The sequence below is a fragment of the Drosophila takahashii genome, chromosome 3L, assembly GCF_030179915.1.
Source record: "Drosophila takahashii strain IR98-3 E-12201 chromosome 3L, DtakHiC1v2, whole genome shotgun sequence".
Taxonomy (NCBI): Eukaryota; Metazoa; Arthropoda; class Insecta; order Diptera; family Drosophilidae; genus Drosophila; species Drosophila takahashii.
The window spans coordinates 19,966,366-20,038,454 of record NC_091680.1 but is presented as its reverse complement, the minus strand read 5'-3'; the positions used below and the strand labels follow the sequence as shown (position 1 = coordinate 20,038,454).

The 72,089-nt window shown below is 37.1% G+C and overlaps 2 protein-coding genes and 1 pseudogene across 2 annotated transcripts; 2 read left to right on the top strand and 1 right to left on the bottom strand.

The window, feature by feature from the left end:
• The first annotated feature begins 45,925 nt into the window (after positions 1-45,925).
• On the top strand, positions 45,926-47,230 carry LOC108056005 (accessory gland protein Acp62F). Its single transcript, XM_017139609.3, has one exon. The coding sequence runs from the start codon at positions 45,959-45,961 to the stop codon at positions 46,304-46,306; it is 348 nt and encodes a 115-aa protein (XP_016995098.2). The 5' UTR covers positions 45,926-45,958; the 3' UTR covers positions 46,307-47,230.
• On the top strand, positions 46,812-47,977 carry LOC108056007 (accessory gland protein Acp62F-like). Its single transcript, XM_070214973.1, has 2 exons — positions 46,812-47,001; positions 47,583-47,977. Exons 1-2 carry the CDS (start codon positions 46,812-46,814, stop codon positions 47,930-47,932), a joined length of 540 nt encoding a protein of 179 aa, XP_070071074.1. The 3' UTR covers positions 47,933-47,977.
• Positions 47,978-49,367: 1,390 nt separating this feature from the next.
• LOC108055998 (toll-like receptor Tollo) lies at positions 49,368-71,498 on the bottom strand (annotated as a pseudogene).
• Positions 71,499-72,089: the final 591 nt, after the last annotated feature.

Genomic DNA, 72,089 nt, shown 5'->3' with positions numbered 1-72,089 from the left:
TGGCTCACATCAATTTGCGGTGCAGACATTAGCCTTTGCATTTTTTATTAAACGACACCGCGCGACATACCCGGCGTATGCGTAATGCGGTTACTCGCTGTGTTGACGCTACTGATGACTCTGATGATTCCGATGTCGGGGGCAAAATGGCACAATATTAATTGTCGCAGATGCCTCTCATTCTCCGATGCTCTTTATACCCATTTACGGCCGCTATATATGCATGCTACAGTGGTAATTATCGCAAATTATAGATGGGAATATTTGTATAAATAAATGTTTATATAACTTTTATCTTAATAATAAATAAATACCTAGTAACACAATAAAAATCATTTAAAATATTTTACTTAAAATATACAAACTTTTATTTTAAAATTAAATAATACAATTACGTAATAATATATAACTAAGAAATCTAGTAAATTTCCAAAACCCAACTCTTTATCTAAGACTCGGTTTGATCTCTTCTCCCTTTAATCGATTCTTGGTAATCAACTATTTGCAATTTTAGCATGCTGCTCAGATGGTCTCGAATTTCCATTTAAGATTAATTACCGTATCTGAAACCTGCAGTCTGTGACAGACCACTGTGTCATCAGCATCTTTCTCGTCCGCATCTGTGATGCGTCTTTTTGTCTTTGATTAGCCGCAGACATCGGTGGGACTGAGAGTGGGGCCTCGACATGAAGTCAGCTCATTGGAGAAATTACATTTACATATTAAAATATGCCAAATGCAAAAGCCAGACACGACCAGAGGTCGACTTTGGGGCAGGAGGCTTAAGGGGAATCACCGGCCAGGGACTTCGGATGGCCCTTGGTCAATTGACCAGCCATGTGGTGGAGCCTTTGTTGCTGCACTTGCTGTTGTTTATGCATAGGCTATGTGCCACTATCTGCCCCTCTTATGTGAACCGATCGTCCTTTACGAGGCGCCGGCAAAATGTCTAGTCATGCATCTGGGCAAAAGGAAAGGTAAACAGGCAGTGCAGTGAAGTGCAGTTTCCACGTGGTGGGGTAGGAAAGTTTCCAAATAATATAATATATTATCCGATTATCCGAAAATATATTACCAAAAGGGTTTAAGGATTATTCAATATTTTTAAATAATCAAAATATTTTAAAAATATTAAGTATTTCTTCTAGAAATGTAATAGTTTATATTAACGGAACAATGTATTAGTATTAAACCATTTAAATACATGTAGTAAATTGTAAAATAAATTAAAACAGGTGTTGAATTGAAGAATAATAAAACACTTTAAAATGCAGTAATATAATAATCCTATCGAACTCACCGATTCACCCTCGCTTATTCTGCATTTACCCCGATGTTCATTTTGCCTATTTTGTTATTGCTCCCGACTATTGCGCATATTATGCAAAATTGTTTATGCAAATATTGCAAAAAAGAATTAATTTATTTGACTTCCATGCTAATTTACGAGCCAATAAATGCAGGCGATGCAGGGAGGTCTACGGGGCTATTGTTAATTTATTGGTATTTCCCCCTGATTGCTGGGGCCATTTTCAGCCCCCGTTTTTTGGACTACCCCCGATATGTGTGTAGACACATTTTAAATTTAAGCCAGGCCAACCATACAGAGGCACAACAAAAATATACTGTAGAAAATTATAACGCATTGGCCCCGAAAAATCAACAGCTGCCATCCCACAAAAACCAAACAAACCGCATGTCCATGGCCCCCGAAAATCCACCCCTCTTTGGAATTCTAACTGAGTTGGCTGACCGAAAGTCTAAACGGCATTGACCGCATAAGAGTTAGGAGGAATACCAGGGGCCGAAGGGGTTACCAATTTAAAAATTTCCACAGCCGCCAAAAAATCAAAGTTGAGAAGCAGCCAAGCGTTTGCACTGCGTTCCGTAGGCGGTCAACCGATGGGCGGGCTTTTTTGAGGCTATGGCAAAAATCAACATCCAACCAGGACCTTCCTCGCTGGCCATGAAATGCGGTTTTCGAACCGAACCACCATTTGAAATTAAAACGAGGTTTCCAACCGTAGTTTAGCACTATAGGGGACATTGTTGAAAACTCCACTTGAAACGGGTTAACAAATCGGTTTTGGAAGCTGTTGGGTTGGATTAATTTGAAATAAAAGCTTGAGACGTGCAGGTAGTTTTCAGTTTGAGACAATAGAATTTTAAATTGAACGATTTTGGAAACTTTTATTTCCACTAGTTTAGTTGTTTATTAGCTTCTATGAAGAGCCTCGGACTTTTAAAAATTATTAACATAGTTGTTTTTAGTTTAATTTAACAATTTATTGTGACTAATATTTCGATACGAAAGCCTTAAAAATTTTTTACTTTCTTACTTCTCAAAAAATTACAGCTTTCGACACTGCCTACAGCCAAAAATAATATTTGTAACATGGACTATTGGCCAATTTCCGGCATATCCGACGCGGAGCTGCGTTAGAAATGAACCAAAACTTAATTACTGAAAATTTATATATCCTAAACCCCTTCTGCGGTTTTTGGTGAACTGCTTCTTTTGCTGGCTGAAAATGTGCATGTGCCACGCCCCCCAGACACCCGCCCACTCTCGCGGTTCTCTATTCAGCAAATTGTTTACAATTGTCAAACAGGCTGGCCACGGTTTTTGCGGTCAGCGCCGCTTTTAATAAGGTGAAAAATGGCGAGCACAAATGTCGTCGGGGTTCACAGCCTGCCCTCTCTTTCACTCAACATCCTTCGCGGGGTTTTTGTTTAATGCTGCATAATTTTAGGCGTTAAAAAAACAGCTGCAAAAGCAACAGCAGAAGCGGTAGCAACAAAAACAAAATAAAATTGCCGGTGTTTGTGCTTTCGTAACGCCCTCATCAAATATTCAAACGGTAGCCGGGTTGTCCCTTACAAACACGCACACACAAATACCCACAACACTGAGAAAAAATACAGGCATAATTTATTTTAACTAATTATTATTTATTTTATTTCTTTTGTATTCTTAGGTGGTACTTAAGAGATTTTAAATTACTTTAAAAGACTGTAAAGATACACCCAAAAAAAAAACCGAAAGTTTACAGTTAATACGCGTTGTATTAAAAGTATACTACAGCTAGTATCAAACTGTCAGTATTAATTTAAAACTAAATAATGTAAGGAGCAGACTCAATAGTGTTAAGTTAAGACTAAATAGTGTTAAGTTTATGTCCTGAGTTTAATTTCTATACCGAAGTTTTCGGTTTTCGTTCCTGGTGTGAGGCCAGGATGCTCTGGTTTGGAACCTGGACATTTCGAACAGAAAAAGTGTTACCGCTTTTTAATGCTATTCGGACGCGTTAGAATTTTAAGGGTTTTACATTAGTGTATTTTGTAAACGACGCTGCGGTCTGTTTAAGGTTTGTTTGTGAAAATTACTTGTGAAAATTTTAATATTTGCTTATTTTGGGCTTATTTGAAATGTAAGTACATTTAAATTGTGTCTTAGTCCATAACTAATGAGTAAATTCTTTTATTTTTACTGACACCACCTTGAATTGCGCTCCAGATGCCGGGAAACTAAGGATCTTGCTATTGGCTTGCATTTTTTCTGACCGCGGCCAGCGCAATGTTTACTTCAATATCCGGTGTTCATCTGGACGGCGACCACTCTGGAGATGATCAGCGACATAAGCGGTAAAACTGCATTTGCCCAAATATGCATACACACGTACATATTTTGTACATGTATTGTATTTATGTTTATTTGTTAAATTAAAAATTACCTTCAGTAATTTATAAAAATGTAAAAAATATTTTTAATAATATATGAAAAGTACAGAACAACATTTTTTGAATTTTGTCTCTTTTATACGGGGTATAATATTTATACTGGCATTATACTAAATAGTATACAAAATAAACTAGCACCCTAAATTTCAGTACACTGAGTGAGTATAAACTGTACACTCGTTAGTTTAAACTTGACAACTTCGAAAGTTTCATTTTTATACTTTCGAAGTCCATTAGTTTAATACTCAGAGTATCGAGAAATTTTTGACACTCAATAGTTTACTTTTAATGTAGAAATAGTTTAGTTTCTATGATCATTTTTTTTTGGGTGTACTGTAATAGTTCTTAAAAACTCAAAAATTGATTTATTTTTGACATGTTTTGGATTTGAATTGTCTCATTATCTCTTAGGCACCAGCTTATATTCTTATCGATTTCTGTGGCAGTATATTTTAAATTTTTTTCTCTGTGTAACTAACACACACAACGAACGAATGGGCGGGTAAAAAAACGGCGTCAACAAAAGCCATCATAACAATTAATTTTGAAAACACGTGTAGATTGCTTTTTGCGGTTAGCAGCAGGACGTTCTCGGGCAAAAGGGGGAGTGGCCGAAAAGGGGAGAACAAGCGGTCTAAAAATGCCAACGCGCGACATCTCGACCTCTCGCATGGGTGGGCAATCATAAAACACTTTAAGCATGTTTTCCTGCTAGTTTATTAGTGTAAAACCCCTTTTTCTGTCCAGCCAGACCGCCTCTCAATCCTCTTAATTCAATGTCAACGGAAGTGTCCACTTTCTGATGCTCTCCTTGCAGGAAAATGATTTTCAGATTGTGGGTAAAGTCCTCAATGGAAATGAAATTCAGGGAAATGTTTTAAAACCTGGAAATCCCAAGGAATCCTTTCGGCAATCTATCCTTAAGCGATTAATGGTACGGTTGGCTGCTCTAACATTGGTTAATTAACAAAGAAGTCCTCAAGCTAAATTCTTAACATATGTTTTCTTGATTGGATAACTTGTCTACTAATGGTTTTGTGAGAACAATTTAGAAATTGTATTATAATGTCATGTTTGGCACGATAATATTTAATGTGTGGTTTTAAAATGTGTATTAAATATTGCAAAATTATTACTTACTTATTACATTTAGCAATAATTTCAATAATTGTTTAGAATAATTGATTTTCATAAAGCATTAGGTCCATTTTTTAGAAACATATTTATTTAAAATATAAGTAATATGTATTAAACAACTAACATGATTTAAATATATTTCATAATTTTGTTGCAAGCAACTTCAAAAAAATCTTTACCCATTTTGTAGAGTATTTAATATGGCTCGCCAGAAATCCACTGCTATATATAATATTTTTCCAACTTGTATCATTAAAATGCCCAGCTCAGACCGCCCGTGGCTGGTCGTCTGCAATTTCTGTCGGCTAGGAAAATGCCCCAATGGGTTTCCCTCTCTGCCTTTGACGTCTGGTCATGGCATCGATGACTCCTACTTTCAGATTTATTATAATTTCCTCTTTGCCCCCGCTGCTTTTTCTATGTTTGCTAAATAATTAATTCGTGTTGTTCTTTCTGCACATTCGCTCGACTTGGGCTAAATAATTTTTCGGCACATATTATGGCCTATTGAAATAATTTGCATAACATGGCCAAAGGCTATGGAATGGACAAACAGCATATGCTGGCAGACGGACGGGCCAGACGTCCCGAAAGGGGCCAGAAATGCCAGACAGACGCTGCGGTCCTCCGGTTCTCCGGTTCTCCAGCCAGCTGCTTGAGGCATTCCGGCGGAGGCCACAAAGTCAACGGCTACGTATAATTTATATGCAAATACACACGGTCCAAGTCCGAACACACAAGCCAGAGTACACACATAAACAAAACAAGGAGGAAGTGTACATATGGTCCTCGAACAAACTATATCCTGTAAACAAGCCTAAGCCCATTTTTTCCATTACATTTTTTTAACAGTTTAACTGATTATCGAATACGAAATGCCCGATGGAGAGCTTTTAAAATTTATTTATAGTTATAATAAATTTAATAATAATATAACTTAGTAAACAGTTTATCTAATTTCAATTTGACCACCCGATCTCAATTTTCTTTTTAATTTTAAGCCCCATGTAAAGATTTAAATTTAACAAATCGTCGTATAATTAATGTATATTAATATACTCCACTTTATACTATTTAATATGTTTTAACCATACTACCTTTCACATTGTTCAATTACAGGATATAAAAAGGCGCTGGGAAGGAGTTGAGGAATAAGAAGGAGTCGCCCAACTATGACTCCGAATGTCTATTAAAATTTATTCGAGCGTAAGTACTGGCAAGCGAGAACTGAAAGCTGAAATCATGTTTAGCTCACTCTCACAGAAATGGAAAATATATGCAAAACCAGGTGGGAAAGGGTTGAAAAAAGGGGGTTGGGGAATCAACTAAATGCTAAATAATCAAATGTACGCAGGTAAGGTACACGCAGTAAAAGAAGGTCGACAACAAGCCAAAGGAATATGAATGCTATCAAGCGGGAGGTGGTTGATAACTTATGGTTGTGATTCAAGAAAAGATGAAATTAATAACTGTTTAAGAAAGTAATGAGGAAATAATGTTTTGAAAACCAAGACGAGTTTCTATGTTTTCTAATTTTTTTGCGTAAACCTAAATCGAAATATTAAATAGTGATATTTGAAAGGAAATTGACTATAAAAGCTGAATCACTTCAATAGAATCTAGGAATATTATTAAAAAGTGTGAGATATTTAATTCTTAACCCCTTGAAACTGTTTGATTAACCCTTACAGCAAAAGGCAACCACAACAAAGTGTTGTTGCTCTCCGGCCAAGGAGAGTTAGGTGCTAAACAGGGCATGGCGAGGCTCAGTTGAGAGCAGTTCAGCTCAGCTTCTTCATGGCTTAGAAGCTACTGCCACAGCATGCTAACTAGTACACTGGGAAAAAATGTAATTAATATGGCACTTGGAACATATCTTTATTATATTTCAGAAATTATAAAAATAAAAAATAAAACAATATATTCTTAATTTATTTTGATGATTATAGCAATAAAGGAAACCAATTAATAGTACATTTTAATTTTCCTAGGAACGTTTTTTCACTGTGCTGGTAACTGTTGTACCAACTGCATATATATGCATGAACATCTCCACGTTTTTGTTCGCTTGTCAGGGGAGGAACAAAAGCTGGACAGCCGTGGATGGCTGGGGATACAACTTTGTAAGTAGTTTAATTAAATTAATAAAACTTAAAGCTCGGGGAGAGAGGGCATCGCGCTGTGCTGGCAAACCTCTGACAGGCCGAAGTCGGGCGTGGATAAGGCGAGTCCTTCAAAAGTCGCGCAGGACACTCGCATAAAAGTTGACTTTGGCTTTGCCTTCGGTTGGGGGAATGGGAATGTGGGGGAATCAGAGGCAGGGGACAGCTGAAGACGGCAAACAAATGCAAGCAATGACGGGTAAAGTGCTCGTTGCGTATTTTAATTTGGTTTAAAAACATTGTTTCGCACAAATCCCTCAAGTGTACGTCATTCCACCTCTGACGTCACGTCACATCGTCGAGTAACTTTTCATTCTGTCTCCCTTGCTCTTACTCAGAGTGTCTGATTTTATACCCTTGCAAAGGGAACTAATATATTTACTACAATTTGTGTTTTACTTAAAGAGGTATATTTTTTAAGGGCATGTACTTAAGACCTTGAATAATATTAAGCAACTTTCATTTCTGTGTTTAAAAAAAGGCAAGATAATAAAAAGCTGTAAAGATTTTATAAGCTCTTTAAAAGGTATCTAAAATCATTAATTTTTTTACCCTTTTTTTTAGAGTAGTAATTTCTGCAAGAAGAACAATTTATAACTCGCATTTAATTTCTCAATGCTACAAAATTTTTTTATTATTTTACTAACCTAGCAAAATTAAAAGGACCAAATGAAATTATTGTTTGCATTTGGAAATAACAGAACAAAATACAGATCAACATGTTGAATTTTATTAGATCGTAAAATGGGTTGTGGAATTTTAAATAACTTAAGCCTTATGAAACTGTTAATTAAATAATTTTTTTTTATAAGGCATTATAAACTTCGCCATAGGATTTTATTCCTTGCTCCTTGTTTCTTCTCTGTTTGTCTTTTTGTGTGTGTATTGTGACAGCAGCGTAAAAACCGCGTTGACAGCCCGGCAAGGGAAATGGGAATTGGGCGTGGGGAAAATCTAAGGGGGAGGGGGTCGGGAAATTCAGACAGGGGCTGAGTGCAGCACCAACTGCAAATGTAAGAAATGTAAATTGTGCAGCTTTTGGCGTGCACTTTATTCGTTCTTGTTGCATTCACGTGCAAAAATGTTCATGAGCTCGAGCAAACCCCCAACAAAAGATGACAGCCAGGGGGTTAAAACGGGGAGGCAGGATTTTAGCTGCTGCTTCATAATGAACTCAAAAACCAACTCATAATTAAACGGGGAGTTATGCGACATGGACCAGCGGTCGATGCTTGGGGTCATGGGTCATGGCGAGAGAGCATTTTTCTAGCTTTCGCCCAGTTGGACTGCAACCAAAAAGTCTCGTAAATACTAGAGATACGACAAAACAGGAAAATGGGGAAAGATGTGTTTGGTTTATTCAACCACAGAGAAGATTGACTGGAACAGTCCCCAAAGCAATATGTTTTGGGCTGGGAGTATCTGAAATGATGGCCCAGAGAGCTGCAACTAATTGTTGGTCGTAAAGACTTAATTTCAAGTGGTTCTCGGTGATCTCTGGTGAAAATTGTATTTATTAAAGACCAAACACTTAAGTTCTTCAACATTAAATTTTTCTTCCTTTTCATTAAGTTAAATATATATGATTCAAAGAAATCCTATCAAATTAATGATGTTTGCAGACTGCCAATTTCCATAATCTTAACTTTTAGTAAATATCTGGCGCTTGCGGAATTTATGCCAATTTAGTCCATTATATTCGGGCATCTTGCAAATCCTTAACCATCCCAGTTGGTTACTGGCACTTCACCAAAAAATCCAGCAAGCCGGCAAGCGCCTAACAAGCGAATCCACTTAAGTTACCAAGGCCAATCCCCCAGAATTCGAATTCGCGATGAGCGCTCTCTTCAAATAAGCATTTTGCACAGCACAACAGTACGGGTAAAGTAGAAAAAAAAGTGGCAATGGAAAACTCTGAGGGAGCACAAAAGCTTTTCTCACACTTTTTTCTTTATTTTTTATTATTTGTCCGACCTCATTTCACGGCAAAAGGCGCCAAGAAGAACTTTCACCATGCCACAAAACGCAACTCATTAAAAAGATCACCGCACCGGGCGGGCAACCAACGCAACCGACGGAAACGGCAAAGGACCTGCAGAGAAAGGACGATGACGCCGTCCCGAACAATCGAACAATATCAACGCCCCACTGCAATCCTTAGCTTGAAAACAGAGGGAATAACAGATGACTGCTGGGAAAACCGTAATACTCTCAGTAAATGGTAGGATTAAAAAGAATGCATTTTAAAATTAAGTAATGACTGACAGAAGGAATCTGTATAGTGGATATAGCTGATCTGAAAAAGATCCCTTGCGTTTAACGACCTACTTTTAGCTGTATAAACCAAGTTATAAGTACTGAATTATTTCTTTTTGTCGAATCTAACATTTTTTGTTTAACTTTCACTTCCATTAATTTAATCTTTTGGCTTAAGACATTTTTAATATGGAAATTATTTATCTGAAATTAACCCTATTAGCCAACTCTAAACTGTAAAGAGGTTTTAGGTTAACCTGTTGAATTTAAAAATTAATTAAAAATAAATAATTTTTTTCCATTAATTAATTTAAAATTCATCGAAATCCCGGAACACCAACTTTGCCACCTAATATCTAGGGTATTCCAAACTGGCACAAAGTTGCAGACAAAAGACCGCAAGCCAGAGGGGGCAGCTGCCAAACAGGACACACTGCCACCCACACAAAAAAAATTAGGGCACTTACGCGTGTTGGCGTAAAAAAGCAGCAAACTTTCCTTGAATCCCGAGTCCCCAGCCCCGCCCACCACTTTCGGCTCTTGAACATGGCAAGTCTTAAGCAAATGTCAGCCAGCCCGATGATGACCCTACTTTTTTGAAAATGTGTCAGAGCTACAAGTGAAGAGCAACTGTTGCAAAAGGCCCCACGCCGAAGTGGGCGGTGGGTGGTGGGTGGACTTTGGGGGGCGCCGGGATCGAGTGGGTGGCGCCATTCGTCTGGTTGCTGCTGTTGCATAAATATTCAAAGCTTTTACATGACTGCAGGCTGGCTAAAAATGTGCAACAGCGAAAAACGAGGTGGTGGGTGGTGGGGTGGGGGTGGTTTGGGCGGCTTGGAGGTCGGCGGTGATGAGTGGGTTTAGTGGCGAGGTTGGATGATGACGATGATGACTGCATAGCCAACTCTGGCCCCGCAAAAGGCTACTTGTTGAGTGGGTGGCTTTGAAAATATAGTATTTAAACTAATTGGAGATTATATTGATTTTCTTTTTAAAAGCAAGCAAGTAAAATATTCATTCTGTCCTTAAATCATTTTAAACACTTTAAATACTTTTGGAAAATCTTCTGATTTTTGTCTAAAAGTCTGGCTCATTTGCTGCTCACAATTATTTTGGGATTAGTAAAAACAATTTAAATAACACATCATTGGTTTAGACCATTTTTGTTAGCATAAATACTAAGTCCTAACCAATAAGTGAAATCATAATTATTACAATATTTGATGGAATGGTTTTAATTAGTCTGTTTTTTTCAGTTTAAATTTTTAAGTTTAAACATTATGTACTTTGTTTCAAATAATTAAGAAAAATATAGGAAAATATACCGCTATTAATGGCAGGGTCTATGTACATATTTTTCTGATTCCACCCTCGCTAAGCCCTGGCGTAAAATTGTGTTCCTGTGTACGCGTTCTAGCAATATAAAAACGCAACAGCAACAGCGTCAGCCACTACAACTACAACTACAGCTGCAAGTGCAACAACGGTGGCCAACTGACAGAGAGAGCACTAAAAACAGGCTGCGGCGGCAAAGGACGAACGACAGGGGGACAGGAGGACAGACAGGACTCGCAGGACTGACAGCCTTTGCCGTCTGTCCGCTCTGTCAGGAGCAACTGTCAACGAGCTGGCAACCACTTAAAGCCTTCAAAATGGCGCAAGTTTAAATTAAAATTTTTTGAAGTACACATCGCCGACACCCAGCAGCAACCAAGTGGCAGCAGCAACAGCAACAGCACAGCAGCGACATCATAGCGGCAGCAGCAACACATCACAGCAGAACCAACAAGGCTTCGGCAGCGGCTTTTTTGGATACAAGGCAAAACTTTCATGTAATTTCGCGTTGGTGAATGCACTTAGCATAAAATCGGCATTGAATTCTGGATAATTCTAAAGCAATAAAAAAATCCAAAACCCTTAAAACTTGTTGCAACCAAAAAGTTCTAAACAAATCTTAGCGAAATTTTACGTTTTTAACTATATAAATCCTTCAAAATGTATTTGCTTTAACTTGAGACATTTAGATGAAAAAAATATAAACATTGAACTTTTAAAATAACTGTAAAATAAATTTTAAATTATTTTGTTATTTACTTTTAATTATATTTTAAATTTACTTTAGGAAATATTTTTCTAGGCCGGTTTTTTGCTGAGTGGGGCTGACAAAATGTGGTAGTTGGGGGATTTGGCGCAGATCTGCCGCAAGTGCATTTGTGAAAAACTTTAACGATTTAGGCTCAACATGTTGGCAAAACAGCAGCAACAACCAGCGCAATTGTTTCAGCTTGCAGCACATTTTATGATGTTTTTTGTTGGTGTCCTTGGACGGCACTTTTAGTGCCACATTGCTGCGAACCGCATTGACAAAAAGTTTACATCTTTCGCCAGAATCGCGACCCGCACAAGAAGCGAATGTGATCTATGCTTTTTTGCCCCCTCGCTTCACGCCGCCCCCTTCAACATTTTTCCCAAGGACGGGGAGCTAAAAACAAACTGGAAAATTTCAAATTCAAGCCGCAGCCGCAGAAAACAGGCTGCACATGCGTTCCCCAAGCTCCGCATCTTGGATGGCAACTTTCCCATTGCAGCACGCAAAAGTTTGTCTTTTGTGCCAGGGATGATGGGAACACTCGAAAAAAATATTATTTTGGGTTCTAGGAATACGGATTTATTTTTAAAAGCATGCAAGAAATAAAAAAATGTTTGATAAAAGATCTTTACAAATTTATTTACTGGAAAACAGGTATCTAATACCCTGTTAAATATTAAGCATAATTTCTAAAGATGTTTATAATAACATATAAAATAAAATCTTACCCATTGTCAGTAATCATCAAATGACTAAAATATTCTTGATAATGAAAACAGAGAAAGAAGAGAAAACACAATAAGCACTTATTTTTCTTAGTGATTTATTGAGCCATAAGGGTATGGGCTGCATGTGCGAGGTGGAGGTCTCAGGTCTTTATGCCACCGCAAGTTTTTACTGCACTTTCTGAACTAACCCGAAAGACCCCGAAATGATGAAGGGAGCGAGCGGGCGAGGCGGGGCGGGGAAATTGGTTGCAGCAGCGGCTAAGGATAAGTAACAACAACAAGGCGGTCAATTCAAATTTTCCCTCGCTCTTTTCCCCATTCAGCCATCTTTCTCCGCCGCAGCTCGACCCCTTTTCCCACTTTCTTCGCCTTTCACCCGCTTTCCAGCTGACACACTCGGGGGCTTTTGTGGCAAAGATTTTCGTGCCGGCAAACTCGCAACTGTCGGAGGAATCACAGTTTATGAATTTACTGGCCACATGGCTAAGCACAAAGCACACAGCACAGCAAGCCGAAATGCAGCAGCTCCAGAGCCTAAATTGCAAAATGAGTTTTGAGGCCCCAAAACAGGCAGAGCAAATATGTTCGGAGGGCAAAAAAGCCAAAATTGTGTTAAGTAAAAGCGCAAAACCAGAGTAGGTTTTGCTTGGAGTATATGTCATAAAGTAAAGCCTAATTTTGTGGCATACTAAAAAAGTTTATCGTTGTAGTTTAATATTAATGCAAATGAGAGATTCAAGTAAAAATCCACTTTAATATTGTGATTTAAAATTTCGAAACTTTTGAGATCTGTTATAAAAAAAGGTACTTCAAAAAGGAAACTATTCATCATTTACCAATTTATTGAACAAACTTTTTTAGAACTATATCATATCATATTAAGGTGAGCCATACTTAGCTTGTTACAAAACTTTGATCTGATCAAAAGCTTATTGAGCAAAAATCGAGACCAAACAATAGCGCAAATTTACTTTACAAGGTTAAATATTTAGTATATGGACTAGGGCCCGAACAATCGGCCGGCTAGCCGCATGTATGGTCAACAACCTCGATGGACAATATCGAGATGTGTGTGTGGATGGCAAACTTCAATCGTCGAGTTCAAGGCAAACAATCGAAAGACACATATCAAACTAACATAATGCGTGGAGCGCCGAGTCTGCCATTGTTCCACCGCCACTGGGAGGACACTCCTCGTCATCATCATCATCAACGTCATCATCCTGATTATTCCCAGAATCTCGGAATCTCTGGAAATTCTCCCCGGCAGGCGGGTAAACAGAAGCCGGGCTGCTGGCACTGATAGGCACACATGCTGGCATACAAGGTACACAGAAAATTTGTTTTAGAGACACAACTCTCCAAAGCAGAAAGCCAAGGCATTAGCGTCCATCTCCACAGACCGCCACTCACCCCAATTTAAAGTCCTTCATCGCAAAACTTTACCAACTTTTCCAGTGGGCGGAAAGATAGAGAGTCCTAAAAAAGGTAACAAGCACAGCAGAAAACAGACCAGAGCCCCCAAGAGATCTCGTCTTTTTCTCCGTTTCTCCGGAAGCCGGGACGAAACTCTCGCCCGAAGAGCAGTTGAGAAATTTGCAACACCTGGCAAAAGTTTTTAATTATATTATGGTACAAACTATACATAGGAAGGGACATTTTTGGCATCACAGCTGTCAGCTTACACAGGCAAAAAATATTGATTGGGGGCTAAGGAAATCCCCAGAGTGAATCGAAAGCTAAATGTTGAGTCTAAATTTGTTTCATACGAATAATTAAGTCTGTAGCCCTGCTTTTATTTAAATGTAAACTTAAAAATAGTTTAATAAAGTGTATTAAAACTTTTGAATAAAAAATCATAAAGGGTTACTTTCTGGTATAGTTAAACCTAAAATTTAAGTTTCTTAGATGCCGTATATTCTATAAATAAGAATTTTCAATTACAAGTTTATAGCCTAATTTTATATATTCAACTACGGTAATTATTTTGTTTTAAAATTTTTTTTTATATTTAGGATGTTTAATGTTAAGTAATTAAGTAAGCTAAAACTGTAGTTTTAAGATATATAAAAACTTTAATAATATTTTAACTTTCACTGACAAATTACCATAAATATTTTAATTAGATATTTTTCTCTATGTAAGTTTGCCTCCAAAAAAAAAGGGATGCTGAGACGGGGCGTGGCTCTGTTGTCTCAGGCAAATTAATTGACACGAATTGATGGGTTTCAATGTCAGAAAGTCCAAAACAGCAGGGCGAGCGAGCGGAAGAGCAAACTTTTTTGATAACTTTTACCTACAATTTGACAAGACGAGCAGACAACGCTGCGTATACGCTATGTACAGGCTAGACCAATTTGAACACGACGCCTTTAATTGGCGTAATTTTGTCATCGATTTAATTAAATGCCCGTACAATGATCCACCGTCCATCGAACCACCCAGCCACCCACCGAAACCACCCATACCGGAAGCATCAACAAACGGAAGTCGAAAAGAAGAGGAAGCGAAAGGGAAGTGGATGTGCGACGGCTCGAGGCGAGAAGTTTGTTTGCAAAGAACTCTTGTGGTTTCCATTGCCTGTTGTTAAACAATTGATTTCTCAATAAATCGTGCATTGCACTGCAGTCTCCTGCGAGAAGTAGACCGAAAGGGCTCGATTGATTGAGAGGGCGATTGCTGGGCTGGGAAGTTGGGCGGCCCCATCAAGCAAAAACAATTAATTACAAATAGCATGTTGACTCGCAAACAAAAAAGGAGTAGATTATTTGCCAGAGAGCGGAAATGGGGACAAGAGTGGGTAATATCTGACGCAAGAACAGTGGGGCGAAGGAAATCTATTAAATGCTTCTCGGAGAATAAGGGCTTTTTTAATATTTAAATCTCTTTTTATTGGAGAAAACTTAGATAATACAAAGGTTATTCAACTTGCTAATTAGTTTATTTATTATAATTTAAAAATGATTTACTATGCTTGACAGGTATTTACAAAGTTGAAACAAAAAAATTCTAATACATTTTTTTTATTTCTTTGTTACAGATTTTTTATGTTATAAGCTTTTTGTCTTTGTCCCAAAAATAGTATTACCGCAAATGAAAACAAATGTTTTCTTTTCTGCCTTAAGCAGTTCTGTAAGCACACACTCACCTTGAAAGTTCATTCATTTCAATTGAGTTCGCTGAAGTTCACGTCCCACATCGATCAATTAATCGGACACATTATCCATGACCTTTGGGCCACTGTCCCCCGTTGGGAAGGTAACAAAAGTCTGTTTCTGAAACTGGCGACAATGTCGAAGGCAGTTGGAACAAAAGTCTAAACAAACGGCACTCGGAGGCACGTAGCCAGGACAGTCAGTCTTCGATGGGATGACTGACTAAGTGACTAAAATGACTGGCAGACAGGACAAAGTCAAGCTGGCCGAAGGAAGAGAAGGGGCTGCCGACTCCTGGCTAGACAATAAACAATTTCGAATCCTTTTAATGCCAATAATGATAAACAAATTCAGCAGAGGCTGAAGTGGAAGCGCTTATTCGTTCCTTCGACGTGAAAGGCAAACAAAAACAGAAGCTGAATCAGGCGCTGGGACACACAGGAAAAAATATCAATTAGGAAACTCATATGCATTCTTATAAAAACTGATTAGGAGTCAAATGTGTTCTTCAAAATTTTGTTGATACTAAAAATATATATTGTTTTAAAGCATGTTTTTAGTTTTTGGGTAATACAAACCTTTGAGTTCTAACCGATTTTGTATCCTACATTTTGGTTTTTTCTTGTTAAATATTTAAAATATTTCTATGGTTGAAAATTTCATTTAAGTCAGTTGGATATGTGATTTTTGTTCCGTGCAGCACCAAAAGCAGCCGAAATGCAAACGGACTAAATGAACGAATCGAGTGAAGTAGTCGAGTGTTTGAGTAACTGCTGCGGGGAGAGCGAAAGGAACACAATGCATCAATATAACACAAAAGTCCTTCAAACAGATTGCTTGGCGCTGGGTGGAGTCCGTCTCATCAACTTAATTTAATCAGACACTCGGTATACGAAAAATGCAGCAAAGAGGAGCAACTCCCTCCACATCCAGGAGTATCCAGGAGTACCACCACCAATCCACCCCTGCAGCCTTCCTATATGCCTACGCATGGACCCACAAAGCTCAGCAGACTGAAGCGGAGGGGATGACGAGTGCACAGAAAAAGCCTACACTGGGAGAAATATTAAGACAATTTTAGCAGGCAATTTAAATAAATTCCTTAAACCCTCGCTTGTTAAATATTTATATTACAACGTTAAATAACTTTTCGCTTCAATTTCTAAAATTAAAAGATTTAGCCATGTTGATCCGTACTCGTATTCTCAGTGTACAGCTGCAGAATGGATGATATAGGGGTAAACTAGTGGCACGAGAGCTGGACCATTCTTGTCTCCTTCGCTATTTCCTTTATGGTACCCTGTAGAAGGGGGTATATTAGGTTATAATGATAACTTTTAACGACAATTTATAAATGCTATCACAATTACACTTCAGAGTCAACTGTACCTATTAATAATTTATAGTATTTATTAATTGGTTCTTAAACTCTAAGCAAACTATGCATATTCTTAAATTAAATATTATTTGACAGTTTTCATTATAGGGCATTCTCTAATCGTTACTCACAAATGGTTAATCTGGCTTTCTTGGTACCGACTCGTTCCTCTCGTCAAGTATTCCAGCAATTTTCCAATTGAAATCATTAAACAATTTGCATTCCACTTGAAAGTTGCGTTAAAATAACAACAGTTTACAGCAGGACACGCCGGATAGAGGAGTGCCACCAACTCAGTGTCCTGTTTTGCCATCGCCATCGCAGTCCGAACAGCCAGACAGTCGGCCAGAAAATGGCCAGGACAATACAATGCGTAGCACATTTCAATTGCTGGCAAAAAAATGTTTGGACTGCGCCTTTGTTGGCCGCAAATTGAGCGACCAGTCCAGACTTTGAAGCAACAAAGTTTAATTACGTGGGGCCAGCAGAACGGCTGGAACAATAAGGGAAAAATTTGTTTACTTTTGAATGCAGCAAATGCGAAATGTTGTGCAAATAATGTGTAGACTAGTGGCATGGGGAATTCGCTTATTAAAAATGTAAAAATCTCATGATTGTTGTTTCAATTACAAAAGATCACAGCTGAGGGAGGAAGACTTCAAAAGAGGCAGCACAAGAACTGGTCCTTTGTTGTGGAATGGCAAAATATTAATAAGCATTGATGGCATTGAAAATGAACAAGGGAAATCCATTTCAAAGTTGTACAAAGTTGTACTTTACAAATTTAACTTAATTTTATGTTTCATTATTAAAAGTTAGTTTTGTTAATAAAGACATTATAGGCGAACAAAATTAAATTGGTTCGACGAATCTGTTAAGCAGGGCATCCCCTGATGGGCATCCTGTGATTAATTTTTACTTTGTTCCACTAATTGATTATCCCCCATTCCGTTTTGCACTCAATTAGAATACCCTTTATAATGCATAAGCCGGCCAGAAGATCCTCCTGTGAAAAAGCTCAGAGCTAAGTCTATCATCGAAATTAATCAACATCGACGGAGCCCCAAATCCTTGTCCCCGAACACAATTGCATTTGGGCAAGACCACTTACTGGATAAGATATTATTAGTGTACCTGAAGCAACAGAGGCATCTGTGGCATCAGCAGCTCAAACTCTTTGACTGCCATACTATGCATAACTAAGCTGAACTTTAGGGTGGTGCACGGCGAATCGGGGTCACCCACTCGGCCAACCACCCAGCAAACAAGGCCAGCCAGCCACCCACACAATCAGGCGGCACTTCGGTTCTCTGTGCATTTCCAATCGAACTGCTCTGCAATTCATCAACTGTCAAATCCCATTTAATTTTAGATTATTGCAAATAATTATAGGGACTGTATTACACGGCAAATATTTAAATATTTCGACATTTTTTAGAATTACACCTACTATTTTATTTATAGTATCAACGATTTCCAGCCATATTTGATTGGTTAATAAATGCTATTAGAATTTCACAATTAAATGTACTCATAATTTTGGTTGTTAAAAAAAAAGTACCCACTTAGGGATTGCAAGACTGTCCATTAGGGTCATTTTTTATTCAAATTTTTTTGTTTTATTCAGTCTCTAAAACTTAAATTTGTTGTAAACTAAAAAACATTTAATTCCTAATAGTGCACTATAAAACTACATTATTAGTGGAAGACAAAGATACAAAATTATGGTTTTCCATTTTCAGTTAAGTCTTATTGAACTTAAAATTAAATTAATTACCTAAATAAAAAAAAATAAAAAATATATGTTAATATATTTGTATATATGGACTTTATCTTTGTCAGTGCAGCCACACACAGGCTCTCGAAGTGGACACGGCCAGGTGAGGTGGTCCATGCCCTATCGGGCACTTATCTCCCATGGCAATAATAACAACAACGGGCGAAACCAGCAGCCGAAGCACTCAAAAGCCACTTGGCTTGACCAATAGAGAAGGGGAGGTCGTAATAGTACCCCGATTCACCAGCCCCACCCACACCCCAACCATCCATCCATCATCCATTATCCATCCCCGAATGGCAGTCAAGGTTGCAATTGTTGTCTGCCTGGACGTCTTTCAAAGAAAGCCCACTGAACCACCTGAACAATGGGATATTAAACAATTGAATGCATCAGATTTTGTGGATGAACTGAAACCTTTGAGACTTAGCAATCGTAGGTGCTATTGCAACTTTGTTATAATACTTATTTAATAAAGTCAAAAACATCGAATTTTATTTGTCAATTAAAGTTATTTTGACCAAAAGCCATAATGTTACATTTAATTTAATACATTTTTAAAAAGTAAGATTATTTTTATTTTAAAATACCGCGTTTAACTCTACCATAAATACAAATATTTTCTTTTTGAAAAATGGCCTTAAATAGCGCATTTAAAGTAAAGTCTGGATGGGACTAATGCCACATCCTTGTCAGGACTTTTCACCTGCTGCTCCACTGTTCCAGAGCCTCGGGAGACAACAATGTACCAATTTGTTGGGTGCACTGAGGCTCGAAAGGAGTGCGTTGGCATGGGCAAAGTGAATACACCTCCAGCTTTCGGTGCTGAATTGTGCTGAGTGCAGCGAATATGCCAAAAGCAGAAAGCTGCATCATCGGACCGGCTCGACCGACCAACCAGCAAACAAACAAACAAACAAACTTTTGTCCAGGCGATTGAAAATTGCTGTGGCATGCTAACAAAACACTTGGCCAGGCCCCTGTTTTGCCAGCTTTTGGCCAGCATTTCGCATTTCGCCCCACCTGCCCCGCTCATTCCTGGCCCAAAAGCCCAGTGTCCGTCTAGATTTATTTACATTTGAATTTTTGAACAAGTTGATGAAACTCCCCGCACATAGCCAGAAAAACTATGGGCCGTCTGCATCTGGTTCAGATCCTGGGTGGCCCGAAAAATCAACAACCAACCATCAATAAAGGTGGCGAATTGCTTTTGTGGCGGCCTTTTGTGTGCATATAATTAAAAATGCTGCAAAAACTACCTCGAAAGGTAAACACAATGAGAGAGAGATGGCAAAAGATAGAGATGGCATCTGTGGAAAGGGTAGGGCAGATGTGGATCTACATGGCAGTTGGGGAGGTTGTACAAACAGACAAAGCGAGCAAATGCAGACGGGTTTGCAGTTTTTGCCAAGTGCTTGCTCAAAAAATTTGTTTGGCCATTAGAAATATTCATGGCTGAAAATTATTCAATTAAAGTTCTCGCAGACACAGACGATGCAAGTTAAACACAGACAGTCAAATACATAATGAGCAGTCAGGCGGTTAGCACACACACACACATTAACACACACGGAAATCGCACACAGAGATATTACACCTAAAAAAAATACATACAAATATATAAATTTTTATATGTGCCATAATAACATTGCTTTGCTAGAAATGATTTAAATAAATTTACATGGGATTTGTAAAAAATATAATAATACTAATTTCTGTGGTTTATCTCTCATTTGTAAGAAAAACCAAAGCAATCAATGGCCATTTTATATACTTTTTTTCAGTGCACACATGCGTGGGAAACCGGATATCCGGGCATGTGCGCGTCGAAAGCCTTGCGAACGCAAACGGCCTGGCAAAATTAACAGCAAATGCGCTTTAAATAGCAACAGCCAAACAATGGCAGCTGCCTCCATCGCCCGTCTCTTTCTCATCCGCCGCCTCGCTCTATTGACCCAGTCAGCCTTTCTGTAGTTAGATAGCGAACGGTCCACAGTGGGTTAGAACCCCTTCAATTTAGTGTATTCTGAAAAAATTAAGTGAATAACTCAAAAAAAGAAACTATTAGATAAGATATAAAGTTGAATTTATAAATATAATAAACTGAATATAATTTCTATAGAGGGGGTAATTGGTTTTTTTAAATATAAAAGAAAACCTAAAAAGTTTTTGAATATTTCCTCTAGATGATAACAAGTTCGAAAATAATGATTTTTAAAATATTATAATCGTAAACTTATTACTGTTATTTCAATAATGGAATGTTTTTCTTTTTGTTTTTGTTTTCTTCTTGTTCTTAGTGAACTTGTATATTACATAGACCATTTATATCATACGTATGATATTAGGTATACCCTTAGAGGCCTACTGTGCGGCCTGCGGGGCGTCAAACGGAACTTCGGTTAGAACGGACATGGAAATGCGAACGAAGGGCTGGAACGAGGAATGTGGGGGCTTGGGCTACAGGACGAGGCTCAAACCAGCAAAAGGAAACTGTAACAGATTAAACTTGGCACTTGGAAAACTGGCATCCACTGATGATGGGTGGGCTTTGGTATATAGTGGGATATACAAGGGGGAGGGAACAATAGATAAGGCTGGGGTTCCAAGGCTAGGGTCAGTGGCAGTATAAAGACGGGCAGATTCGAAATACACGCCAAGCTGATGCCTGCCAACAAATTTGTTGCCACTTCAACAAGGCATACTTAATGTTTCCTGTACTAAAAAAAGGATTAAATAAACTGTCTATATATTAAAATAAAATATAAAAGTTATTATGCAAAGTCAAAAAATTAAAAGAACTTATCAATATGATTTGTATAGTAATTAAAACGTTTAAATGTAGTATAAATGTGTTGTGTCCAGCTCTTGACGTTGTATAAATATTAAAAGCGAACGAATATTTTTTATGAACTAGTGCATTTTTAGAATGTATCTATTTCATAACTTTTGCAGGTTTATCACAAAAGCTGCACAGGTGAGAAAAAAAGGAATGTGGTTGTCAAAATATTTCTATTGACATATTTGCCAGAATTAAATTGCAAAATGAATTTTAGCTGGCCATTAATTAAGTGTAAATGTAAAATGCATGCAATGCAATACCTGCAATTAATTAAGTCTAAATTATGTAATGTCAAATATTGGTAGGTTTTTGTTTTGCGATCTCTTTGGTTAAGTGTGATGCTTTAAAGTTCTCGGCTCAAACAAAATGGAAATTTAATATACACATAGTAAGTAATTAATTAACTGGTAGAACTCTTCACTCACTTTAGATTTTCAGTGGGCTCTTTATTGAGTATTTATAAGCTCGGGTCATGACTTTTCCGTTTTATTAAGTCATTCAACTTATTTGGCCCTCGGCAACACAGTGACTGCTCTTGAATATTACTTATAAGCCGTATGACAATAGAGGCAAACAAAAAATAGTTAATATAAACGTGAACAATGAGCTGTTCCCGGCCGGGTTTCGTAATCTTTTCCTTGTTCAGAGTATCTGTCAGATACCGAGAGATATGAAATGGCTTGGCAGTGGCATTGGTAATGTTATTTGTGCCGCGCGATTGCAAATACTATAATACATATATGTGCCAGCTCGGATATGAGCAGTTTTTAGATTTACACGTATATAAAAGACACATAAAATATATGTACGCAAACAATGAGATGCGGAGGTCGGGCATGATTTTCTGCAAGTCTGCTACTGTATATGCATATATTAGTTATTAATGCGTACGTGTAACGCATATTGAAAATGCCGCAAATGCTGGATCGCTCTCTCCCCCCATATATGTACGTAAATATTATCCCGCAAATTTCTAGGGGTTGTTCGTGGCAGATTTATGTGGTTTTTGCAGCGAAGAATGCATAAATGCTTGCCCCCTTCGCTCAGTTTATATACGAGATTTGTGGCGCGACGACGTTCGGTCCTTGGACCCTATTAAAGATTCATTCATTTTCTGCCAACCCTTTCCAAGTCGGAATTTCCAGCTCCTTCGTGGCGCTTGCGGTTGCACTTACTGCTCTGGAAATCGGAGGAGATGCGATTAGATGAGAAAAGTTCTTTATACAGGATGCGGTTACATAAGTTGGAGATTCTCAGTTCGGTTGGGGATTGCAGTCAATGGTCGCCTTTGATGGACTCCAGTGGCCATGTACTTTGGATTCAAAACTTTTACTTTAAGAACTGCTTAGTGCTTAAAGGACGGAACACCGTGGAACTTTGATTGATTATTTCAATTTGAGAGAAACTTTTGTTCACTTTCTTCGGGAGCCTCACTATGATAGATGGGCTTCAAGTGGGATTACTTTCACTCTTCTAGGAAGCGCAAGTTGTAAATTTAAAGAGATTGGAAGAAAGATATATTTACGGACTGCAGACCAAATTAAATTCAATCTCACTAAAATTTTTTCTTAAAGTTTCTTGTTTGGTTTAATGTAACCGTTACCAAATTTTTTAGTTATTTTTCCAACTTTCTACTTGTTTAGCATTTTCTTTCTTGTCTTAACAACTCCCTTCTCATTACAGCATCCTAGCCTTTGGCAATTCGCTCTTCATTTATTGAATTTTCCAACTTTTTGTGAATTGAAAACGCCAAAAACGAATCCTCATCACTTATTAGTTTTCATATAATTTACAGAAAGCTAGCCAAGACCGAAAAAACTTTTGCCAATTATGAAAACTACAATAAAAATGCAAATTTCGAGCAACTCAAGCAAAATTTCATGACCGCCAGACAAAAAAAAGCTCAAGCGAAACTTTCAAGAGCAGGGAAACGCAAAGTTGTCGGACGAGGGGACGAGGTGGTCCAGAACCAGAACCAGATAAGCCTAACAAATTTTTTAAAATAAATTACAGAGTAGAGCAAACAAATTTGCATATACAAGCGAGGGGCAAAAACCGAAAGAAAGAAGGCGAAAAAAGGTTTCACGCCACAAAGCAAATCAAGGCATTTTTGAAAGGCTCCCCCAACTGAGCCGCACAAAAATGAGTTATTGCACATGTTGGAAAGAGTCGAAAAAGAAGACGAAGTTGAAGTACAAGCCTACACAGAGGAAAATATTGTTGCACCTTTTAATTGTGGGACTTATTAACCATTTGTAAACATTAGATATTAGAGTCAAGGATTTATAAATTTCATATAATAGTTGAATTCTAATAACAAAAGATTAATACTTTCCTTATCCTTATTTTTAAGCTCGTAACACAAAAATAAATATACCTATATTTTAACCTTGCCTTAAAGTTTTGCAAGTTGAATTAAAAAACGTTATTACACACAATTATTTAAAAAATGTTATAGTCTTATTATTTTTATGTTTAAAAAACATCTTAACAGCTTAAATGAAATGTCACTTACTATACTAGTCTTAAAACCAAAAAAAATAATTTGGTATACAAAATTCCGATCCTTTGACCTTCCATATGTTTTGTAGAAAGGCCTTTTGATAAAAAAATCAGAAGATAAGATATTAGGGGGAAATAAACCTAAGTAATAAAATATTTTTAAAATAATATACGTTTGTCGTTATTACATAATTTCTCACAGTGCTCTAGAGGCCGCAACATTTTTGATTATATCAGGGGCAAAAAGGATTTCGGCTATATCCGAAAATGGGAAGCACCGACCCCCGAAAAGAGCGCAAAAATTTCCAGCTATGCGCTTAATAAAGTGACCAAGTGGGTGTCGGTCAAGGGTCAGGGGAAGTGCTCGGGGTCTCGGATTTCGGATTGCGGATCTCGGGGACCTGCGGCTGGAGGGGGAGGGAACCGGGAATAAAGAGGGTCAGGGAAATGTGCTCGAGCACAAACTTTATTAAAACTCTTGAATTAAATGAATTAGTCAACCATATAGCTAAGCTGGGAGCCCAAAAGGAAAAGTCGCTTAACCCGCTCCCCAGTTTCCTTCATCTTTCCATCCCTATACCCCCCTCCTTATCTTTCTCTATCTTTTCGTGGTGCGGCTTGAAAAACAATTTTCGTAAGCAAAAGTGTAATGAGCGTAGAAATGAACTTTAGAGTCGGGTCTCTGGCCCCAAAAGTGGGCGGAAGTCTTAGGCAAGGGTGGGCGTGGCTGGTGGGGGGCAGCAAATTAAATGAAATCCTTGTGGAAGCAACGTCTTTTGGCGGCCAAAAACAGAAAACGAGCAGCGCAAAAAAGGGAAACATTAAAAAATATCAGTGCAGGAAGTAGGAAAAGGTCCTAAATGGTTCACACGAAAAAAAACCAAAATCTAAGACGGGCTGAAAGTTTTTCGTCTTTTTTTCTGTGCAACTGATTTGTACAGTTTTTTCCTTATGATTTCTCTTTTATTTTTTTTAATTTAATCCAAAAGACGTTTGCTAAATTGCTGGTAAAAATGTGGGGAAAACTTGGAATGGGCTTTGTGAAAGCAGATAGAGCAAGGCAACATAAAGGAGAAGAAGGAGATGCATCTTAAAAGGATGACACTAAGCTACTTGCACATTTAAGTGTTTCACAACATGATATACAACAAACTTCAAACCATTTAACTTTCGTCTCATGGGTATTTAAGAAATTTTAATTTGTTTCTATTGAATGAAATATTCTATTTTAATAAAATATTTCTTTTAATTTATTTCTTTAAAAAAAATAGTCTACGATATTTCATTTTTTATTGAATTAAACTAAAGTAATAGCTTACATTTTCCAAGAACTCAACATTTTAATTGCGTTTTGTGTTGTTTGTTATTTTTTAAAAATATTTTGTCTTACCATTTAAATAGTTTGATTCTAAGGTTAAATGCATATTTTGTTAACTAGTGTAATTACGCCTCAGTCTTTTGCCGCCCAAGAATAAAGTCCAGCCAGCCGCCACCGTTGACAACTGTTGGTCAGCCTTCAGCCCACAGCCCCAACTCTTCTTTTGGTCCTTTGCATAGTTTCTGTAAAAATTTCCAAGCAACAACTGGAAATTGAAACTTGATTATGTGCAGAAAGGCAGAAAAAAGTTGAACGAGGGTAGGGAAGTCGCCATTTCCCCTTTTTCTTGGGGCAGGAACGCGTATTTCAGGAGCGATTCATTGCGTGTTGTCCAAGCGTAGAAATTTATGCTCTTTGCCGAAAACTTTGGCCAACGTCTTTTCGTCTACTTCGTCTGTCTGGGCTACTTGGTAAACTATTTACTGGAATTAAGAGCAAGTTCCTTGCATATTTCGGGCCTGAGTGTGTGTTGCACGCTCATAAAAGTTGATAGTTTATGCTTTTGGTGAAATAAACTACACAACACTGCAAAATAATAACTGCGGCAGAGTGGAGCTCTGTGTGCATATTATTTATTCATGGCCAATGCATGCGCAATTAAAATGTTCTGAATTAGTCACAAAATCGATTGGGCCAAATTGGCAGCAGCAGCCAAGCTAAATTCGCAAAACTTCGATGCGGACAAAAAGTTTGCAATAGTAGTTTCATATGCGACAATATACTTATATTTTTCAGCAGATAAATTCTTCCATGTTTATTTATTTCATGTTTATTTTTGGGTATGGAGCTGCGCCAAATTTAATCCGGAGATGGTTTTTATTGCCATTGTGATTTTAGTCGATTGGGTTGAAAAACACAAAAGATATCCGACAATTGATTTTCGTTAGCTGCATTTGATCAAATGAAGCATATTCTAATGGTAAATGTGTGGATGCGATTAAAGGATAAAGAACTTGTCTGACCGTTTTCTTCATTCTTGAAAGAACAATGTCTGGCTAAAAGGATTTATTTTAAATCCCAATTTTATTTTTATATTCATAGATGTGACAGAAACCGTTTGAGAATTAATATATATATGTTCGATGGTAAAATGACGGCTTCATTTGAGGTTAAAAAGCTCAAAAATATTTTTAAAACTTTAAAGCCAAATTTTAATAAGTTCTAGATAAAACTTAAATCCTTTTTGAATACAGTATTCAACTTTTGATAGTTTTTGCAAAATTAAGTAATTTAAAAGATGTGGTCCTAGCATCAATTATCTTATGATGCCAACTATCATTAAATTAAAGTAACATTTAATATTCTTTCGGACAGTAATAAAAAAACTAAATAGCATTATCATGTTTATGGGTTTTATAATATTTAAGTATTTTAGTTTCTAGTAACTAAAATTTGTTTATGCATTTTATTCAATTGCTTGGGCTCTAAAAATCCTTTCTTGCAGACTCATTCTCAATTTCACCTACAGTTTTATTGTTATAGGGGCAAAGTTAAACTTCCCAGAATACCCGTAACCAAAGTTTCGCCTTTTTGAATGCCCAGGCACAGAGCACAGAAATATAATTAAAATTGATCCTGTGCAACCATTAAAAAGCTCTCACGCACTTTTGGCCGAAACTTTGGCTTCCCTTTATGGGCAGCTAACCCATCATCGTTCCCATTCCCAACATCTCGCCCCGACTTTCTCATTCCAGTCGATTTATTGCTCTGACAGCTTCAAAAAATAAAAAATAAAAACGTGGACCGAAAGGAGAAAATTATAAAGGGAACTTTTGTTGGGGAAAACTTTTGCATAATAGACACGCTCTCACTCTCGCCGGCTTACAGATGTGGATACCCCAGGAATGGGGAGTTTAAAGTTCAAAGCTTTTGTAGGTTATGCAAATTAGAAATTAATAATACGCCTGACACCCGCACACACAGGCACACTCACACTTACACGCACACCCAACTAATGCCAATATACACATAAATTAGGCCCGGTTCAACGTTTTTATCAACGATTTAGATGCCCGATACCAGAAAAGGGGGGCCAAGGGGTCCTGGGGCTTCGGGCCACACTCTATGCCACAAAATTATGATAAATGATTTGGAAATGCGCACAAGCAGGCAGCAGAACAGACCACCAGCTACATAACCACAACGCAGAACCGAACACATCCTCTTCCTGTTTTGTCCTTGTTGGCTGATGCCGTTACTCTCAAGCCGAAAAACTTTTCGAGTTGAAGGAAATGTAATTTTTTGCAGCTCCCGCTCCTCGCGCGGAAAAGGATCGAAAGAGGACCAAGGAAGTCGCTGCCTAAAATCACTGAACTAAAACCTCAAGAGGTCGGGGGCAAACACCGAGCCCAGCCAAGAAATATATATGTACATGGCGAAACTATTGCTACAAGTGCATGCTGTGCAAAATAAAATGGCTACAGTTTTTCGGAAATCTGTAGAGATGGCTGATATCCTGTATTATAATTGTCCCTCAAATAGTTCTTTCAAATGTTTGGTTAATCTTATCAAATCTTATCTTATCAGAAGTAGTTTTGAAAAAACAATTAAACATTTTTTTAAACTTCCCACTGAAAACTATTATAATTTAATTATTTTTAGTTTTAAATTAAATGTCTAAACGAATTTTTTTAAATTTGAAATGTACAAATAGGTAATACATGAATTCTAGCAAAACTAAAACCAAATAACATTTTTATAAACATTTCACAATTTTCTTAATAGGTGATATTCCATCATACCTTTGATCTTAATCTTTTTCCAGGGTATCGAGGAGCACCGCATGACTGGGAAATCCTGGTCGTCTAGCAACAGGAAGCGTAGATCATAAAATATTGATATTTTGCTGCTTTGATTTTTCAGCGCACTGTTTAAGTAATGGCAGCATTGCGACACAGAAAGAGACGGCAACCACGGCAGACAGGCAGACAGAAAGAGACCGATGCTGGGGCCGAGAAAGAGACAGCAATGTCGGGGGACCGGGACGACAATTCTCATTCATGCCATCCGCTCTACGGTTTTTGTTCAGCGCGATAAGGGGACTCCCCTCGGAAAAAAACCTCTGAAACCGAGGATGTCAGTAGAAGGCTAACCCCGGACAAAACGCCGAAGAGCGCAACAATCCACGAATTTAGTTTCCTTTTGGGGCCCACACAAAAACTAGACGTGGCATCCAACATGAGGCGATGTTGGAGGCGCAATCTGTGTTCTCCCCGCACGGGGGCACAAATTCCGATTTTTCCGGGCACTAACCTTAGATCAACGCATCCAAAAATTCCGCAATAAATTGTACTTAATTTAAAAAGTTTTTATAGAGCTATTACAAGTATTATTGAAAACGCTAATATTATTTTTACTTCCCCTCATGCGGAGTTACTTGCTATAAAACCAAAAAAAATCTCAAGATAAGACTATTTTCTTTTTTCTTTCTTAAAGCATGTTATATTTATAAAAGTAGTTTTCGTACGATTTTGTTAGATTCATAAGAATTAAATAAGATATGGCGGTAATATTAGTTTGATCTGTTTCTGATCTGCCTAAAAGTAACAAAAGCCCACTGTGCAGTTGCAGGCATTTAGGAGGGTTTCAAAAGGGGGTCCACCAACCACAACTGCAGAGCATTCAAGTTGTATTGGTTTTGGTTGCTCGCTGGGGATCAAAAATTCAATGAAGAAAATCTGAATTTATCTTCTTTGAGTAATAAAAGAGAATTTTACAGATTCGGATTGGTTCGATTTAATTATTTCTTACTCCTTTCATTCTAAAATAGTAAAAAACCACTAAGATTTATAAATCCGAATAAATATATGTTTATTATTATATTTTTGCTTATTTTTTTGTCAATAACTTCACATATTTTTAATTTTAATCGGTAGTTGTTAACATTCGTTCATCTACCAACAAACGTAACAATTAACAATAACAACTTTCAGTATTTCCTTATCGAAGAATGATTGAGAACTGGACATTTCGAAATCGTAAAATCCAGGTATGGAATTATACAGAGATCTTCCCATTTCAAATTTATACCGAACATTGCCGGGAGTGCACATTTCGAACACACTGGTATATCCTATGCAGATTGCCTTCACCAAACGAACTCCCACAGCAGATGAATCGTAATCTCATTATAGTATTGCAGTCGAGCTAATTGAACAATTAAATATGTTTATCGTTACAGTTGAGTATAACTCATCAGTGTGCACTTTACCTGTCCATACATATTGAATTACGTAACCCAAAACTTTCATCCTCATTAAATGTATAATTGTATTTATTTGCCAGAAGAGATTCGCTCGGATCCAGTGAGAGAAGCGGAGAAAGTTTATCAGGGCAATTCAAAATCGATTGACAGACAAATAAGATACAAATTGGTGTATCGAAAAAAAAAACTCACCTGTTACCTAATTTATTTTTATTGGGAAAATACGTTAAAAGTCTACAAGCTTTTGATTCGAAGAAATAAAATAATATGTTAAGTTTATTATGAACCGAATATTTAAAACATTCTTAATAGTGCTCTGTTTTATTTGGAAAATATGTTAAAAATCTAGAAGCTTTTGATTTGAACAAATACAAGTTTTTTTATTAAGTTTATTATAATCTAAATTTTAAAAACAAACTATAGTTTAAGAACTTAAAAGAACGTCAACTTTTCTAGTGTATTTAATCTATCAATAACATTTAATCAAACCCCAAATGAAAGCAACTACCACAAGCTTATATGTGATATGTGTGCCCGGGGTAAATCAGCTCATTTCGGCAACATTTCCGGCAACGGAGCCATGCTAAGAATGAAAAATGAACTCGTGTGTGGACGAATGGAGGCGGATGGGCAGGATCCTGGGAGATGGGTGCTCGAAAAATCTATAATATGACATAAAAATGAAAACCGAAATGACAAGGGTACGGCCTTAAGATTCTGTGGCCCCGGGCAATGCGGTTTGGAGATATGCCAACTATTACAAATTGATTCGCTCGCTTCGGATTCCGTTTTTCGCTCGAGGTTCCTTTCGCTGGGCGAAACCTATTTAAAATGCGTGACTGCAGTGGCTTTAAAAAGTCCCTCGAAAAGCAGCCCGTTGAACGCCCCGTCCACGATCTCGTTTTAATGTTCCGTATTTTTTATTGACGTCAAAGGTTTCTGCTCTTCAGTTTTATTGTTCAGCAGGGGGGTGGCCATAAACCCAACAATAGCAACAGCAACCGGTCTCAATTAAAGACGTCTCGGGGGCCTAGTAACCAAAAATTGACTGAATGGCAATGACAGCAGCGGCTTTTTCAAGGGGGAACGGGGGAAAATCCAACAATACAACAGGCAGCCAGGACTCGACAACAGGTGACAAGCTGTAAAAATTACAACGCCTGCAATAACCGAAACCATGTAGCCGAGTGTGGCAGTCAAAGTAGTGATGGTAGATGGTAGAGGGTAGTGTAGGTGTTGGATTTTTGGCTGCCGTAGGGCCAACGACGATTTGCAGTCTTGAACGTGACTCACTTTGCTAAATGGTGCGCAACCAGCGGGGGATGCTAGCCGAAGGGGCGGAGAACGCTTTGGAGGCGTGGCAGATCGGAGACAGTAACGGGAAAAACAATGAAAACTTTTATTTGCCAACTACCATGTTGCTTCTTGCCCTATATGACTGGGTCCTAAAAGCACGGAAATAGAGTTTGCTTACTCAGGAAAAAAAAGTTACCTCAACTCTTAATTATTTGAGAATTTTATTACTTTACAAACAATAATAATGTGAAGTAGTAATACTTAAAATTTTATTTGGAATGCAGGTATTTAAAGAAATAAATGATTAAATATATTGACTCTCTAAAAAATACTTGTAGGATTGTATACAATATTATAAAATTCAGATAGGCAGTTTCACTTATGTGGTACTATTGCAATATTCTTTAAGGAAAATTTGTGCTATATTTAAAAGCTTTATAGGAATCCCTCTCGTTGTGCTTCCCTTATTTCATTCTGGGAATTTCGCCGCTGAAAATAAAATCCAATTTGGAAAGTATTCAAGATTCGACTACGTCAATCCAGTGACCTCCTTCGGCCTTATTGTCAAATCTCCCTGAAGCATAAAATATTCAGTTAAAGCCAGCTCCATTCGCCCGCTGTTCAGACAGCAATTGTACAATTTGTTCCTCATCTCCATGGGATGTGCTCCCACTTTGTTGTGCTCCAAGTCTAATTAACCACATCAAAAAAAATCTATGGCAAATTTGCGTGGGTTGCCATTGGTGTCCCCTCGAATCCCCACGGCTCGCCCTTTCATTGTCAATATAAATGTTGCAAGTACGTGTTTTATATATAAGACAGTTGGCAAAGGAGCAGGGAAAAGCAGAAAAGTGTCTGCTAAACACGTGTCGAGCACAGCCGCGAGCCCAAAATGCCCAAATTTTGCAGAGGGAGGAGATAAGATTCCGGCGAAAATCGTTGACTGGAAAACGAAATCAATATGTATGCCGGGGCGATTGAAATTGAACTTCTTGAACTTTGAAGTGCTCAGCAAAATCGAAATGATACTAATTACTCGCCGAGTGGAGCCCGAGCCCCAGAGGTCTACAATAAAATATTGAAATACTCATAAATTGCTGCTCCGTAAAATGTTATTTTTCGAGAGATCCCTTTCAGCAAACGGGCTTGAGGGCACATTGACCTTTGGTTCGAATTTAGAACTGGAGTTTTTCACTGCCAGCTTTTCGGGTCATGCACACTTTAATTATGCATGGAAACGTGTGCCATAATTCGGGTATTTCCCCTATGGGAGCTCACATTTTAAGTGAATTTTAGTTAAAATATTTTTGGGCTTTTGGGTCAACGACAAAAAATGTTGGCATACGCTTTCTATCAGCATTTGGTAACGACTTCTTTTTCCAGCCCAACAAAATGGTGAAGGGAAATCGATGCCGGCAAATAATCATATTAAAAATTTCCAAATCATGCTGCACAAATTTAAATATACTTAGAAAATCTATTTATTATTAGGAAACTAAAAAAAAAATGTTGCATGCTCAAAAAACAAAAAAAAAATATTAATATATTTAAGTCGGGAAACAAAATACACCATAGTAGGTACATTTGTATTTTGTGTGGGACACTTCCAGTATTATACTCTTAATTTAGTATCTTGTTTTTTCTCTGTAAACAGGCAATATCATCAATGAAAATGAAGCTGTATCGTCCCTCAATTGGTGGGCGTTCGTGTGGCAAAGGAGTGGCGGCAAAAAAGGGACATTTGTTCTAAGCAATTTTCATTCTTTGTATATTTTTTGCAACATTTATTTACGCCCCCGAACATTGCGCCACGTTGTTCAATTACCGCCAAGAATAATGGTTGCAGTCAACAGAGGAAACAAACCCAATCGAAGAAAACCAATGCGAAGGCCAGGAGAATGAAATAAATGAAATGATCTTCGATGGTTTCAATTGCTGCTCGTTGTGCTCGAAACAAAAACCAAAGAAACGGGGATACTTCACCGGGGGAAGGAGTCTGGCTCAGTTGTTCTAAAGGTAGAGAAAAGAGCAACCTTTTTGTTTTTTGGCTGACCTTTACCGCCGATTTTCCCCCATGCTTTGCATAATTCTTGGCATGCAAATTTTTCAATTGAGCCCAAAAGAAATCAAGCAAAAACAAAAATGTCCAAAGAAAAATAAAAGAGACGGTCCTCGTTGCCCAGGAAATCGTTGAAAAAGTGTCGAAGCTGTTGCCATGGCCCCAATTCAGCACTATCCATTCGCAGTGGCACTCAACATCGCATTGTAAACTTTTGTTCAATATATTTTAGCAAGTCTTTACCGGCTGTCGGAATTTTCCTAGTTATTTGATACCCTTTGAAAAATTATCAATTGAAGTTGTTGGCAAAAAAGGTTGCATTAGTAAAAATCATTTTAAAAGATAAGTTAAGTTATTTAAGCAACGCGTAAATTATATTTTTAAATTTAAAGAAATTTAGAAAACTGTTGTGTTAATTATGACCTTTTAACATAAAATAATAAACAGAATTATGTTTCGTTCCGTATTTTTTTAAGCTGATTAGACATTTTTAAAAGGATTTGATGATTATTTTTTTTAGTAATTTCAAATTTGATATATTTGATCACATGACCAAATATGATAGCTCAGCCTTGTAACTAAAAACTAAACTTAAAAAGCGAACTCATCCTTTTTCCAATATTTTTGTAATATTTATCCCATCGGTAAAAGAAGTTCTGCAAAAAGGGTATTCAAACTTCCATTCTAATTTCGCACATCCGCTTCAATTTCTTCAATAATACTTTTTTACATTCCGCACTCCACCTCCAAGTGCAAAATGGCAAAGAATGCAAAGGAATAAAAACAAAAAAAATATTTTTTCGGCGGTATCGAGAGCGAAAGGAGGGTGGGCTAAAGGTGGGAAGCTGGGGAAAATGGGGACTGGCGGTCTCCTCGACGACGTTTGGGTTCGTGCGGCGTAATATTATTATTTGATAAAGATGCTAAAAGTAACGAAAACACATTTTCTCAGTTAAAAGGGGTCGTTAGGGAATGAAATATGCGCACGTACGCACCGAACGGGGCTGAAAGGGGCGTCGGGGGAAAATCGGGAAGTAGGACTGCATATATGGACGGGTGCCCGAGTGGGTGGGGATTTTTCCTGCACAGCATGCGAGTTTATAGTCGATTTTTATCACAGTATTTGAATTATTATTTCAGGAAGCTCGCTATTTGCGCAACGCGCTTTTTGCGGATACGCTTTATTCTTTTTTCTTTACTTATTTTCTCTCCAGCCTGCGCCTTTTATGTATTTGCATATGAATGCGGCCCAACGACGATGGCAATTTTTTTTGTTATTTGGAGTTGCCTACTATGCGGCTACGTGTTGAAAAATCAGTTGTAATGCTAAAATATTATACGTGGACTCGCCGGAACCGAAGCTTTTGGCAAAGACCTCTCACATTTTTTCAGGGATGACGACAGATTGATTTTGAGTGTCTCTAAATCAGAAAGGGGACCTTTTTTGGGGACACAACTGTCTTTTGTGGAAGTAAAGGAATTTCTATAAATTCCTGTGAAAAAAAAACTCACTAGAGTTTTTTAAATCAATAATGGGAAGTCATATAAAATCGGGAAATTTGTAAAACGCTGTTAAATGATATGTATCTTGTATTCTTCAAAATTTTTAGTTTAAATACAAAAATAAATTTAATTGTAAAATAATATTGGCTCAATTTTGTTTTCCTTTTTTAAATAAAATAAATAATTGCAAATAACTATGGGATTTACTTTCGAATGTTGAACGTGAGTAATTGGGCTCAAAAGTAATATTTATGGATTGCGACCGAAACATTTGTTTGCCATTCACTTAAATTGAATTAGATTATTAAGCATACTGCGCCTGAAGTGATCAATTTCGCATCCCTGATTGTTTTCCGTTTGTTCGATTCGCCTTTTCTTTTTTTTGACAAATTAATAAAATGGAATGGGGGTTGGGGAATGCAAAGTAAACCAAACTCGGCAATAACAATTGAGTGGATGTGGATGCCCTTTGTGAGGGTCCAGGACTGGAGTTGGTTCCTAAGTAGAGTACGGGGTTCTGTGCGAGGCATAACTGTTATTGTAAGAGATTTCGTGTAAATATTGCATGTAAACGTCGTAAATAAGGCGCTTTTAGTGCCCGATTTCTGGCGAGGGGATCGGGGAAGATACTGTAGTCGTAACTGGAGAATCGGGTGGTTTATTGTTTGCCCCGCCAAACAGCCCGCCGCCCCGGCGAAAAGGTAAATAAAAATATTTTGTGCGTGAGTGCGGTTTTTAAGCTGCGTGAAATTTTTCGCCCCCTTTTTTGTGTTTTTTTTTTTTGGATATGGAAATTCGATGATGCCCGTGTGTTTGTGGAAATTTCGGCACCTTTTTTATATGCATTGTCTGTTGGCCGTCGCGCTTCATGTTTTGTTAGCAATGCCTGCGGCAAATTGACTTTTAAGGCATACCCCGTCCCCCTATTTTATCTGTGATTTTCCCCTCTTTGTTTTCCCATTTTTGCTTGCCTCTGCTTCGTTTTATTTCCACCATCTTTTTTGCGAGTCTATCATTTGCATTGCTTTGGGCCACGTCGGGTGGCTATGTCTGAGAACATTGATTGAAGTTTATTTAAAATATGTTTATAAATGTCAAAACTGCAATTATTCAGCCAACGTTTGGGGTCAAAACGCAAAAAAAACACACATGCAAAAACATTTGAGGGTTAGCTGGGGTTAAGTGCCCTACTATTAAGTTAAATTCGTCTAGACTTTTATATCGTGTTTTTTTCGGTTCTTTTGCGGTAAATGGTTTGAACCTGGCTTCAAGTTGTTCCCGTTTGTCAAATATTTTATGCACGGATATAAGTTTTAAAATTTAAAATGCCCAAATCAATCACTTAACCCGATTTATTTATTCATACATTTTTAAGTCGATTAGGTGGAATGTAAGCAAGGATAAAAATGCTTAACAAATTGATAAATAACAGTCATGTTGCGGCTTCTGTAATAGCAAAAGCCACAAACAAATCTTACAAATATTTAACAAATTGCTAGAAAATATTCACTTGTGGTTTGAGAACATTGTGAAAAGTCAAACGTTAGTGCTCAGCTTTCAAATGATTTATTGATTTCATTACGAATTCAGCGGTAAAGACAAAGTAGATTTATAAATTTAACAGGATTTTCTATTGAATGAAAATTACTCTTAGATTTCTTTTAAATATATTTATATTTGTAATATATTTTGAATATACATAAACTGGTGCAACTAAAACGTTAAAACCCAAATACCTCTATGAAATAATATGTGTGTATTGACTGGAATTATTTAATAAATTGATAAATAACATTCATTGGCGGCTATCGAAATTATGGGAAAAAGCCGCACGCAAGTTATAAGGCTGGAAACCGTTAACTACTATTGCTTGCTAACCTCGTGGAAATCCAATCATGCCGCTTGACCGCACTCTCAATTTTATTGGCTTCATGGCAATATTTCCACATTAAACTTTGCTAATTGCATTCGGCTGGGCCCGGAAAACAGCAAACGAAACCAGAGATGTACAAAGAAAACCCAACCAAGCGCAGCAGGATATCGGGGCCAATAAAGAAATTTTAATTTAATCATGGCATAGAAAATCATAAACAAATGGTAGCATGCCCAAATGGACAATAATTGGGGGGCACCCCAGTTTGACTCCTCTCCTTGGAGCTCATAAAAGCGTGAATGCATATTTAAAATTTCTCCGCCATCTAGCCCTCTTTGAAATACAAATTCATGAGTTGCGAATGAAATATTAAAAGTAGCTCGAATGCTTTTTAGCACTCAGTCAGTCATTCAGTCAATTTTCGTAAAGCAAACACATTTCCCCGTCTGATACTTCATTTGTTTCCGTTTCCGATGTTTCGATGTCAGGGACCAACTACAACAACAAGTCAAACAAACAAACGGCCCAAATAATTATGAATGACAAAAGTTATACAAATAAATAAAAGCAAAAGCAACAAGGGAAATGATTGCAAATTAACAGAAGTAAACAAGCAAATACTCTTGAATATAGTTGGTTTAATACTCATTTAATGTATAAAAGATTAGTCAATAAAAGACAAGAAGTAGTTTCAACTTAAAAGTAAGAGTTAGGTGAATTTAAGGAATTGAAAACATACCTATATATTATCAAAAAATATTTATCAGAAATATTTTAGTTTAATCAGAACATCATAAATGAGGACAATCTGAACGAAATTATGCTATAATTATATTTAATTAACAAAAATAAAATAAATCAAGTTTTAAGTTTATTCTTTGAAAATTATTTAAATTTAAACCCTTTTAAATTTTTGTTCGCTATTTACATTCTTTAATATTATTAAGCAATGGCAATCCGAAAAGTTTTGAGGAAATTTGTCAATATATTCGTCCTAAACAAACAGCAGGACACCGCCTTGATACCCTTCACTCATCTCAAATTTCTGTCAAAATGAATGAAAAAAAATGATGAGTGCTTTTCAAGGCAATCTCCCCCCCGGCCCTTTCCCTATTTTCCACTGGTTTTTCCGACCGAGTTTCAGTGTCGTCGCGGCTCGTTTCGCATTTTACAGTCGCTGGCTCATTTATAAATTTATGAGCTCAACTGCCAGGGGAGTTATCGCGTTAAAATGCTTCGCCGTTCCCACTGTATTTTTCCCGGTTTTCCCCCGCTACCTTTTCCCATCTTCTCTGTAACACTGAGACAAATTCTAAGTATAGATCCTTAAAAGTGCATTTAATGCGTTGATCGGATCACAAACGATCGTACATTATTTTTAACCACCATTTTAGAATTTATTTTATTAACAATAATTCAGAAATAAATTATTAGGTATATTAATAATATTAATTTAGACAGGTTTACAATTTTTAAAATCGATGAAGAATTTCTGTAATATTTAACTTATCTTGAAAACTTATAAATCATTCTTTTTATGAGACTTGATCTTGAAGTAATTCCAAGAAATTTTTTTATTTAAATTTATTGATTTATTTAATTTATTTATTAGTTAAATACCTAAGTATTTATTCTTAATTTTAATAAAAAATAGAGAATTTGTTAACAATATTGTTTTACAAAGTTTTTATTCCGGTATACATTTTCCCCCACTGCCATTTTCCCCCTCTTACATTGCAGCGCAAAGATACAAAAAAAGGGAATAAAATAAAAATTAGCAATAAAAAGTAGAAAAGCGTGTTTGTTTGTTAACAAGTGCAGGACCAGAGCGAAAGAGATGGCCGATAGCCGAAAGGAAAGAGAGGGGCAGAGGAAGCTGGGAAGAAAGATGACGGCGACATCAAATGGATTTCATGTCACGTTACACAAATGTGCCAAGGAATTAAAAATGTGAGGATGGCAAGTTGAAATAGCAACAGTTGCTGTCTTGTAGTTGTTGGCGGGAATGCTTCTTGTTATTTATTTTGCGTTGTTGTTGCTGTCCCATTAGCGTTCTACTGCAGCAAGCTTAAATGCGAAAAGTGTGTTCATTACTCCCAGCCTTTTCCTCGCTCCAAGTCGCAATGAAAATTATTTTCATTTTCGCTTTGGTGCGCTCACTTGCCCAAAAGCTAAAAACACACACAACTCTCTCTCTCAATGTCTCAGTCGCTTTCTCCATTTCTCCCTGCACTCTCCACAACCCCCGTCCCTTTCCCACCGGGTTAACCTTTGGCTCTGGGCGGAAATTTCAATTATTTATTACGCATACGCAGCGTTGTTAGCTTAATGACTAGCTCCGACTGCAAAACCCGAAAACTCCAGGCCAAACCAAGCAAATGTGATTTAGCCAAGACCAGAATACACCAAACATTTGCCACAAAATTGCATATAAATCATAGAGGTTGATCTTCCGAGGGCCTGCAGTGGAAACATTAAGTAGTACGAACATTAAGAGTTAGTTATCCGAGTAATTGAGCTTTGCTGTTTAGCTCCTGGGGACGCATTTTATGAATGTAAATTAGTATAACCGAAATTAAAAGGTCGCACTGCGAACACAATTTAATACAACTTATATTAGAATTTTACAAATTTTATATATTTATTTTGTAACTGGGCTTACGCGTCTGAAGAATATTTAAAAGTCAGTATAAATATATTTCGTACGTCTATTTATTTCATACATATATTTCCTAGACGCCAGGGGCTACCACCTCTTTGAAGTAAACGAATAATAAATATAGTTATATGTACAGCTTGGCATTTTCCGGCTTGCTTTTCCCTTTTTTCATCTCACTGGTTAGGAGTTCAAACTCTGTGGCATAAAAATCGGTCTCATTTTGATTGGCATCATTGATTGAAACAACACGAATCGTTTTGCTCGCCAAATGACTCGAAAAAAAAGGTGGAAGTGAGCTTGCTGCCACCTTTCGTCCTTGCCTTTTTTGAATCCTTGCTAAATTATTGAGTGAGTGAGCGAGTGAGTGATTGTGTCACGGACTAAGCCAACTAATTGGATTTGTGCCAGCAGAAGGAGGATCCAGGAAGTGTTTTGACAATTGTCACAATTAAGTTCCGGGGACGAGAAAAGGGACAGGGACAGGGAGCGAGGACATGCCAATGTCCTGGACAAGGCCACTTTGCGAGTTCATTGCACCCCGAAGGCTAAACAACGGCGGCATTGATGGGCTGTGTAGGGTTAACGAGGGGCCAGGGGTCGCCAACTGACGAGGACAATGTTATGCGGCATAATTCACATAAATTATGCAATTTATACGCCACGTATGCTAAGCCTCAAAATGGACACGACAATGCAAATGATATGGCAAATGTGGCGGGGAGGCGTATGAATTATCCTAACACTGCGAAAATGCAAGCAAGGTTTAACCTTAGTTAATCTCTAATTTTGTGCTTTGATTTAAGTTGACTAAATTTTTTCATTTATAAAAAATATGAAATAAATTTTTTTATAATATTTATTCGTGATTTCTATTTTACTAAAATGTTATAACAAATGTATTATATATTTATTTTTTATCAATAACTTTTTTCAAAAAATCTTAGAAAAATGTCTCACTTTCTTGTACATTTTTTGAGCACTGTAGGAGGGGCTACTCGAGTATATCTACTACAGAAAGAAATATGTAACAAGTTGCAGATTTTTATGCACAAAAGTGGAGGAGGGGGGTTGAAGGACTTCACTTCTGCACTTCCACAATTGCATGATGACAATTGAGAAAGGGGCTAAGGGGAGTACGGGCCAAGAGCTTAGAGCTTAGACATATGCACCATACAAACACATATATTGTTGCAGTCTAAAAACGTCAACGTGGCCCATTAGAAAGTGAATAGACAAGGTTCAAGGGTTGCGGCCAAAGGGACTTTGAGGGGTGTAAAGTCCTTGCTCCCCTCAAAAGCCCTTTTCATCCCCAACCCCTCGTAATCTGACAGCTGTAAAGTAGTTGGTGGACAGACAATGACTGCAGCGGAAAATCCCTGGGAATGATAAAGATAAATATATGTATGGTAATGGGACATAATGACATGATGCAAGTGAATAGAATATGTTTATTCCATGACTTATGGATTTATTGATACAGTAAAGAAGTCAAGTAATATCATATTCACAAATAAGCTTACATGGAGATATGTAGAGCTTGTGTTTTGGTAATAATTTATAGGTTCATAACGTGTGGTTCTGTGTGAAGAGTACTTGATTGTCAGCTTGGTTTATTAAGTTATACATAAAGATCAAACTTTTTACAAGAAATGCTAGTTGTACATTTTTTTAAATAAAATCAATGAAGACAAGCATATTTAAATCTTAAACTTTTAAAATCTAATAAAATTTACTGATTAAAAATTTAAATTAAGTTAATTTGGCACATGATTAATGTAGAAAGTAAAATAGTCCTGTGTTCTAGTCAACATATTTTATTTGCTTCACCCAACTTAATTAGATATTTGTATTTCATTTCCTTCAACCAGTTTTTTTATCCTCATCCCGGTTTTCCGCTTCTAAACTGGCTGACTGATTGAATCTCTTTGTTCGCTTTAAGTGTTTAACAGTTCCCTGGGGTGTCCTCACTTTGAACCAGTTCCATTTTAACAAAACGTATTCTCATTTCCTTCTAATTCAGCCCCATGCACACACATCCTGGCACTCCCCCGCCGCTGTGGAGTTTTATAGATTTATAAATTCAAATATCATGGCCACTGCATCCGAGCCAGACAGTCAGACAGTGGAATAGTTGGACATTGAGGCGGAGGGACAATGAAGTCAAAGGAGGCGAGTTGTTCCTGCTGTTTCCACTGCTGCACTGCAGCCTGTTGACAAAAACAACGAGAACAATGCGAGCAGCCACACATGGAGCCAAGGATATAGTTCGCATGGGTCGGGGGCACCAGAGGGTTAAGGGGCAACGTATCTCCACCGTTGTGACAGCGAAACACTGCAATAAAAGTGGTGGCACGTTGGCACCGAGGGGTGGAATTTACATTTAGTTTATGAGTAGACAAGCGACGACAATAGTGGGGAAGAAGCATCCCTTTCAGACTTCTGCTCCACATTCAGCTCCTTCTGCATCTTCTTTAGCTGCTCCAGCTGAGTTACTGCTGGCACACTAAAAAAAATCGAAATGATTAAAAAATTTGAGGCAGATGTCAAATAATTTATTATTGGTTTTTCATTACTTATTGAGTTCCTTAACTAAATATGAAAATGTAAGAAAGTTCTATAAAATTGGATCAATAATTTCAAATTTAAATTCAAACTTTTTTTTGAGAACTAGTGTATTGTTTACTGCAGTATTTTTCCTAAAGCAATATAAATAAAAACAAATAATACATACAAACTAATTTAACGCTTATGTAAATAAGTGATGTGTCTAGACAGATTCCAAAAAAAAACAATATAAAAAAATGTATAAAATAAATTGAAATTTTTCTGTAGTTATGTACTTTTTTATAAATTTGATCATATATCATATACAGGGGTGGTCAAAAGTATTTTCACTAATGTTAATGTTAACTGTACTTATATTTTGAACTTATAATATAAACTTTTGGCACCTATAGAAAGAGCACTTCAATTCCGTTTAAATGACACAAAAATTTTCCTAACCCATTAAGACCCCTTTGAAAAGTGAGCAAATTTTGCGAAATTCAAATTTTCAACTTTTTTTCTGGGGCTTAAAATAAAAATGTTTTGATGCAAAGTTGTTCCCCAATCAAAATTAATAATAACTGCAAAAAAAAAAATTTCAAAATATTTTTCCTTGTATTTTTTATGATTTTTTTAATGGAGACCTCTCAGTAAAATTTTGTATGAAAAGGAAGAAAAAGCGGCAAAAATAGCTATTTTCAAAAAATCATAAAAAATACAAGGAAAAATATTTTGAAATTTTTTTGACTAGGGTTGTATTTTATTTGAGACATTTTAGTTAAATACTTTCTTTTTTCAACAATTGGTAATGACTAAAGATCTAGAAAAGGAATTTTCTTTGTGTACCGTTTCCGCAGCGGTTGCTGCTGTTGTACGCCCAAAAGGTCATACACAATGAAATGCACAAATGTCAACATTTAACGGTCAAAATGGTCGCAGCAACAGCCAAGGAGAGCCCCACACAAAAGTGGGGGCAATGGGCACAGACTGGGCATTGTGTGGCTGCCAGGAAGTGGAATCACCACAGTCGACCTTAGCCAGCATTTCCAAGTTTAAAGTTTATGGCCCAAAAGAAAAGTCGTTGAGGACAAAGGACAACACAGAAGCAACAGGAGCAGCAGCCACCCACTCTCCTCATTTGGCAAGCAAACTAATCAGGTTGACAGAGAATACTGGCCATTGGATTTAGAGCCGAGAAAACCGGCAGGAGGGAAAATAGGCGGCGTGGCCGGTGGAAGATGCAACTTTATGATATTTGGCCGGAGCTTGAACCGTGCAACAAAGGTAGAAAGGATACTATAAATATTGATAGGCTTTTACACTTGAAATAGTCTTATAAATATATTATTTATAATAATTATTATATTATATTATATTTATAATAATTATTATATTATATTATATTTATAATAATTATTATTAATAATATATTTTTCAAAATTAAAGAAATCCTCTTCTGCTCCGATTCACTTCCATTTTTAATTTTACTTTCTCAGTAATTTGTTTATTATGTTTTAAATAAATACTTAATTATTGGAATTTACGAATAAATGAACTTCAAATAAGTCTCAATGGTATCAACAAGAATGTTCATTATTTATTAAATGCACTAAATGAAATGAATCTAAATGTTGGTTTGTAACATTCGAATTGCAGGACTATCAGGCAGCCCAATTAGAATGGCTTTTAAAAAATCTAAATAAAAGTGTGCTAAAATGGAAAGTTTTCGCATTGAAAAGTCGCATTGTCATTCTCCGTCTCATTCCTTGCCTCCTGTTTCGTCCCTTTCTGTTTGAGCTACCTTTCTTTCTCACATGTTTGGGGAATAAGGGACCTTTTGTGGCAGTTCAATCGTAATGAACTATGCACAAAAATGACCTCCAGTCACAGAATGTTGTTGGTGGACAACACAGACCAACAAGTTTTCGCTCTTTGTCGCATTTTCCGTTTTTCTCTGGACAAATTACATTTGGGTTGTGCTGGACAATGTTTTCCAGGCTTGCCACCAGCTGCCAGTGGACTTTCTTCCGCTCTTTTTAGCAGAAGGTGTGGGCTGGCATCCCACACAAGTGCAAAGAGCCCTAAAATTATGTCTAGCCAGGAAGCAAACTTTTTGTCCTTTGTCCAACACTTTATTAACGCAACAGCTACGGCAAAAAAAATGTATTTAAAAGGACTTTAGAAAAGGGTTTTACACTCAGCTGAGATTTTTGGGGTTGTTATTACTTTGAGTTTTTATGAACCTTAAGTTGCGGAGGGTTGATAAATATTTTAATGATAACCAGTCGCACTTCTTTTAAAAATAAACTATTTAAAAAGTTAACAAATTGTACGAAATTGTGTTAAATCTGTTTAAAAGATTATGTTGGTCAAATCTTTGTTCTGCATTTTACTTGTGAGAACTACTAAAAATTTTAAGAGGGAACAAAGCCTGCGCTTTTTTTTATTGATATAAAATATTGACGAAATGTCACACATGAGTTTCTTTTAGAGCCAGTACCATCAATTTAATATTAATTTATTTAAAATTTAAACTTTATATTTATACGTTTTCTTTAATATTTAAATTTTGGTTGGGGTGACCAATTTACATGAATTGTCTTCGACAATTGTTAATGTACTTTGGACTCGGTTTGTCGGGACTGGCAGATGTTACCTATTTGGTTGCATTTGCAGGGACTGCATTTTCATTTCATTTTCATTTTCGAAGTGAATTCAGAGTCATGCATGTTTGTGCACTGGGCAAAATATACAAACACAAACAAGTATTTATATATTTCTTAACAATATTATTGTGTTCTTTTAAAATACATGTACATTTTAAATTTAAGAAAAGCTAAGTATCTTATTTATTACTTACAGTTACTATTAAATAATATATTTTACCATTTTATTAATATTTCTTTCTATCCAAAATTTACCTTATTCAAGTAACTTAATTATATTATTGTGAATAAGTTGATCATTTTCGAATAGTTCCGAATTTTTTAGATGTACTTTCAAAAGGGTTTCGAGTTTAATCACTTCATTAAGTTTTTTACCTACTTATATATTTTTGTAATTGTTGGCAAATCCCCCGATAGTATTGATTTTTTTCCTGTTTGGAGTTAGGGTTGGTCAGCCCAGACTTCATAATTATGGCAACTGGCAGACTGCATTGCATTGCAATGTGGGCCTAAAATTGTGCAGTAGCAGCATTTTAGACGGGGCAATGGTGTTTTAATGGGGCAACAGGGGGAGGAAACTTCTACACCAGCTGCGGCTGTCGTCGTCTTTTTGGAATTTAATTAAAGTTTACACAAGTAAACAAATGACAGTCTGCAGCCGCCAACATTGCAAGATATTTGTCTGCATTTGTGTATGTCTGTGTTGCTGCATCAGTGTTGGTTTCTGCTTCAGTGTGTAAGCGTGTCACATGGCCCCAGAGTAAGTGCAGAGCTGAAAAGACTGGCTAAAATTTTATTAAAGAAAACTCACACAACGCCAAGTGGAGGTAAAGTTTTCAGCGACAAAAATGTGTCGCATTCGGTAGGCATTGAAATAAATAAAAGTTTCAACGGGGGTTGATCGAAAAGATTATATAGAATACAAGATTTTTTAGATTTATGGAAATCGCTTTTGCTTAGTAAAAAATACTACACGATACTGTTATAATTTATTTATATATAAATAGTAATAACTTATAAATAGCAGTTATCGTTTCTCATAAATAGTATTTTTTATATTACCAATATTTACAAATTTAATACCTTTGACTAACTTAAAATTTAAGAGTTCGTTACATCGAATTTATTTCTAGACTGCAACAAATTGGTTTCGCTTGAACAATTTGTGAGTTAAATATTATATAGAGCGCCACCATTATTCAAATAGTTTATTTTTCATCCTAGCCTTAAAAGCCGAATATGTGGGGCTTGGAAATATGCATCCTGCTGGGATTTTTGATCCTCATCACACTCATCGACTGCAAGCATCATCGGCCAAGCCAAAGGACGTGGGGTTACATTGGATATTGGAAAATTTTGAAAGAAAAGCAACGAAATAAAGGAAATAAATAATAACATAAAATATTAAATTAAAAAATTTGTACAATTGTTACAATTTAAAATGGAAAATTTTATTCCAAAAGTTATTTGAATAATACAAAAAAAAGTCTTAAGAATATACAGTTGCGGTCAAAACAACAGTAGTTTAAAAATATAAAATGCTTTAAAAACATGTTCTTGCGGCATAACAAGACTTTTCTTTTAACTTCACATTATGTTAACCAAATTAGTTCAAATAATAAATCTTTATTTTTAAAAAAAAGTAATCTTAATTTTACTAAAAAATCTGTTGGTGTAACGCAAAGCAACGAATTTTCCAAATATGGTTGTTAAACTCATCCCCGTAATAAAATTTAAATTGGATTGGTGTTTAAACTTCAAAATAAAATTTTTCATGATTTTAACATGTGTGTCAATTTCCAACTCCTGGTTCATGGCCTAAAATTGAAATTTGTTACGATCCGTAATTGATTTTTTTTTATTAGTTATAAATTATTAGTTACGGGTCTGCAACAGAAAAGGGAAGCTTGTAAAATTTTGGATTAGGATGCTAACATCGCGGAAATGAATAAATAGACATACACATTAGGAAACGTTATTAGTTTACTATACAATCTAAATAGACGAGTATGAGGAGCTTGGAAAATTGCATTCTGCTGGGTCTTCTGATCCTCGCTACTCCTATTGATTGCCAGAAGCTGAAACAAGTTGACTGCACGGCCAATGGAACTCAAACAGAGTGTCCTACAGCATGTCCTGAAACCTGCGAGTACTACGGTCCAGGACAATGTTTTAGAATATGTGGAGCTCCTTGTGTGTGTAAGCCAGGATATGTGATCAATGCCAAGATTCCAGCCTGTGTGCTGCTCTCAGATTGCCCGAAAGGTGTAATTAGAACACCACATATGAAACCAAACCAAGTCATCGATAACTTCAAATGCTTTAGTATGAATAAGGACTGTTCGAAACCACAGTGAATGGTGATATAAACACTTTGATTAAAGTATTTTCAGTATCGATTAATGGTTATTTGGTCTTAGTTATTTAAGAGGGGAACGGGAAACAATTTAAAGCAATTAATGTTTGTGAATAAATTATACAAAAATAATAGTTTTTGAAGTTTGGGATACTTTTGGTGTGAATTTGATTGACTTTTAAAAGTGTCCCAACTAACACACTTCTTTTCAGATCGGCGTTTTTTGACACTTTTCAAACCATATTTGTATTTATTTTTCTTAAAAGTTTTTCAAACAAATAATATAAAACAAAAAAAAGTTTATTGTTCCAACTTACAGACCTTTCACCTATTCTATTAGTTACACATTTTTAGTTTGTTAGCTCCACTTATTAGTTTTGCTTCTGGAACAGAAAAAAGAAGTTAGCAAATATTTGGATTAGGATGGTAGCATCGCGGAAATAAATAAATAGGCCATACACATTTGGAAAAGTTACTATTTTACTATCCAGTTTAAAGTCACAAGTATGTGGAGCTCGATAAACTGGATTCTGCCGGGTCTCCTGATTCTCTTTGCTCCTATTGACTGCTGGAAATTGCCACCGAACGCATGCACCGCCAATGGAACTCGAGCAGAATGTCCTACATCATGTCCTGACTCCTGCGAGTTCTACAGCTTAGGACCGTGCTTTCCACTGTGTGGAGCTCCATGTGTATGTAAGCCAGGATATGTGATTAATACAAAGATTCCAGCCTGTGTTCTGCTCTCCGATTGCCCGAAAGATGTAGTTAAAAAGACAACTAGGGTTCAACATATCGATCACTTCAAATGTTTTGGTCACAATTTTGACTGTTTGCTACCGCCGTAAATGGTACACTTTGGATTAAAATTTTTTCGGTACCGATTAGAAGTAGAGCTGTAAATGAAAAAGCCATTCTATACTTATTTGGTCTAACTAACTAATTATTTCAAATAAATCGTTTTTAAAAGATCGGGGTACTTTTGCAGTGACTTTGATTGACTTTTAAAAGTGTCCCACTAACACACCTCTTTTCAGATCGGCGTTTTTTGACACTTTTCAAACCAAATTAGTATTTAGTTTTCTTAAAAGTTTTTCAAACTTTTACTGTTCCAACTTACAGACCTTTCACCTATTCTATTAGTTACACATTTTTAGTTTGTTAGCTCCACATATTAGTTTCACTTCTGGAACAGAAAAAAGAAGCTAGCATCGCGGAAATATATAAATAGGCCATACACATTTGGAAAGGTTACTATTTTACTATCCAATTTTAAGTGACAAGAATGTGGAGCTCGGAAAACTGGATTCTGCTGGGTCTCCTGCACCTCTTTGCTCCTATTGACTGCTGGAAATTGCCACCGAACGCATGCACCGCCAATGGAACTCGAGAAGCATGTCCTACATCATGTCCTGACTCCTGCGAGTTCTACGGCATAGGACCGTGCATTCGAATGTGTGGAGCTCCATGTGTATGTAAGCCAGGATATGTGATTAATCCAATGATTCCAGCCTGTGTCCTGCTCTCCGATTGCCCGAAAGATGTAGTTAGAAAGCCAACTGGGGGTCAACTTATCGATCACTTCAAATGTTTTAGTCACAATTTTGACTGTTTGCTACCGCCGTAAATGGTACACTTTGGTTTAAAATATTTTCGATACCGATTAGAAGTAGAGCTGTAAATAAAAAAGCCGTTCTATACTTAATTGGTCTAAGTTATATAAGAAAGGACGGGATACAATCTAAAACTAACTAATTATTTCAAATTAATCGTTTTTAAAAGATAGGGGTACTTTTGCATTGACTTTGATTTACTTTTAAAAGTGTCTCAACTTGCAAGCCACCTTCGCAGATCGGCGGTTTTAGACACTTTTCGAACAAAATTATTTTTTAGCTATCCCTTGGAAACCCTTTTTCCAAAAGTTTCGTCACTAAAAAACTTAATGTACAAAATTTTGGAGTCTGAGAAACTCGATTGTCATAACTAGACATCGAATTTAAGGTAAAAACATTTTTTAAACGAGCAGTCCAACAATTTTTTGAAGTGCACACAAAATTGTTTCATGTAATGTAGATTATTTTTAACGCGGCATATCATTGCAAATTTGCCCTTGTTCAGTTTTTTTAGCCTACAAACGAAAAAAAAACCTCAAATCCGATGTCTAGTCATAACTTATACCCCTCTCACCTATTCCATTAGTTATACATTTTTAGTTTGTTAACTCCACGTATTAGTTTCGGTTCTGGAACAAAAAAGGGAAGCTAGCAAAATTTGGATTAGGATGGTAACATCGCAGAAATAAATAAATAGGGCATACAAATTAGGAAACTTTATTATTTTACATCCAATTTAAATAGACGACTATGTGGAGCTTGGAAAACTGGATTCTGCTGGGTCTCCTAATCCTCTTTGCTCCTATTGACTGCTGGAAATTGCCACCGAACGCATGCACCGCCAATGGAACTCGAGCAGAATGTCCTACATCATGTCCTGACTCCTGCGAGTTCTACGGCTTAGGATTTTGCAATAAAATGTGTGGAGCTCCATGTGTATGTAAGCCAGGATATGTGATTAATCCAAAAATTCCAGCCTGTGTCCTGCTCTCCGATTGCCCAAAAGATGTAATTAGAAAGCCAACTGGGGGTAGAGTAATTCGCCACTTCAAATGTTTTAGTATGAATAAGGAGTGTTTAATACCACAGTAAATGGTGATATATACACATTGATTCAAATATTTTTGGTACGGATTTACCCTTACGAACTGCTATATTTTTTTCCTTCCGACTAGAAATTGACAAATCTATGATTGATTTTCTATGGAGCTGGAGATATTACGCTCAACACAATTCTCAGTTATATTCAGGCAGTGGAACTAAATTAGTTTAAGACCATTAATTATATTCGTTTCTTCACATTACATCTTGGTTACTTTTTTAAAGAAAGAAATTGATAAAACACTTTAGGATATATTTTAATTAAAAGGCAACGTGAGCCAAAATTATTATGTGGAAGTTGGAAATATTTGCCGTCGTGGGATTGATCATTTGCTCGGTTATTAATTGCTATGTTGAGAAGATCGACTGCACCATAAATGGAACCCAGGCCGATTGTCCCACAGCTTGTCCAGAAACTTGTAGGTACATGGGCAAGGACAACTGCCTTTTGATATGCGGAGGTCCTTGTGTCTGCAACCCAGGATATGTTATCAACCGGGATATTCCCGCATGCGTCCTTCGCTCCGATTGCCCACACGATATAATACAGGAAAGAGGAGGACGTAGAATGTCGAATTTCGATTGCTTTAGTGGAGTAAATACTTGTAGTGCTCTAAAAAATTAATTCTTATTAAAATAGTTTATAGGCCTATTGACATTACGAGACGATACACATAAAAATACACAATAATAAAATTGTATTATATTTTTTAAAACAAAACTTTAATATCTGCCCTTCTCAACATTTTCTCAACTGACTGTTAATGGTACACGTGTGCGGTACATTTGTTGCTTTCAACGATGATGATGCACCAGCAACCACAAACCGTTTGGTATTTTTGCTGCTCTGCAGCAGCGTAAAACTAAAATCCCCGAATTATACAACAAAAAATTAATTAAACACAATTTAGTTTTGTCCCATAGAGATGAACGTGAGCCGCAAAAAACCGCGTTGCGCGAAAATCGCTGCGGTTACTATCCACATATACTATATAGCTGAAAAAGTACAGTGAAAACTTCATAACTAATACAAAAATAAAAATAAATTGTTTCTATGGTACTACCAATTCTTGTATTAATTTTATTCTTACAGCTTAATATGTTTTTAATATATCTTACTTTTTGAACAATACGTGAGCTTTAGAAGTAAATCAAAAGTATTATAAGTTTTATTATATAAAATACAAACATTTAATAAATGTTAAAAGTTCCTTATAGTTCTTTTATTTTACAATAGTACCAGTCGTTTTCATTTAGTGTAAAAACTACTAATAAGTTGTTGTTATTTTTAAAAAAGGTGTTCAAGCAAGATATTGGAAATTATTTAAACTTTTTAATAATGTTTAACATTATAGCGTACGTAGCGTTGCAACAGTGGAAGCTTTACTGTAATCTAGAGCGAAAGAGACAGCGACAGCAAAATTATTGTTATGCAAAGCCATGGAAAAAAGGGCAACGAAAAAGTGACCACAAACAGAAAAAAAGATCCCGGGGACAGGGGCCTCGTTTGAAAGGGGCGGATAGGGTTAGCCAGGGGGTAACGAGGGCTCTTTGCGGCTACTTGACTTAATACCTGCAATAATTATTATAACGATGCAGAGAGTGGGACAGGGAGGGAAACCGAAAGAGAGCAATTCTTTTTATGCAATAAAAATACATATAGCAGCCGGCAAACAAAGTTTGAAACGAGCCCATAAAAATGGCCAGGATAAGCACTTGGACTTTGCATCGAGCGATTTATTTTTTATTTATTTTTATTCATTTACTTTTTTCCGTTGTTCGCTTACACAATAGGATTTATTGCGGAAAGATGTGACTTTGCGAGGACTTTCCCGTTTGCAATTTCTTTAAAAATATATTTTTGTAAACTGAGCATATACAATTTGAATATTCCAATTCCATTTTTAATTGCTATGTATAATCTTGGACTCCAATAAATAAGTAAAAGTTAAATGCAGTCATTTTTTTCATTAATTTTTTAAAATGAAAAGTTTTTTACTTTAAATTCCTTTTTTTTCTGTTGTAGGTCCTGACTTTATTTCTAGCATATTTTTTCGTTCATTTTATATAAGTTTATGTCAATATTTCAATAGCCCAAAAATCGTAAAAGTAAATTTACTTGCCCTATTTATGGGCGTTTTTTTATGGAAAACGATTAGGGGAATCCCTTTGACCAGCGCGACCGTATTTATTCGAAAATGCCATTTGAATATGGAGCGCCCGTGGGCTTTTCCTCCGTTCTCTTTGCTCACGCCTTTCATTAAATTCAATTTAAAAAAGAAAATTTTTAGTGCCCTGCCATAAAAATAACAACCAACAACCAAAAAGGAGCCCGGGGCAAGAGCCAAAAAAGGATCTACGGATGACGACAACGTATCGCGAAGGTCATCAATTACAGGAGGTTCGCCAACCCCTACCCCTAAGCCCCTGTTCCCTTTTCCCTTAACACCCCCTTACCACTCTTGCCGACAACAACAACAACAAGCAGTTGCAAATAACTTGGCTGAAGCCTCACATTATCCGGCCATAAGCACAAGTAGGAAGCTGGTCCTTCAGTCTGGATCCCTTTTATTATTTCTTTTTATACCCTTTCAAGAGGTATGCTTAACTCATCGTTTTAAAACCTGGAACAAAAGATACCAGGAATTATATCTTAAAAATATAACTGATTAAAACGATTTAAATTGTTATTTTTATTACTATACCTATTATATAATTGTATTACATAAAGTATGCTATAAATGTAGCATTAAATAAAAGTTTAAGCAAATTGGATAGAAGCTTTAAACTTTGTAATCCCTCTATCTAAAAATAACTATTTTCAATACAATTTTTCTAGAAGATCGTATATATTGTGATAGATTGTTACTAGGCCCATAAGGGTATGTACTTTTCGTTTGTCCAAGGCTATATTTTTCCAATTTTTGTTCGGCTCATCGTGGGGTAAAAACAAAAATGAAATGCTCTGCAGATATTTCAAAAGCCATTGACACCCTTTCGGCGAGGCGTGGCCTCTGCGGGGTTACAGGCAATGCCTCGGCTTGGAGGCCTGCCTTTGAAAAGCTGAATGACCAAATAAATCATATCAAAGTGTCATATAAAAATCGTAATCAGATTTTGAAGCGCACACACACACAGACGGAGAAGGAAGGACGCAGACAAGAAATATGCTGCCAGGCCTCGCATACCCACACTCGTACGTTTTCCGTAAGCCAACTCCATTAAAAGTGCTTATAAATAAGGTGCTTGAAAGGCAAGTGCACACACACACATGCACACTCCGCCGAGAGGGACACGCACACAGGCACAGACAATGGACATACATACATAGGACCATAACCAACAAACGCTGCACCCAATCCTGATATATCCCCAAAAATGGTCACCCAAAGCGGGAGATGACAGCGTGTCTGATTTCCAGACAAACTCGGATCACGAAGATGTGGTAAGTTTTTGTATCTTAGCTTTATGGTAAAATTTAATTATTATAGTAGTTTAAGTTTAAAACATATTTGCTAACATGGAACAATCTTTACTTGAAATATATAAATAGATTTTACACTCGATCATTAATAACAAAAAATCTAAAGAAATTAATTCTTGTTTTAATATAAAAACTTAGCAGTACATCAGAAAAGTTTAATAATGATTTTTTATAATAATACTATTATTAAATTATATTATTACCATTAAAATATCTATGAAGCGTTTGTTATGTTCTCTTAATTATACCCGTTACTCGTAGAGTAAAAGGGTATACTAGATTCGTGCAAAAGTATGTAACAGCTAGAAGGAAGCGTTTCCGACCCCATAAAGTATATATATTCTTGATCAGGGTCACTAGCCGAGTCGATCTAGCCATGTCCGTCTGTCCGTCTGTCTATCTGTCTGTCTGTCTGTCTGTCCGTCTGTCCGTCTGTCCGTCTGTATGAACGCTGAGATCTCAGAAACTACAAAAGCTAGAAGGTTGAGATTTCCCACACATATTCTTTGGCTTCCTACGCAGCGCAAGTTTATTTTAGCCGAGCGCCACGCCCCCTCTAACGCCCACAATCGCCCACTAACGATTTTAAAATGGGTCCTGCGCCCACATCTTTAAAGCTTTCTGAGAAGTATAAATGCAATTTTGTTGTGTATATTTATACCTATCGAAATGTAGAAGACATTTTTCAAATCGGACCATTCATTAAAAAGTTATACGCTTTATAAATTGTCAACATATATCTATCTCCCTCGCACTCCCTTTAGCTGAGTTACGATTATTAGTCGGGACACCAACCCGACTATAGCGTTCTCTCTTGTTTTTTATTGACTTCATATTCTAGTATACGATCCTTCTATTCAGAGTTCTTATGTCCCTGACATCTCCAATGGTAACCCCAAATGGGTATCTTGCAGCGTAACATAACCCATGGCCCGTCTCTGCCGCACAAAAGTTTTTGAGTGTGTAAATTGCAAAAGACTATTTGACAAACGTCGGTCAAAAGCACAGGACATGACAGAGTGCCAGGACATCGGGGGCAGGGGATCAAAGGCGATGACCGTAAGGACAACCTGCTCGGGATTTCGGTTTAGCACTCTGCAGGACCTTCTCCTCGCTCAGAGGGTTACCCTGCAGTTAATAAAAAATAATGTGCTTCAATGCGGTTTATTCAATTTTATGGTTCGGACTTTTCAAAAAGCCATGCACACACATAAACACTCACTCGCCCGCTCACTCACACACACAGACCATGACTCTCGTCATCTTCTATACACAGAAGAAAATACAATTCTTAATCTTATAATGGGAAAAATTTGTAAATTAAAATGTACAAACGTACAAATTAATTTGTGGTGTAAATCGATATAAACAGTTATAACATAAAAATGGCGTAGTTTTTATCATTACCTTTTAGAGAAGTTATATATAAAAACAAGAGAGAACGCTATAGTCGGGTTGTTGTCCCGACTATCTAATACCCGTCACTCAGCTAAAGGGAGTGCGAACGCTGTGTCGGGTTGGTGTCCCGACTAATAATCGTAACTCAGCTAAAGGGAGTGCGAGGGAGATAGATATATAATTTTTGATTGCGTATAACTTTTTAATGAATGGTCCGATTTGAAAAATGTCTTCTACATTTCGATAGGTATAAATATAAACAACAAAATTGCATTTATACTTTTTTGAAATCTTTAAAGATGTGGGCGCAGGACCCATTTTAAAATCATTAGTGGGCGATTGTGGGCGTTAGAGGGGGCGTGGCGCTCGGCTAAAATAAACTTGCGCTGCGTAGGAAGCCAAAGAATATGTGTGGGAAATCTCAACCTTCTAGCTTTTGTAGTTTCTGAGATCTCAGCGTTCATACAGACGGACAGACGGACAGACAGACAGACAGACAGACAGACAGACAGACAGACAGACAGACGGACAGACGGACATGGCTAGATCGACTCGGCTAGTGACCCTGATCAAGAATATATATACTTTATGGGGTCGGAAACGCTTCCTTCTAGCTGTTACATACTTTTGCACGAATCTAATATACCCTTTTACTCTACGAGTAACGGGTATAACCATTAGTTATATTAAATTTTTTAATTAAAGTAAAAACTTATTGTCTTTTTTTAATGTGTTGGTTGAATTAAAATCGCGCAGATGGTTTTTAATCAGATAAATTAAATAAGTTTCTGTGTAAGGCCTCCTCCTCTCCTTTTCGGAATCTTTGGTTATATTAAAAAGAAAATCGCATTTTTGGCTGGGCGTGGCTGCTTTCTCCCACCCAATGTCCGTGCTTGTAGTGGGCGAATCATATAAAACACACACAGATACTCACACGCACACACACCACACAACAATAATGCGACGATGGACGTTGCCGCCTTTTTCTTTTTTGAATATTTATGAGTTTGCTTTTCAAATTATAGATGCAGAGAGGGTGAAAGTTGGGAGGTGAGAGCTTTATAGTAAGGGATACGGCCATTTGCCCCGTGTGAGTGTATGTGTTTAAGTTCGTGTCTGCATTAGTAGAAGCGTGTCCTGGGCCGGAGGGAATATCACTTTTCCAGATATTTATCAAAATTATTTCCGCGTCTACTTTATTTCCGGTTTTATTGAAAGTTAAGCGGGAAAAGCCTGTAAAAATGTTTATCAAGTTTAAATGCTGGGCTTATGTATGTTTCAACTATAAAATTATTAGTATTTTAGTAATAGTATCTGAATTTCGAAAGGTAATTGTTGAAGCTAAATGTAGCCCTTTTTCCTTAGCTTTTGTATAACATTTATGATTTTAATTATACATAGTGCCAATATGGAATTAAATTTAAATCGAAGTTTTCTACAATTTTCTATAAAAACCCAACACTGTAAGAAATAAACGTTAAATCCATGTTTGATTACATTATCTCTTTATTATTTTTCGAAATATAAAAATAAAATTAGTAAAAAGACAAATTATTTTTAAATATTGTCCTTCTGTAATATACTCATTTGCCGTTATTAATTTATCAATTTAGTCACCGGACACCAAATGCTGTGACACTTTAGTATTCACATCCCTCGTCACTCAACGCAACTTTAATTCGAATCGAACATCTATAATTGCCTTCAATTACATTTATTTATTCGCACAGGGCACAGCCGCTCAAAGGACACTGCCATCCATCCCGATCCTTAATTTTATGTAGCAGACCAAACCAAACTCATTCTCATCCTATGTTGGCTTTGGTCATTGGCCATTTCAATTGGGTATCGCTTTGATTCGCATTTCATTTATGCATGATGACTGGACTCAGGACCAGACCACCGGCCATCGTCTACTATTTTATTTTTCTCGCAATTTATTTATTTTATATGTACATACGCGTGTTTTTTATTTGTCCCGGGCCCTCCCGTTCCGTTCTGGTTTATTATGATTATCATGTTTTATTCAACAATTGATGCGCAAATTGGCAGTTGTCTGGATCATTTACAACTCTACACATACGTAAAAGGACGGGATGGTAGCAGTCACAGGCCTCTGTCAAGGGTCAAGTGAGATGGAGGGTTTGAAGAGAGTTGCCAGGGAACTGTGTTCCACAAATGCATATTCTCATAGGAATTTCAACTGTTAATCAATAATTAAAATAGCACTAGATGCGTTTTAATTGGCTTTAAAAGATTAAATGTAGTTTTCTGCTCTTTTATTAACAAAGTATATTTAAATAGAAGGCCTTTAACTATTATTACACATATTTTAGAAAAATTAAATTTTCCATAAATTTGTATTATTAAATCCAATTTTTGAAATGCTTTTACATGTACTCAGATCCTAAATAAAGAAAGATTAAGATGAACACATTATTTTTAAAAAAATTGTATTTTATTTTTATCGAAAATATCTTTAACAAAGTGGTGGTGTTATTTATAGCGGTAGTAATAAAAATTAAAAATTTTCCATTTCTAAAGCATTTTAAAAACTAAAGCAAAATAAATAAATTTTTATTTTTGAAAATACCCTGCAAATTTCACCAAATACGAAAATCAATTTCGGAACCGATCAGATTTATTTCTGCAGCATTTAACGCTGGTGCCGTGCTCGTCAGCTGCGTGGACCAGGGCGTATGATTAATTTGAAATACAAACAAACCGAAATGGCGAGAAAAGAGAATTGTAAACCGCATTCGAGGGGCGGATGGAGGTGGTTGCGCAACCGGTCATGGGCGTGGCAGAGCGTAAATTTGTAGAAAATGCTTGATTTCCGCGCACGTAATTAAGTCCATTTGTTACCACCCCCCAGCATCCCAGCCCCATTAAATCTTCCTGTGCTGCCCGCAATTGCATTTGTCGGGTGGGGGAAATGTAAGGGTTAAGGGGTAGGGGGTTGCAGTCGAGAGGCGACAATAAACTTATATGAAATTAATTGCGCATGCAGCAGCGGCAGTAGGGTCTAGCGATGGCCCAACATTTCGATATAAATATCGAATCTATGTTAAAAACAATAATTAAAATGTGTAATATATATTTGAATATAGTTTTTAATATATCTGTTACTTGCTTGTTTATTGTCTTAACTTGGATTTTTTATTTAAAAAAGAGATGATTACACTAGTTTACAAAATAATATTCTTGGTGTGCATCCCAGCAATTGATGGCAAATTCTGTTAGTGTTGGACCTCTAGACTACGAAAATAGCATTAATTTTTTTTTCGATGGCACAGTTTTTTTTTAAAGATTTTTTAAAGTTCGAAATGTTAAATTTCGGACTTTTTTCGAATTTCTTCTTATATCTCGGCAGATATCCACCCGATTGGGCCAGTTTTAGTTTTATTTTAAAGTCAATAGATCAGAGTTTAACTTTGCCATACAAATCAATTTGATTGGATAAGTAATGGCAGCGCAGAAACTTGACAAAGATGAAAAATGTGTTTTTTGGTCGACTGTAAGTCGGCTGTATATATCGTAAAAACTCGAAATAAATCCGTTGAAAAATCATAATGGTTACAAACTTAAAGCTTACATCCTATCGAATAAAACAAGCCGGATATGGCCCAAATCCATGGAAAACTGGATTTATGGTGGATTTTTAAAGATAGGATTTTTCCACTTTTTTCGGTTGACAGAGTCCAAATTTAAGATTTATCATAGGCGGCGACATGTAAACAAAAATGAGTGGTGACGACAGCCGGGTCAAAAAAAAGCTAAATTTAAAAGCTAGAAAATTATAAAATAAATTTAAGTTCTGAAAATTCCTTTAAAACATAAAATTGCTTGCGTTATGACTGTGAATATTTTTAATTAAGTACTATCCATTTGGATAATTCATTCTTATGAAAAAAGTAACCTTAATTTCAAAAATTAAATTCACTTTAATAATTTTCTAGCTTTTAAATATCTGATTTAGCTATTTAGTGACCCGGCTGCCAACACCAATTATTTTTGTTTACATGTCGCCGCCTATGATAAATCTTAAATTTGGACTCTGTCAACCGAAAAAAGTGGAAAAATCCGAACTTTAAAAATCCACCATAAATCCGGTTTTCCATGGATTTGGTCCATATCCGGCTTGTTTTATTCGGTAGGATCTAAACTTTAAGTTTGTACCCATTATAATTTTCCAACGGATTTATTTCGAGTTTTTACGATATGGGCACTTCCAAAATGTCGCTCGGGACATTTGCACACCTTTAAAGTTGAAAAAAAATTGTAAAACAATGGATTTTAATTTTAATTATGGGCTTTTCTTTTCACTCTTCCCAAGCTCTATTTTTGGTAAAAATCTTGATTTTGTACCACTTTTAGTTTTTAAGATATCGGTAAAAAACTGCCGTATTCGCTCGGGACAAAAATAGAAGTGGATTTCGGGGAAGTTCATACAACACCAGAAATTAGCGAATTCTGATGGAATATTTGAATGCGATTTTTTTTAGAATGTTGTTCAAACATGTCGCTGTGAAATGCTTTTGGTTTCACTCAAAAATTCTTTGCCGTTTTTTTTTTATGCAGTTTCAACCACATTCGCTCGGGACATGTCGCTCGGGACATTTTTTCCGACTGTTTTGTAAAGCGGATTTCTTTACCTCTATCTCTCAATTGCTGGATGTTTTGCTTTTAACTTAATAGTTTAGTATGTGAATGAAGCATTCAGTTCAGAAAAATGTCACATATTAGCATTCCTATAGGATAAATTAACAATAGAAGACAGGTCCAAAAAATAACAAAAAAATAGCCAAAAACTGATTTTTGCGTATATTGGTGGGGTTTGTCATAAAAATAACCAAACTATACTCCAAATTTGTAGTTAAGCTCAGTATCCAACTAATTAGAAACTAATATCGGGGCAAAATCATGTGGAAATATGTTTTATTCAAGTTTCAAGGTTTTTGGCTTGGTGGACTTTTTTTTGGAAGTGCCCATATATACAGCCGACTTACAGTCGACCAAAAAACACATTTTTCATCTTTGTCAAGTTTCTGCGCTGCCATTACTTATCCAATCATATTGATTTGTATGGCAAAGTTAAACTCTGATCTATTGACTTTAAAATAAAACTTAAACTGGCCCAATCGAGTGGATATCTGCCGAGATATAAGAAGAAATTCGAAAAAAGGCAGAAATTTAACATTTCGAACTTTAAAAAATCTTTAAAAAAAAACTGTGCCATCGAAAAAAAAATTAATGCTATTTTCGTGGTCTAGAGGTCCAACACTAACTGAATTTGCCATCAATTGCTGGGGAGCATTTCGGCTGTAAACTAGTGTTATTATTCTTCTTATTTTTATTACCTTTACTTGGATTTTTCATTTATTCTTATAATTTTTCGGATATGTATTTATGCGCCATTTCATGCTCAAGTTTTCTAAGAATTTGCCGCTTCAGTATCTTTTAACGACTATTAATATTTCTTGTGTATATTTCGACGTACAATATCGACAGTTTCTTCTCGATATTCATCCCTAGCCGAAACTGACGGATAGACAGCTGGACAACTGGGATCGACTGTCGTCTGGCATCGTGGAGCGAAGCTCATGCATTAATTAACAGTCAAGTGTCGATGGAGACTGCCACCACCCCGAAAACATCGCATCAGCAGAGGTGGAGATGGGGAGTATCACACTTTCAACTAATTAAATAGCTTTTGATTTTTGCACACCAGATAAAATTTCAATATTAAAGCCGCTGGGCTCGGACACAGCAGGCAGTCACCGAATCCGGCATATGTTCAATATTTGCATAAATATTTTAATAAAAATTAAAAATGAATGGCCAAGCAGCAGCAAACGGCAGAGGCCGCGGCGAACCCTGGATCCCAGACGAAAAGCGACCAAGGGAAACATTTTTTATTAAAAAACAAGAAAAGGAAACAGTCGGGAAATGGTTTACAAAACGAAAACTTGAACACCCTGAAAGCCAATTCACAAAAAGCACTATAAAATAATTATAAATACGCATTCTCGTCGTGTTTTCATCATGAAATTATTTGGCACGAAATTTTCTAAGAAGTTTTTAAAACTACCAAAGAAGAATTTAATTTACGGGACTCAAAATAGAACAAGTTCCAAGAAATTTAAGTGCATATTTTCTTTATCCAGTTCCTAGAAACTTGTTATGTTTCAAAGTGATTAAATTTATAAGAATTTCTTTTAATTATCGTTGCAGTACATTTTGTTTAGGGCTAATTTGAAAATCAGAGTAACAGCGAAATCTTCCCATTCTTATGGACACAGACTAATTTTATTTAATTTTTACTTTTAAGTTCCATTTTTATTTACTCAAAGTTTTAAAAATTAATTTCTAGAATTTAACTGTGTTTGACGAGTATAAATATAGAATAATAATCCAAATTATTCGACTTTAATAAGAAGTTTTAAATGTTTAATAGATTAATTTTTTTCTTTTACAAAAAATATATTTTTTTAGTTTTTTGTACTAAGTTGTTGCTTTTGTTATTAATTTGTAAATCCTTATATATTAGCTAAGGTACCCTGCTGGAAAAAATATATTCCAGTTGACAAACCGAGGCAGCGACTGCTAACCGCAGCGCGTTGTAAAAATTTGCGCATCGATTTGCGGCCAGACGTCGACGAGGCTCCTGGATCCAGACTCCTGTGCGGAGAAAGGTCCTTGGACCAGGACCAAAACAGGACCAGCAGCGGACAATGCAAGGCCTGGCACAATGGCACGGGGCGAAATGGAATCGTCGGAATCGCCGGGCGCCATTATCATCCTCATCATCGCCATCGCAGTACGGTGGGCCGAAAAATGCAAATGACTTTTCAAGGCTTTGCGCAAGGTGCCAGGCATTTAAAATTACTTCGGGGGAATTCCACTGTACGCAGTTACGGTGTTCCACGGTGCGGATGCGGATGTCGATGCGAATTGCACATTGGCCATGTCTGCAGTTTGTCAAGAGGTCTGCAGGAAAACCCCAAAAAAAGAAAAACAAAGCCCGAAAGAAGATGAAAATGAAAATGCAAAATGAAAAAGAAAAGTCCACAAAATGGAATGGGAGTACAAAATGGAAATGGTAATGTGCGCCTATGTATAGACAAAAGGCCAGCGAAGCGGAGAGGTAGGTTTCAAATTTTACAGAAATGAAAGAAAAGCTAAGTAATTAAATAAATTTAATATTTTGTACAATTTAATGTACAATAAGATTTATATTATTCTTTAAACCAATATTTCCAAATGTGTTTCATTCCTCCTAAAATAATAACTAAATCAATATTAAATGTATAAGAAAGAAATAATTATGTTTAATGCGTTTAAAATTTTATAAGTTATTTTATTTTACTTTATTTAATGACTTAACTGCAACACTACTTAAAAATAAATTGTGAATTCATACGTTATTTCTTTTGACTTTTATACATACCTAATAACGCTGAATACAAAGTCTTAGTGATTTTATTTTAATTAATTGAATTTCAAGTTGTCTCCAAACTGATTATGCAACCTTCGCTGCTGAACAGAGTTTTCCATAAGTTGGCATCATATTTTGTGTGTGTTTGTGGGCAGTTGTGTGTTTTTGTGTGTGTGTGCGGTCTCGTTGATGCCCGGAAAATCCCGACGCGACGCGCCAGTTATTGTTTTGCCACTTCAGTTTCTATTGTTATTGTCAGTTGGGGGAAAACGGGAGAAATTTCAGGGGAAGGGAAAGCCGGACGGATGGGGAAATCATGGTGCAGCGGTTGCAGCTGCAGCATTTTGATGGCAACGACTTTACATCCGTGCATTTTTGTTGCCTTTGTTGCTGCAGCTGCAGCGGCGCTTAAACAATTTAATTTTGATTTAAGTGCGAAATTAAATGTCAGGCAATTCTGACATTTTTTCCCCCCACTTCTGCTTTGCAATGGGCAAACCTGTATGCGTGCTGCAACAATGGCAGCAAAACTAATTCTATTGACTTTGCTAATGACGTAATTAAGCGCATTTGGCAAACGTTGCGTATACGCAACGTGCTCCACTTGCCAGCTGCATTGTGCTTTTAATTAAGTCCATTTTAATGATGGCCATGGCCACAAAAACATTTCAAGCGACGATTAAAAAGGCGGAATAGAGCCCGAAGAGTTCTAAATTCCGAGGTGATTTTCCCACTAAGCAGGGGCGTTGGGCGAGTGAAATATTTTGACAGATTGCGAGGCAAGTGTAAATTTATGCAAATTACATCAATAAAAACATTTCGGTTTTTCTGCGGCTCTCGGCCAGGCCTTTATTATTTGGCCAAGATGGCGAAGCGAGTGGCTGGCTGGCCGCGTGTAGCTCATTTTCTATTAACAACTGCGTCCATAAAAACGACAATGACAGGAATGAAGGCTCTTGGCTGAATTCCGAAGGCCAGAACATTTTCCGAGGGAAAATGGCTAAGCAGCGAAGCCAGCGAAGCGTCCAGGCGGAAAACCAACTACGGGACAGCCTCATTTGCATGTTGCTCAGTACTTCCCCCCAGTGCCGCCGCCCCCTTTTCCACCCATATATCCTGATGAGACCAGCCGTCAGTGTCCCTGCGTCAGGACGTCACAGTCGTCACCATGTGGTTGCGTCTGTGACAGTGGAAATAATTCCGGCGAACGGCGCCACAGTGGTTGAAAATGGGAAAACAAATCCCCAAGGAACCGCCAATTTTCGTTCATATTTCCTTGTTAATGCTGAGGAAATTTAATTCCGAAAATACAACCCTCTTTCTGTTAAACATTAAATATCATGCCTGAAGTGCAGCATTAAATGTACTGAACTTTATGAATATTTTATCTTCTGGCGTTAAAGTTTTTTTTGGTTTTTGGTTATATTTTACATAACAAGTAAAGCTCTTTAAAGTCTGCATGTATTTAAATATTTTTCAACATAATAGTTATAAATGTTTAAATAAAGAAATATTAAATATTATTAATCTTTATTAAATAATCCCAAAATCCAAATTTTGTATTTTGCATGCGTTTTAGTCAATCCACAGAATAAATTTGTTTTTTTATTTACTTTAAAATAATTTAATGAATAAATACCTGTTAAAAAATTGGTTACCGTTCCATATCTTTGTTATATTCCTATTCATTTTGTTTAAGTCTAATATAAATGTCTACAAATATTTAAAAAATTAGGTAACAATGCACTTTTCTTTTTGAAATTTAAATTTTTAATCAGTTCCTTAGAAAATATTTTAAGTACAAATGTAATACCTATTATTCCACTGTTCCAGCTGCGCCTTTGGCTTCAAGTTTCGCTTTTGGGGCACGTTTTTGTCTTTGCCCCTAATTCAGGCTTCAGCGCAGAGGCTAATCAACGCCAGCCAAGTTGGACGGGAATCGTTAGACAGACCATAAACAGAGGGCCAGCGATTTTCTGGAGTTTCTGGGGGTCGGAGGTCGGCAGTCGGGGCTCTTTGGTCGGGTGGACGACGACGGGTGCGTCGTGGCTTTTGGGGCGGCCAAAGAAGACCGCTAAATTTTATTTAATTTTTGTTTAGCCGCGAAAAGTGGCGTATAAAATTTCCTTTGGCTTCAAGGATGAGCGATAAAGAAAAGGAGATGAGGAGGACATAAAATAATGGAAATTGCCAAATGTGACAGCCACAAAGCTGAGAGGGGGGTGCGGACTGGCACACAACGAGTGCAGATCGTATAATGCTCGTATAAATTTTCAAAAAAAATAAGCGAACATTTTCCACGTTAATGCAGCCGCAAAATAGAATTAGCTTTTCTTTTTTGCAATTCTGGGCGCCATGGCTTCGGCTGCTGGTAATCGCCGCCCCCATTTAAGCGGGCAATTTCAAGAGGGCGCACTAAAACCGAACTCCCATATATGAAAACGAAACCGCAACAGTTGCTCCGCCTTTTCGGCCATTTGGGCTCTTTCAAAATTGGCGTTGCTATGGCCAAAATGGCCAACAATAAAAAAGCCGTTTGCTGCATTCTCATGCACGACCAGCCAACCAGCCAAGAAAACCAGCAACAACTTGGCGGGTGGCGGTGTGGGTGGAGTTCCCTGGGTGATTTTCGGTGGGCGGCTGGCCACTTACACAAAACTTTGCACCACCGCAAGGAATAAAGCAAGGAAGCAGCACAAGAAGTCCTTGCAGCGAAACGCATGGAAACAAACGAGCATTGAAATTGAATTTAACAGCAAACAGTTTTAAGGAGCGAAGCATTCGCTACATATGCACTTGAAAAAAAGGAATAAAAAATGTGGCATTAGGAGTATTAACAGAAGTTCAAAAAACAAAATTATATATAATAAGCGGTTTAAAAATTCGTTCAATGAAAAAAAAAATAATTCAGATAAATTGTATGAAATTGGAAAAATCTTAAAATAAAAATTTTTAAAACAAATTACAAAACAAAAACCGTCGACAAAATACATACAAACTAAAACTCTTCAAATAAAATGAATCCACAAGACTAAACTAAAAGTAAATAACAAATTCATCATGAAATTTGAAAAAGTCTGATTTTTAAATACTTTAGCCCTTAAACACTTATTAAACTACCTATTTATTTTTCTGAGTTATATATGGCAAATAGAAGATGAAGAAGGGTGAGACATCGCCGCTAGTGGCGAACTTTGTATGCGCTAATGGAGATGGATGTGCGAAAGCCACACTGCGTATGCGTAATATTCTGTTTTGTATGTATTTGCAGTTAAAACGGAACCAAGAAGGCGGCAATGGTAATTTTTCAATATTACAGCAGACGACAATGGCAAATTGAGTTGATCAATTCGCGACCAAAGATATATTACGAAAACTTGCTGGCAAAACAACTCAAGTGTGGGTGGAAAAGCTTTAAAAAACTAATCAAGAAAACAAATATTTTTCATTTTAATTTAATTTATTTATTTCAGTACCCTACATCTTATTCTTTAACTACAGAAACTCCAATAAATGACTTAGACTGTTTGATTTCGAAGCTATCAATCAACTAATACACATTCTAGTCATTCTAAGCTGGCTTTCCCACAGTGATCAGCTAATCACAGGACCCCCAGTGGCTGCAAATATACCCCGTCCATGCCAACACTTTCTAAATCCACAAAGCAAGCTAATACCCTTCCCCTGGGCGAAACTCTCCTTCGAACCAATGGACCTCCATTCGAGCATAGCAATTTGTGCAGTGTGCAATGTTGCCTGGCTTTCTATGGGATATCAGGAATAGCGTCATTTGCCACGTCTGCGACTTATCGCCCAAAGAAATGTTCAGCGAAATAGATTTCTACAGAGGAAAGCTGCACGGACGATAGCAACTTATGTTGCGGATAATACAACGGATTTCATTATTTCGGCACTTACGAGCGAATAACCACTAAGCAATTCCAACGACCCAAGTCCTTTCGCCTGAATGCAAAAACAAACTAAGGACAGTTATACACTTTAAACCTGAACATAACTGGCAAGAATGGAAGAAATGAGCTCGATAAAAGGGAAAAACGTGGCAGATTCAAGTTCGAACAACGAGTAAATGAGCTGTCAAAGTTTTTAATGCAGCAGCCGCAACTGCAGCAGCAACAACTGCAGCAGCAACATCAGTAGCAGCAGCATCAGCAACAGCAGCAACAACAGAAACAGCAACATCAGCCACAAAAGCAGCCAAGAGCACGAGCTAGACAAGTAAATCTTATTGTGCAGAAAATGGCAAATTTCCCCAGACGGCCAAAACCAGCCAAAGCAGCCAGTCAGCGGAGGTTTGGGGGTGGTGCACTGCAGAAGATACACTTGAAATACAAGTAATTTTTTGCAAATATAACAAAAACTGTAAATAGGCGAAAATTCTAAATATAACATCTTATTAACCATATTTTCTTAAATTATTTTAAATGTTTTCAAAATTGTTCAAAGTTGGTTTTATAGAGTCACTTAACATTACTCGAATTCTTAGATTATAAAAATAGAAAATTTTACTATAAATTAGTTCATTAGTTATACGTTTACTAAAAAATATAATGGAAATGTAGAACAAAGTTAATAATATTACACACATTTTGCTATTTATTCTTTATTGACTTGTAAAACTGATAGTTCTAAGTACTAAAGTTGACTATAAATAATTTAGTACCCATTATTATTTTACTTTGAGAAAAATCTAGATAGTTGTAGAAAATATTTTTCAGTACACTAGTTTGTTTTCGTTGGGAAGGGGATACTTAGAAGTATTTTCGCAGCATTGAGCGAGCGTTTGATTGAGAATGTATTGTATAATTTCCCGAGCGTATTTAGTGCCAAGACGCAAAAAAGGCAACGGAAAAATGCGCAATATGAACGGCGGCAACAACAATTGGGGGTCTCAAAAGTCTGCAAACAACAAAGGCGGCAAAAAGCAAGAACGCTGCGGGGTAGACAGCGGAAGTTACCATGACAAGTGTCAAATGTTAAATACTTTATTAAGACTTTTTTTCTCCACCGCTGAACGGAAACTATGAAGGAAATGCTTCAACAAAGTGAAGAAAAGATGGGATCCCTTTAGATGAAAACCGTAAAAAGAAAAGGATATCAGAAATTGAAAATTAACAAGAAAGGAAGCTAGCTTCGGCAAGCCGAAGCTTATATACCCTTGCAGATTATTCCTATTAATTTACAAATCGCAAAAATGTTAAATTTCCTATTATTTTATATTAATTTTTCGATCGTTTCTACGGCAGCTATATGATATAGTAGTTCGATCTTTTTAAAATTAAAATCGAATTTCGGAAATATTTAAAAATAGTCATATCCCAGAGAAGAAGGGAATGTAATAAAAACCAACAAAGATATAATTTTTTTCCCATTAATTTCCATTTAATTTTTCGACCGTTCCTATGGCAGCTATATGATATTGTGATCCGATTTAAAAAACAAAAAAACCGAAATAATATAAAGTGCTTTTAGTTTCCGTTGAAAAATTTTTGAAAAAGTGTTTTATGAAAGTTAAATGTTACTTTATAATTTAAAAAAACATAGTTTTTGCTTTGTACTTTTGTAACAAACATGCATTAAATTCGAATTTAATGTGTATAATAATAAAGAGTCTTAAATAAATATTTTTTAACCCTTGAAAATGTAGATGAACGATTTTATTGTCCATATTGGCGCGGCTGCACTCCACCACATTCGAGGTCCACGACTGATTATGTAGCAGGAGCACCTGTCGGGACACTCAATTTTGCAGTCGCAGGCCTGAAAGTCTCAGGAGTGAAACAGGGCGATTTGGCCTCGATCAGACCAGACGACAGTGAATCTGGTCGAGATCCATGAAATGCGGCTGGGTGCGCGACTCGCGGTTCACCTTCTGCAGCCAGTCCAGCCTGCAGTCGCACTCGTACACCCAGAAAAAAATATGGACTTAAAACCCAAAAAATGGACTTAAACTAAGGTAATATGGACTAATTTTGGACCTAAGGAATCTTAGACTTGTTTTAAGTCCTAACACACTGACTTGTTTTAAGGCCATGATGGTCTTAAAAAAAGCCCATATTACCCAAAAATTTAAGCATTTAGATATTCATCTAAACTTACAAAAGCAGTTAGCCACTCGAAAATTTAATAAGGGCGTAGCCCAGAGGAAACTATGCCAGTTCCCGGTTATTTTGAACCGTGTTCGAGTCCAGTACAAGACATGTTTTATTTTTTTTTTTTACATTTATTTTTTAATTTTATTGTTGTTCTTATTTTTTATTGTTATTAGTAAATGAATTTTACAACTGAAAAAAACTTTCAACTCATTTGCACCAGTGGGATTCGAACCGGGGTCCTCTCGCTTCAGGGGCAGACACCTTACCAGTCACACCATCAGACACTGTTAAGTACATGTGTCTAAGCGACACATAAAGTCATTTTTAAAATTTTTTATTAGATAAAAATTATTAAAATATTATGTGTACGCCGCACTCTCTTACTAAGCTAACATCTCATATGGATAAGATAAACATTGTTAATTTAACAGCATAGCTAACATATTTAGGACTATTTTTTATATACAGTTGTGATAGATGAAAATATACTGATATATACTGTTGAGAATACTCTTACAAAAATTCAGAACGATCGGAGCATTAGAACCGAAGTTGTAGCTATTTATAGCGCACTACCACTACCTGCACATCGGCCGTTACAAACTTGAAACTTTAAACGCGATTATCTCAGAATCTTGTTTTTTCGAAATTACCTTTGCGGTGGACACGATTACTATAAAACTATTAATCCGATCGACACAAAATTGACCACTTATTTATTATAACAATAGCTAGTCCTTGAACGAAGGATTTAGAGCGTCTTTAATTGCATATTATTTTCCTTTTAGGGATACTTTTCCTAAAAATACATTGAAGCCAAATCATCAAACTTGTGGCTGTCCATACATTAAGTAATTAGCAAATGATTACTGTATGGCAAAAAAAAACTAAATGTATAGTTTTATACGTTTTCGCTATATAAAAAATCAACACAATAAAATTAATTAAACATTTTCTTGAAAATATAAAAACAAATACATATATTATTGTTTATAGACTATTTTTTTTAAATATACTCATATATGGGTAAAATTTTGATAAGTACCAAGATCGTAATTTCCTTCCGAATAATAAAAAATTATTTGTTTTTATTTTTCGTTAAGGGGTTATATACCTTTTTTTTTTCAAAAAAACGAAAATTTTTTTTTTGCTGATTCCTAAAGTATATCCCCTAGAGAACATCTTCCCAAATTTTCATACAGATCCGAATAATAGTTCGATAGGAAAACAGCGTTTTGCCGCGCTCGACTTCAATAGTTGCAACGTCAACGTAAAACTTTGAATGCGATTATCTCAAAGTCGTGTTTTTCCAAAAGTGCCTTCGCTGTGACCACGATTGCGCAAGAACTATTTGATCGATCTTCTTCAATTGAACGATTCAGTTTTTATGCGTCAATTTTGATTTCGCAGAAAAAAATTTATTAATTAAATTTTTAGTACTCGAAAAATCAATTTTTTGGAAAAATTGTTACTGTATGCAAAAAAAAGCAAATATTCTTAAAAAAAAACGTTCACGAACTCGGCACAATCATTACGAATAATTTAAAAAAAAAATTAAGAAGATCGATTAAATAGTTCTTGTGCAATCGTGGTCACCGCAAGCCGCTATAAAAAAAAAGGGTTCCGAGAGAATTGCCATAACTTTGTAAATTATTCATATATTTTCAAGATCAAACGCTTGTTGTTTCGATAAAAACATGTACTATCAAAAAATAATAACTTCAGTTTCATAAAATAATTGCTACACACCTGAAAAAAATCCAAAGTTCCCTCAATTTTTTTCGCTCAAAAAGGTATATAACCCCTTAAAAAAAAAGTTTTTTTGTGTTGTTTATGGGCATGTGCTATTTTTCAGGTAGTGGACTATATTTCACGATTTTAATTCCTTAAAATCTATGGCCTAAAATTGAACATTTATGGCCATTTTTACTATTTTTAAGTCCACAATGGCCTTAAATCACCATTTTAGGCAATGTAGTCCATGTTTCCTTAAATCTAGGAATTTTTTTTTTCTGAGTGTAGGCATTGTGGCCAATGTAGAACTCGGGAATCTCCCGATCCTCGGCAATCGGCGACAGCCGGAGGGCGTTGGGCTCCAGGGTGGTCAGGCGATTCCTTACCAGATCCACCCTGGTCAGATTGGGCTTCTTGAAGAACGTGTACGGCTGGATCTTGGCGATCTGGTTGTCGTTCAGGAAGACCACCTCCACGCTGTTCGGTATCGAACTGGCCGTGATCTCCGTCAGCATATTGTAGCTGGCATCGAAGGTGCTCAGACTGAGTTCGCTCTCGATCTCGAAGTAGTTGCCCAGCTGGGTGATCCTGTTGGCCCGCACATCCAGCCACTGCAGGCCGATGGGAATGTGCGAGTAGTCGAATTTCTCGAGACGATTGCCCGAGATATTCAGCCACACCAGATTGGGCAGCTCGGTAAAGAGACCAGCAATGGACTTTAGCTGATTCCCGTCCAGGCGGATGGCCTGCAGTTGGCTGTTCCTCTGCAGGAAACCCGCCTCGATCGTTTTTAGTTTGTTCTGGGACAGATTGAGGATCTCCAGGGAGCTCATCCGATCGAAGACCCCGCGCCGGATGTGGGTGAGCGAGTTCTTCGCCATCCGGAGGCCTAACAGATTCTCCAGCTGCGTGACGCTTGTGTTCTCGATCTGGCCGATCATATTCTCGCCCACATCCAAGATCTTGAGCAGGGGGACATGGATCAGAGCCTCCGGCACGGCCTGCAATTTATTGTCATTCAGATGGAGATCCTGCAGCTGGCTGCAGTTGATCAGGGATCTCTGGTCCAGTCGGTTGATCCTGTTAAAGTCCAGCGAGAGCACCAGCAGATTGTTCAGACCCTGCAGAGTACGCTGCTCGATGACGGAGATGCGATTGTGCGAGAGGATGAGGGTGTGCAGGTTGGTGAGATCCGCAAAGATTCCCCCAGGCAGCTGATCGATGTAGTTCTCCTCCAGCTTCAGGATCTGCAAACTGGCGAGGGGCCTAAAGATGTGCGCCTCTAAACGACTGATTTTATTGGCCGAAAGATCAAGCATCATTAGACGCTTGAGACCCACAAAGGTGGCTGCGTTGATCCACTGCGAATTCAGTTCGTTGCTGGCCAAGTCGAGAACCAAGAGTTCGGCCAGCTCACCACAGATTCCGGGGGCCAGGACATTGATGGAGTTGTTGCGCAGATAGATCTCCTGCAGCTGCTTGGTCTCGGCAAAGAGTTCCGGGGGCAGGGAGGTCAGTCGGTTGGCCGACAAATCCACCACCCTCAGCGAGAGGAGACCCTCGAAGGCGCGATCCGCCAGGAAGCTCATGCTGTTCTTGGCCATATTCAGGTGGGTAAGACGCCCCAAAGCCGACAGCATGGCCGTGGGCAGGCTGACCATCTTGTTGGCACTCAAATCGAGGCTCTGCAACGTGGAGCCGCAAACGCGGGCCTTCCGCGAACTCAACGAGGCGCTGAAGTAGAAGTTGCTGATGTCCTGGATCTTGTTGTACGAGGCATTCAGGTGCTGCAGCGACTTCAGAGGGCACACCATGCCGTCTGGTATAAGCCAGATGTTGTTGAGACTCAGATCCAAACGCTCCAGCTGGCGGAACTCCACGAAGCTATTGGAGGCCATCTCCAGCGACATCGTCGACCAATCGCCGTTGTGCGTGCGAATGGTCAAGTTCCTCAGCTCCTGGAGACCTCGGAACGAGCCATCCGTGAGGTTGCCCAGCTTGCAGTACTCAATGGTCAAATCCCTGAGCTCCACCAGTGACCTGAAGCTATCGGCACTCAAGCTGTTCTGGAGGAACAAAGCGTCTTTGCACTCCAGGCGCAGACGCACCGTGTTCTGCGGCTGGATCACACTGAAGTCGGTGCTCTCCAGCTTCGAGTTGATTGTCCTCAGGTGGCAGACCAGTGTGATGTCGTGCTCTCTGCTGCCGGACCAGTGGCACTCGTGGGGCGCCTGGTACAACAACGTCACCGCAAAAATGGGTATCACCCAGGTGGCAATCAGCACGTACAGCATGTGGCTGGTGGTCAGCATTTTCGGGCGGTTCCCAAACTTCGAAAGGGGCTTCCAAGTGGGGGGTGCGATAGCGCGTTTGATAAATTGTGTTCTAAATTTTCTCGAGGTGATATTTCTTTTTTTTGTTTTATCCGCTAACATAAAAACGCGCATCCACTCGGCGCGAAGTCAACTCAAAAACTGATCGCTCTCTTCGGCTTTCGGCCAGCAGCAATAGCATTGGGCTTAATAGCATTGAATTGCACTCGGCGGGCAGGTAGAATTTGCATTGGGTTATGACACAAATGACAGATGGGTTGTGAGATCGCTGCAGATGGGCAGGTGGAAGTGGCCAGAAAACAAGATGGACTAAAAAGAGGTCTAATTACCTAACATTTTAGGAAACATGGCCAGAAAAAGGCGCTAGGGCCATGCATTACCTAAAATGCTGGTCATGTAGACTATATTTTGTAAGCGAATTATATTTTTAAAAATTAAAAATTAAATTTTTAGGAAATACTTTACCTAAAAAATAGTTTTCTATGTTGAAGGTGCGATCGTCACTTATTATACCCGTTACTCGTAGAGTAAAAGGGTATACTAGATTCGTGCAAAAGTATGTAACAGGTA

Bases quoted from the DNA above. Each gene is read 5' to 3' on its own strand.
- LOC108056007 (XM_070214973.1), top strand. From the start codon at position 46,812: ATGTGGAGCTCGATAAACTGGATTCTGCCGGGTCTCCTGATTCTCTTT. The intron at 47,002-47,582 runs GTAAGCCAGGAT...TCCAATTTTAAG, and splicing joins GTGTGGAGCTCCATGTGTAT to TGACAAGAATGTGGAGCTCG.
- LOC108056005 (XM_017139609.3), top strand. From the start codon at position 45,959: ATGAGGAGCTTGGAAAATTGCATTCTGCTGGGTCTTCTGATCCTCGCT.